The following is a 72,089-nucleotide window of genomic DNA, read 5'->3' on the forward strand; positions in this document are numbered from 1 at the left end:
AACTAGAGAGCAACCTGCGCAAACGTTACTCCAACACCGTGTCCACTTCCCGGACTCCGCCGAGAAGAGGCCATCACGGTAACACACTCGGTTGATTCATTTTAATTAAGTTAAGGTTCAAGTTATCTACAATCGGACATTAATAAATTCCCATCTGCCCATAACCGCGGCCACGGCTTTCGAAAGTTCAAATCCCTGCAGAGGTGTCCCAACTTAGCCCATGAGAAGCTCTCACGGTCAACGAAGGAATAAACCTCCTCCCGAGACATTCTGATCAGACTCGGTATCCCGGTACAACAAGACATTTTGACAGGGTAAAACTAAACCAGCAACACCGCCCGAATGTGCCGACAAATCCCGATAGGAGCTGCACATATCTCTTTCTCAGGGCACACTCAGATTGTCCTAGGTACGGGTAGGCCAGCCCAGAGTTGCCCCTGGTGGTCACCGGCAGCTGACAGGTTGGACCAACACTCAGAGGGAGCACTGGCCCAGGGGGGGTTAAAATAAGATGACCCTTGGGCTCCGGTAACCCAAGGGAAAAAGAGGCTAGGTGGCAAATGGTAAAACCAAGGTTGGGCATTGCTGGAAAAGCTTTAATCAAGGTGAACTATCAAGGGGTTCCCATTATAACCCAACCGCGTAAGGAACGCAAAATCCGGGATCATAACACCGATATGACGGAAACTAGGGCGGCAAGAGTGGAACAAAACACTAGGCGAGAGGCCGAGCCTTCCACCCTTTACCAAGTATATAGATGCATTAAGATAACAAGATAATATAATGATATCCCAACAAGTAAATAAATGTTCCAACAAGGAACGGCCTCCAAGCTTCACCTGCTACTAGCAACGCTATAAGAGGGGTTGAGCAAAGTGGTAACATAGCCAATCAACGGTTTGCTAGGACATGGTGGGTTAGAGGCTTGGTTCAACAATATGGGAGGCATGATAAGCAAGTGGTAGGTATCGCAACATAGGCATAGCAAAAGAGCGAGCATCTAGCAAGCAAAGATAGAAGTGATTTCGAGGGTATGGTCATCTTGCCTGAAATCCCGCAAGGAAGAAGAACGAGTCCATGAAGAAGACAAACGGACGTAGTCGAACGGATCCTCACAAACGCGACGTTACTGGAACCAACCCGAAGAAGCAAACACCGGAAAGAAGCAAACAACATAGTAAACAACCATCACATAAACATGGCATGATGCACAACCAAGTATGATGCATGTCCGGGTTAAATATGCATGGCATGGCAAGATGCACAAACAATCCTACAAATTAAGTGGAGCTCAATATGCAACGGAGTTGCATATTGAAGAAAACACCACATGACTTATTTAGTTCTCTCTCGTTTAGGTAACCAACAAGATTAAATGTTGTTAACATGGCAAGAGGGTGAAGCAAAGTAAAACTACCTATCTAGTCAAGTTTAAATGAGGCCGGAAGCAACGAACAACAATTCCGGTAAATCCCCATAGCATATTTTTGATTTGGTGCGGTTCTTCCCTAAATGCAATTTTAGAGTTAATAAACATGCAAAACAAGTAGACCATGTTAAACTAGGCAAAATTCCACCCCATTTACATATAAAGTTTATTAAATTCGGAGTCACGGTTATTTAGTTATGAATTAAAGCATTTTAGCATGGCATAGGAGCAAATTTAAACAAACAGCAAATTAAACATTTTAAACATGGGTGAAAATGACATATTATGAAACTAGATGCAATTCTAAGCATTTTTCATATTAAGTTTATTTTAATATGATGCATCGTTTGTGAGTTACAATATGCATGATCATGAAGGGGTTTTCTGCAAAACTGTTGTCTCTGGAAAAATAGATAAATTCGCCGAACTGAAAAAAACAAGAGCTGGACCGCAACAGGGGCGGCTGGGCGCTGGGGTTGGCCTCACCTAGTGGGCTGAGGCTCGCTCGGTGCAGAGGCTGGTGCGCTGGGCCAGCTGCGCAGTGGGCTGGGGAGGCGCTGGGATGTGGTTGGGCCAACGAGGCCGGCTGGCCCAGGCAAGCGAGGCGTGCTCGACGTCCTCGTGCTCCCGCACGAGCAGGGAGGTTGACGGTGGCGCTGACGATGGCAGGGAGGAGCGGAGGCGGCGTGATACGAATGGGGCTCGCCGGATCCGCGAGCGGAGGCGTCAGGGCGGCCAGATCCGAGCACGGGAGGTCACCGGGGTTCCGTTCTTGGTCGTGAGGAGGCTCGGCAGTGACCTAGTCGCGGGTCCGGCGGACCTTTGATGGTGCGGGCAGCAGCAAGATGGCGAGGTGCGGGCGCGGAGCGGGAGGCGTGCAAACGCCGAGGTGGTGGAGTGGATCTGGGTGGCGAGGTGGTGACGGAGTTGGGCCTGGGTGGCGTTGGCGCTCGAGGTCGTCGGTGGGGCGGGCTTGCCGGCGCGGAGGACGGCGCTCAGGACTCGGCAGTCCAGATCGAGCGGGGGCTCGGGGGAGGAGCAGCGCATGGGCCTGCGGATGGGCCTGGAGGGCCGCGGTGGTGGTGGAGGCTGAGGGGGCGATGTGGCCTCCTCCGATTGGCCACGGGCGGTGCGGGGTGGCCGCGCAGCCAATGGCTACACGCCAAGTGGCAGGGACGAGGTGGCCTGCACGAAAACGGAGGTGGGGGCGGTGGCTGCGAGGTGGGAGAAGGGCTAGGGACAGGGTAGGCTTGGGTTAGTCCATATTTGGAAGGTGGGATGTCTATATATAGACATAAGCTAGGGTTAGGGGTGAGGAGGGGTTTTCGGAGTCTCCGATCGCGATCCGACGGATCCGATCGAGAGGGGGGATAGGTAGGCCTAGCTGGGCTGTGCAGAAGGCCTCAGACTGAGAGGAGAGAAGAGAGAGAGAGGGCCCGGCATCTGTTTCCGGAGACCGAAAACGTCCGACGTTTGCCCGGCTATAATGCCGCTATAGTTTAACGGTTGGGCTATCAAACGAACTCCGAATGCGATGAAACTTGACAGGCGGTCTATCTACACTATAACAAGACCACACGCCAACTTTCAACCCATTCCGAGAACATTTTCCGGCCACTTATAAAATAATATTTTGAACATGCCGCGGGCGCGTGCGAGTGTGGTTGGACTCAGAACGGACAACAGACGGAACTGGGGAAACCCGGACGGATGCAAGTTTTGAAAACATGATGATGCAATGCACATAATGACATGATGAAATGCAACACGCAAGCAAATGACATGACAACGCCGGCGAACAATTGGAAGACACCTGGCACATCGGTCTCGGGGCGTCACACTAGGGCATATTTCCTTCAGTTTCCCACTTGCCCTAGAGTCAATAATCTAGTTCAAATCGCTATGTGAATAACACCCATAGTTCACATCGCCATGTGATCAATACCCAAAGAGTTTACTAGAGTCAATAATCTAGTCCACGTCGTCATATGATTAACACCCAAAGAGTACTAAGGTCTGATCATGTTTTGCTTGTGAGAGAAGTTTAGTCAACGGGTTTGTCACATTGAGATCCGTATGTATTTTTGCAAAGTTCTATGTCTACAATGCTCTACATGGAGCTATTCTAGCTAATTGCTCTCACTTTCAATATATATCCAGATTGAGACTTAGAGTCATCTAAATTGGTGTCAAAGCTTGCATCGACGTAACTCTTTACGGTGAACTCTTTATCACCTCCATAACCGAGAAATATTTCCTTAGTCCTCTTAGGTAACTAAGGATAATTTTGACCACTGTCGAGTGATCCACTCCTGGATCACTATTGTACCCCTTGCCAAACTCATAGCAAGGCACACATCAGGTCTGCTACACAGCATGGCATACTCATGGCTGAGGCATAGGGAGTGACTTTCATTATCTCTCAATCTTCCGCCGTGGTCAGGCTTTGAGTCTTATTCAACTTCACACCTTGCAACACAGGTAAGAACCTTTTCTTAGATTGATCCATTTTGAACTTCTTCAAAACTTTGCCAAGGTATGTGCTTTGTGAAAATCCTATTAAGCGTCTCAATCTATCCCTATAGATATTGATACTCAATATAGAAGTAGCTTCACCGAAGTCTTTCATTGAAAAATTCTTATTCAAGTATCCTTTTATGCTATTCAGAAATTTTATATCATCTCCAATCAGTAATATGTCATCCACATATAATATTAGAAATGCTACAGAGCTCCCACTCACTTTCTTCTAAATACATACTTCACTGTAAGTCTATATAAAACCATATGCTTTGATCACCTCATCAAAGCGTATATTCCAACTCCGGGATGCTTGCACCAGTCCATAGATGAATCGCTGGAGTTTACACACTTTGTTAGCACCTTTAGGATCGACAAAACCTTCTGGTTGCATCATATACAACTCTTTTTTAATAAATCTATTAAGGAATGTAGTTTTGACGTCCATTTGCCAGATTCCATAATTATAAAATGCGGCAATTGCTAACATAATTCGAACAGACTTAAGCATCGCTACAGGTGAGAAAGTCTCGTCGTAATCAACTCCAAACTTTGGAAACCTTTCGCGACAAGTCAAGCTTTGTAGACAGTAACATTATCATCAATGGCAATCTTCTTCTTAAAGATACATTTATTCTCTATGGCTTTAACGATTGCACCGGCGATGTAGTAGGTGGTCGTGCCTGCGCGGCTACGGCCTTGCCTGCCATTTGGTTTGAAGTTTGGTTGGGTGTGAGCGCACGGGAAGAGGTGAGCAACTCCAAATCTGATGCTTTCCAAAATTGCATTTTAAGATAAGCTGAGTGGCATTATGTAGTGCTAGGTCAAAACTCATGTTTTTTTTGTTACTTTAGGTCGCATACTAACGATTTTAAAAAATGTGAACTTTTTTAGACAGTTTCTAAAGCATCAAGTATCCATTTAAAGTATCAAATTCATATCCAATTTGTGTTGGGAAAACCGCAAAGAATATTGTTGCAATTGGATTTAATACGAGTAATATGCTCTACGCATGCCCAAGAAAACTATCCTTGTGAGTTGAGCTATCTGAATATGCAAGTTTCCATATATACCAGTCATGCATGATCCCATGTCCATATCGGTGACTCTACGCTCTGCGTAGGCGGCTAATTTTGACTTTTGGAAAGCTCACTTGGCAGAAGATTCATATGAATGAGAAATACACATCAGATATGTTCTCAGAACCTGACTAAATCAATTGTCTGTAATACAAGAAACTGATATATGTTCTGTTTATGAATGATCCACCTTCTAGTTTGCAAAATGTTCCTAAATTACTCATTGCACATTGTAACATTGCAAGGAGTATTTGTTACAGTAAGATTCTGCCATTTAGTCAACAGGCATAGCAAGGACCATTTAGTCAGCACCTATAGAATTTTTGAACATTTAATCTTGTCTGGTTGTTTGTTTCCAAAATGTGACCAAAATCTGGAGTAACAATATTACAGTGAATTTCAGCACTGAATTTCATCTACTCCAAACCTTGTCTGATTGTTGTAATTCGCCAAGGAGTATATTGATTGTTTCCAAAAGTAGTAATCATGATTTCCTGATTGATTGTTTCAAAAACTAGCGGATCATCATGATCAATTTCTTGATTTCCTGATTGAATGTTTCCAAAAACTAGCAAATCATCATGCCATCCACAGGAGTACAAGCAGCAGAGTCGGGAACTCGGCAACCAGCTCAGGCTCTGGTGGCGATTCCACCAACTACAGGGAAGGAGTGACTTCACCAACCCTGGGCGGCTGAATCACACAAGTGAGCGGTGGCACGAGTGAAGGTCGCGCAGGTGGGCGGCGGCGTTGGGCTGGCACCAAAATCGCATGGGTGAGCGGCGGCGAAGGAATCACACACATTGGCATCGAGATCACGCGGGTGGGTGGAGGCAGGTGGGTTGCGAGCGCTGGAATCACCGGCACGGCGGCGGACGGTTGCGAGCTACCCCACATGCTGTAAATTGTAAATTTAATATTCTTGATCGACTTCAAGATGAAGGTCAGCCATTTGAAACGTGACGTGGCTTGGAGTGAGAAAACCAGATAACTCTACTCAAAGTGTTTTAATACCGTAGTTCTATAATATTTAAATAGTACTTCCTATGTCCCATAATATAAGAGTATTTTTGACACTAGTGTAGATCACGCGAGAGACATAGATACAGCAGCCGAACGCAATGTCACTCCATCCGTCTCCCACCTCGTCTCTGGAGCAGTGGCGGCAGCGATATATGTCTGCCACCAATGACAATGCATGTTACACAGTGCAACACAAATACCCCACAAGGTAAAAAATCAGAAATTAACAGGAAAATATTCTACTCCGGAAAAAAAGAACGAGAAAAATTACTTGTCTTGATAAGGTTATGACATTAGTCTGAAAGTTTCTCGAAAAGAAATTATTCTGACAAGGTCGACCTATAGCAGTCTTTCAGCTGAACATATCAATGTTATGTGCACTTATTCTTTTAGTTGAAACCCATAGAGGAAGCCCAACAATAAATTTTACCGGAAACAGAGAAAAGAACATTACAAGCGCGAGAAATAATGCCTGGGAGTAGAGTAGGTGATATGCCTCCAAACGACTCATGCATTATTTTTGTGTTTATCGGTTCACGCCGTATTCAAGGAGCGAACGAATGGATGAATGCTTGGGGACATTAGTAGGATATATAATTTTATAGTTTAAGAATCTAGAATGCAGCTGCAAGGACTAAAGAAAGTAGCAACACAGAGAGGGTCTTTTTGGTGCTCGGGCTCAGCTGCACCTGATATCTCAGCCACTGGCAGGTGCATAGGGATGGACGAAAGTGTGTCAGACGCGTCAGGGTTGGAGCGGCGAAAAATGAGGATACGCTCGATATACGGCTTTGCACAGTGCGTACAGGTGGGCCAGTTTCGTAGCTGGCGGTGTCCGTCCGTGAGTGGTTGGGGTCCTGAGCCGTGGCCCATGCCGTAAGCCCAAGTAGTCCAGCTCGATGGTCGAAGCTGAGCTGTCCTGTCTACTGCGTGGGCTTCGCAAGGGAAAGAAAAAAGTAGTGAGACCGAGAAGTGGGTGATGGCAGCTCGCGAGCATGGCGTCGTCGTCGTCGGCGGCGGCGGCGGCTGCGACCCCTTCCAGCGGAGCTGCGATGGAAGCCGACGGGCTCGAGTTCTTGCTGGATCCAGTAGACCGGTCAGTTTTTTCACACCATTAACTCGTCTGAAGATCTGCTTCTGTGGATTGCCGTCGTCCCCGTCGCCACCGCTTATTCCAGCGTCGGTTTCAGGTTCCCGCCTAGGGAAGAATTCGCGGAAAGGTTTGAGCACCCATATCGTGTGCCACTGGCGTTACTGTCGCCACGCGAGGAGGCGCCTGCTTTGCCGGCGGATTCCAATTTGCGGCTCCGGCTGTGCGCAGCGGGTAGGGAGCTGCAGCCCTGGGCGGTCTGCAGGCGAGTGCTGCCGGAGGAAGAATGCCTCGCCGACCCAATCTGCGAAATCCACTGGGAAGGTGAATCCCGAAGCCCCCTGATGGACGAAGAGAGGTAATCCAGTCAACTTTTGTTTGTTCGAATCCTGCTGTGCGTGGCCATCCTATAGATGCTGGAAATCCTCAAAGTTAGTTTGTATAGTTGATTTTAGGGATTTTATGATTGGTCCCATGTGTTTGGCTGGTTTGTGCCGTCTGTTCAACATGCTCAAATATGGGTGTTAGGTGATTTTTTTTCTTTCAGAATTTTGGAAAACTGTTAGTTGATACTAGAACTTTCTGGGTAATTCAGGTTGTGCTTCTGTAGTGCACTACCAGACCAGATGCCGCGTGCCTCGCGGATGAGTGCGCTTGAACAATCTATCCACAAATTTGCAGAAGAACCTACAAAAAGTGCGGTGAAACCAGATCTTGGGTTGAGTTTTTACTCGTTGGGTGACGCGTATGACTTACAATTTGTATTCTTGGGAGGTTGGCTCCGGCATACGGTATGGGGAGAGCAGGCTGAACGACGAGCGGACAAAGTCGATGCACGAGATAATTTGTGGCTCAGTGGCTGTTCGGTGAGAGCTTTTCTTTCTAGACTGATTTTTTTTTGAATGATGGCATTTGTCTATTGCGAGGATGCGAGAAAACATGTGTTAAATTGTCTGCATGTTGTTGTGCAGGGGAAGCCTGAGGCGGAGAACGGCCGGTCGTGTAGGTGTAAATGCCCTGTGTTGATTAGGCTGTTGAGGGCATCCGACAACAAGTTGTACATAACCGAGTACAGCGAGAATCACAACCGCTCTTTGTCATTGACAATGGTCGAGAAGGTTCACTGGCCGTCACACAACACACATAGATGTTTACGCAAAGGATCCTATAAAACAGTTGCAGGAAAATATTGTGAACCTTGGGAAAGTGTATAGCATCATCGGAAGTTTCTTCAGGTCGTGAACTGGCAGACGATGACGTGTGGAAAACTTTGGAGGTTTTCGCCGACATTGTGGCTGGAGACCCTGATTTCACGTAGTTCTTGTGGATAGCGGGAGCAGGAGTGAGAATTTGATGTGGATAAACGGTAGCAGCCTGATGCAGTACAAGTTCTTTAGGAATGGCATCACTTTTGATACGACGTATAGGATGAATCTATATGACATGCCGTTTGGTCTTTTTGTTGGGGGTTAACAACCACTTCTTGAGCATTATATTGGCTGGTGTGTTGGTGAGGGACGATCAAGCAGAAAGTTTTGAGTGGGTTTTTGCGGAATTTTTGACGATGATGGGTGGACCTACAGATTGTGCACTTTACATGCCACTGCAGCGGTGGTGTTTACTGTTTCATTGGTTTGAATCCGTCATGCTGACTGAGTGTGTTGGTAATCTTTGTAGATCAGAACAGAGCTGTGGAGGTGGCAATTAGTTAAGTGTACCTTGACAGCGTTCACCAATGGTGCAAGTTGCACATTTCGAAGTAACCGAAGGAGAGTCTAGGGCCATAAACTAGTAGTCTAATACGTTAGTTGGAAAAAATGTGATATGAGTATTCTTTGGTGTGTTGTGTGATCTGTGCTGGACGCTTATCCATCCATGTATTAAGTGTTTATTGTTTTGAACATTTGTAATGATCCCAGATTGGGATATATAATCTAGTTAGTAGTGACCTGAATAAAAACAGAGACTAAGTTTTCAGGTGAACTGGTTGTGAATTTTGCTTGGGCGCTGTGCTCTGTGAGTTTTGTTGGCGATTTTGCAGCTGGTGAACTGGTTTGTGTATTTTGCTGGCCTGCGTGTGGTTGGCCACATGGAGTGGGAGAACATGTGGTGCATCTACTAGTTAGTAAGCCTACAGTCTCGGCTAGTGTGATGTAATTCAAAATTGGAACAGCTAGCTGCTCCGGTTTGAACAGGCTTGTTGGTTGCAGAGCGGTTGTGCGTGTCCATGGCTCCGGCGGCTATTGTTGGCGAAGCAAGTGGCATGACCGTGACGATGCAGTGAAAAGGTCATCGCCGCAGAAGGGGCACTGGATCATGGGAAGAAGTGCATCATTTGGCACTGGGGCAGAGGAAGACGAGCATGCAACCATGGTGGGTTTGAGTACGAGCACTCTGCGGCTAAAGGAGGTGGGGCGAGGGGACGAGTCGACAGGGTTTGTTTCTGGGCTTGAGCGAGATGGGTAAGATAAGTACGCTGTGTTTGTCCGTCAGGCCACGCAGATGGCTCAGGACAGCGCAGGAAAAATGGAGGGCCGTGCGGGGCGGCCTGTTCCGGCCGAGCGGTGAGGTCGCACACGTAATAAATAAGGCGATGGCCCATTTCTTTTCCATATCACGTACGCTATGAATACCGGGTGGAATACTACTTACAGCGGGAATCCACATGTGACTGGATGGCCAAGATATCAGGTGCACTTGAGCCCGGGCTCAGAAACGAATTTTCGCACAAAATACATGATGAAAAGCAAAAGAAAAGAAAATATCATTTGTCTTTATTTCTTCCAAAAATGTAAATAAAATGTGACAAGCCAGTACCTTCCCACTATCCACGGTGGCCATTAGAGCAACATGTTGTCTGTCAAAACGAAATTCGTAGAAGTAATACGTCCTGCAAAATATTATCTCATAAAGCAATTTAACTACAGAAGCCATTGCCTTCTGTAATATTCCCTTGAAAATTGAGAGAAATAACCTGATACCCTCCTGATCCTTAACTTTAATTGTTCGAGCTGAGTATATTTTTGCACCGCCTATGAAATGAAACAAATAACATAATTAACATATTAGGACAGTCTATAAAGCATTCCAAATGAGTATATCATGTTAATTGTTAACACTATTGTCAAGAGCTGAACTACTATACCTCACAAAATTCAGAGATCAGAAACTAGCCCTGAATTAAGAGGGGATCTACCACGGGTTCTATTTCTTGGAAGAGGAAAGTAGAGCCAAACCACTCCAGTGGTGGCTAGGCTTTATCACAATTACAACTCGATGCCCGATCTGTCTGGAATCACTGGCTTTATAGCATTACAGTCCAAAGGCTCGGTAAAACTAAAGAGAGGGATGACAACGACATCACAGGAAACAGTAAATGGCGGGTAAAAATAACGAGCCATGGGGATCCTGCACCTGCAGCGTCCTCTTCTTATTCACTTGCTCACCAGTTCGTCGAGGTCATCCCAGCCGTTGATTCTGGCCTTGGACGATCTCATAGCTTCCAGCTAGTGTCGGACGAGGAACAGAAAACAGAAGGTGTCGCTTTTGTTCAGGATTCAGAACCATGTGCGCGCTAGAAGATCAGACTTGTTTTCAACACGTGAAGGGGAAAACCTTATGGGTAAACACTGATAGCACCTTGAGGTCTGGGTATAAGCTTGCTGTTGAAGTGTGGCCATGATCATCCAACAGAGGAAGGTGGGGAGTGGGAATCACATCAGGTCCAATATGTTGCCTTAGTAGACTGACATGGAATGTTGAGTGTAACTTGCAACCGTCAGGGAGTAACAGTTTGTATAAAGTGTTACCTATCTTCTCCAGTATTCTAAAGGGGGCATAGAACTTGGAATGGAGCTTCAGATTTCTTTGAATACTGAAATAAGTGTCTCTAATGTTGGATCTTTAAGTAGACCATGTCTCCAACAGAGAATTCTCTTTTCTTCTCTCGTCACCAAAGTGTTTCATCATTGTGCTTTGAGGAGGTTGTCCTTGATGGCCTGGTTTGCTAATTCCCTATTATGGAGGAGGTCAAGGGAGTCTTCGGAGATGAAATCATGCAAGGTGGATTCAACTATCAGAGGGGGTGGGAAGCCATAAAGTGCCTGAAAAGGTATCATCTGCAAGGAAATGTAAAAAATACCATCGTACCACCACTCAGCTAAGCTGCTAAAGCTAGGCAGGAATGCCATGTCTTGGGTTGCTGGAATGCCATGCATCTCAAGTAGTTGTAGTTCTCCAAGCACTGATTTACTCTTTCTGCCTGACCATCAGTTTGTGGATGGTTGAACTACAGAGATGGAGCTTGACTCACAGGGATTCAGAAAGTTTCTGCCGGGGAGAGCTAGTGAATATTTTTTTTAAGGGAGCTAGTGAAGATTTATCTGACTGCAGGGAGCCCATGGAGCTTGAAAATGTAATCAGAGGTTCTAGCAACTGTTTGGACAATAAGCGGGTGCTTCATGGATAAAAATTGTGCATATTTGGTGAATTTGTCTACCACAACCAGGATGAGGTCCTTATGGTAGTCCCTCTGCAAAATCCATGCTGATGTGATGACAAGCAAATTCCAGTTTAAGTAGTGTGTTCTGCCTTATTAATTTGGCAAACGGGGCCTGCCAATGGAATAGGAGGTGTATTCTTTGATAACTGAAGGTGTCGCTGTTCTTCAGGATTCATAATAGGTCCTGACAACTATATGTTGGGCTTCGCCTTTTCTACATAATTTAGTGTTGAAGACTGCGGCAATGGTGTCATGGTGGGGAACGGCACATTGGACGGTCACGGGTATCGGACTAAAACAAGGTGTGAGTTGGGGCGTAGATCTGGACCAGCCAACAGAGGGTGTTAATGTCGTGATCTACAGTGGGGGAGTCCTATTACTGGAGAGGCGAAGAACCGAGGAATCGAGTAGGAGAGGCGGCTGAATCTTGGAGATGTGATGCAGGAGTGGTGGCCCGATCTGTCAGAGGAGTCCGGTGGTGTATAGCAGCAGTATAGGGTGATGGTCGGCCCGACGGGCGGCTATTTGGTTGGAACGGCCAGATTTGATCCATCTAGGGAGATCGACGGAGACCGAGAGAAAGTTCAATCAGGGAGCGGATGGAGTCGAGCCAGGAGACAACCCTGGCTAACTTCGTTCAAGAGAGAAGGAGATTGGTACGGAGCAATGTTTACGAGTCGACGAGTCGTTCCGAGGTTGAGACTCATAGACTAATCGTGACTAGTCTAGACTAGTGCTGGACTAGTCGACATGGTACTGTAGTACTCAACTATTGTTAATAACTAAGTAGTAATATGTAGTATATATAAACAGTACAGTATGCAATAAAACCAGAAGTGTTAGGCAACGCTCGCCAAGCCCAGCCCAGCACCCACACAACACCCCCTAGCTGGCCCATTTGGGCCCAAGTGGCCAGCCTACTTAGCTCCCGTCACTGGAACCCTAGCTCCCGATCAATCCCATTGCCGCCGCCAGCACCATCACACACGGGAGCACGCGTGCGCAACCCGCACCTCCAGCCGCCTACTGCTGGCCCCAGCCGCTGCCGCCAACCACCTCCATGACTCCTCTCCTCTCCTCTATCTCTCTTCCTTCTCTCTCGTCTCAGGGCCATGCGCGCCTATGTGTCACGGCCATCGCTGCCGCCCGAGCACGAGCTCCGGCCAGGCTGGGTGACTTATCCCCTCAAAATTTTGAGTCGCTCGACTCAAATAGCTCGACTAGTCTGTCGACTACTCGACTAGACCAAGTAGTCTACACAAGATTTGTAGTCGGCACTCAAGTTGCGACTCATAGACTAGTCTGTCGACTAGTCTTGACTAGTCCCTCTTACTCGTAATCAGTGGTACGGAGAGAACGTAGAGACTGAAAAAATCGAGATTGGAGGGTTGCGGTGTCCGGGGTAAAACCTAGGGCTCTGATACCAGGTTAAGAGGACCAACGTGTCTGTATTACATAGCCCAATGGGTGAATATAGATTACAAGGACTTAGGGTACAAGTGAAGAAATCTAGACTAGTATGAATACGCAAGGGGACTTGAACCAATACTTATACTCCTTAACACAAGTTATTTACCAAAGTTTTTCAACTCATATGTTCATCTAGGAACATAACTATTTTACGAAAACTATTGCACTGCACGGTTACGCAATTATAAAATGTCAAACATAAGGCAAAATAAAGAATGTAACCCCATTAGACAACTCACCAAAAGCAGTTAGCTATGTTTGCTATTTATTTTGAACTTTTATGCACATTAAGCAAAACTTTACAACACACCAATATGATTATGGTAATAAATCAATTTCAGTAGTAAACATAATATGTTGATCAGACCATCAATCAACATATTTAGAGTGACATCCCACAGCAAGCTAAGGCTAACATTAAGTGGTTCCTTTGTCTACTAAGTTCTTTTCATACCTCGTCTAATATTTGGAAGTTGTAAGTAGTCCAACTGTCCAGGGCAACTTTCATTTAAAAGCACATTAAAAAAGTGTTGCGACTTTCAAGCTAAGATGATAGAAATTACCAGGTACAAATAACTTGGACGCCTCCTTTAGAGTGCCCAACTCCGTTATATCTTTGGCCTGTGAACAAATATCCGCGTAAGAACATGAGGATTTTCTATTTTCGTAATATCTGATAAAAGCACAAGCCTTCTAAGTAACAAGGATAAAGTGATAAGGAATAGCATGATCAATAGTAACACAGTTAGCATATGTTCATAAAAGCTTTTTAACCCACTATTTATTTTAACATAATTAGGAGAGAAGAGAAAAATAATGACAACTTCGACGGAAGATGGTCATTTATGTTTAATACGATCATTGAGAGTCTCGATTTGAGGGAGATTGACCTCACTGCCAGACAATGCATACAGTTCACGTGGGCGAACACATTGCCGGTTCCAACATATGAGAAGTTGGACCAAGTGCTCACCAGCATAGAGTGGGAACAGAAGTTTCCGTTGGTAACGGTTCAGGCGCTTCAGAGAGCAATTTCTGATCATACACCGTTACTGGTTGACTCTGGGGAAGCGACCCATGTGGGAAACAGGACCATTTTCTCTTTCAAATTAGGATGGTTCGAGAGGGACGGCTTCATGGATCTCATTGCTAGAGAATGGGCCAAGGAGTCAGGTGGACATTCGAATGTCGATACGTGGCAAAATAAAATTCGACATTTGCACCAGTTCTTGAGGGGCTGGACCAAGAATCAAGGACGTGGCTAGGGAGCGCCGCTGCACTCGTTTGTTGTCTGAAGCGCACCGCCGTATATAGTAAGTGCATGTCCTTGTGTCCAGCTGTCTACGCTAAAAAAGGTAATTGTTTGGCCACATCCCGTAGCGCACATGGGTGCCGATTGAATCAGCCTAAATCCTGTCCCCACGTGCATTTATTTGGGGGTTTAAAAAGTTGTAAAAGCCATAACTTTTGATTCAAGCATCGAAATCCAGTTCTGTTTTCACCAGCAGATTTCTGACGACGAGTTCTCCAAAACTAGATCTCATATGAGTAGGTTTTGTCAAACTTTTTTTGAGAGCAACTTTGGATGCAATGGAGGCAACTATAGTGTTATAGGGAAGCAACTACTTTTTCGCCTAGTTGGACTGACTATTAGGTTGGTTTGCGTAAAAACAAGAAAAATCACACAAAACATAAGGCATCTATAGTTCTACATACAAAGCAACTTCACTGCACTATGTGTATCTGTGAGTTTGGTAACATTGTCCCAACTTGCCTATCATGGCTGCTCAATTGCCTATTGTTGATTCTTAGTTGCCTACGGTTGATGGTCAATTGCCTATAAATGAAATAAACTGCCTATATTGATGCCTAGTTGCCTGCTATTGGTAATTAGTTGCCTACAATTGCTTCTCGGTTGCCTAACTTTGCAAAATAGTTGCCTACAATATTATGAAGTTGTTTATCATTGTTTTTCTAAGTTGCCTACAAACACTTTGAAGTGGAAGACGACATCGTAGTATTATAGGCCATTTAGAAACAATGACGACATACGAGCATGAACAATAGGCAACTTAGAAGTACCGATGAGGAAGTTAGGAGAATGTTACATAAATTAACTAGGACACAAAATGTAGTGAAGTTGCCTGCTTTTAGCACTAAGGTTGCCTCTTATCGAAGGAAAGTTGCTTACGAAGGTGATGTGATATTATCCACCTCTGTTTCGAAGTTGTTCTGTATTATTAGTTAGTTGCTTATTATTGCTAATTAGTTATTTTTAGGAGTGAAGTTGCTTCTGTTTAGCACTAAAATTGCCTCATCTAGCGTCATGGTTGATTTTGAAAAAGAATCAAAGAAACATATCCATATGGGGTTTAGTTTTGACCTGGCTAGCCAACTCATGTGTGTTTTTCATCATTATATCTGAAGATTTAAATGATTTTCGCAGATTACTCGACCGAAAATTAAGAACTTGCATAGGTTTTTCGGCAATTGCAGGTACTTTTTTTATTTTTTCAGGTATCATCTTTTGAAACGCAGGGGACTAATAGCAATGCAATCGCATTTAAAAAAACTGGGATCAGACGGCTTAGACGGGTGCATGAGTTAGATTTGAAAACTGAGTCTAATGTTCTTAATGTGTCGGATCGGACTGTTAAGAATGAGGCTGAGCAGAAGTTGCATCCTCTTCTTAGAGAAGAAGAGATGAAATGGGCTCTCAGAGCGAAGGTGACAAAGGTCGTCCAAGGTGATGACAACACCCAGTTCTTCCACATGATTGCAAATGGGAAGCATAGAAAGAAAATAATCCAACTAGAACAGGATGAGGGTACAATTGTAGGGCATGAGGACCTCAAGTTGTACACCTCCAATTATTATAAGCTACTTTTGCAGGGAGGCGAAGATAATTTTGTGTTGCTTGATGAGGGCGCAACAGGGGACATTCCACAACTCAACACAGACGAAAACGAGATTTTGTCTGCCCCGTTTATGGAGAAAGAGGTGTTTGACGCGGTAACACAGATGAAACAGAATAAGGCTCCTAGACCTGATGGATTTCCAGCAGAGTTTTACAAGAGATGCCGACATATCATTAAGGGTGATCTTATGCCTATGTTTCATGACTTATTTAACGGACAGTTACAGCTATTCCACCTAAATTTTGGAACAATAACGTTGTTGCCAAAGGAGGAGGCGATACACATTGAGCAGTTTAGGCTGATATGTCTGCTCAATGTGAGTTTCAAAATCTTCACCAAGGTTGGCACGAATAGGTCGACGCGGATTGTCCATTCGGTGGTGCAACCATCTCAGACTGCTTTCATGCCAGGAAGACACATCCTAGAAGGGGTTGTCTTACATGAAACTCTTCACGAGATCCATTCGAAGAAACTGGACGAGGTTATCTTCAAAGTGGATTTCAAGAAAGCGTATGATAGGTCAAATGGCCCTTCCTCCAGTAGGCCCTGCACATGAAGGGGTTCGATGAGGCCTGGAGGAAACAGGTGGACTCCTTCATTCAAAAAGATAGTGTTGGGGTTAAGGTGAATGATGACATAGGTCATCATTTCCAGACGCATAAGGGCTTACGACAGGGAACCCGGTGTCTCCTGTTCTATTCAACATAGTTGCGGATATGTTGGCAATTCTTATCGGTCGGGCTAAAGAAAACGGCCAAGTAGAAGGACTAGTTCCGCATCTTGTGGATGTGGGTCATCTTGTGGATGCGGGAGTGTCCATACTACAATATGTGAATGACACAATTATTTTCATGGAACATGATCTTGAAGAAGCTAGAAATATGAAGCTTATTTGAAGAACTACCGAGACTGAAAATTAACTTTAACAAGAGCGAATGGTTCTGTTTTGGGAGGGCCAAAGAGGAACAAGATGCATACAAATAGTTGTTCGGATGTGAAATGGGCTCCCTACCGTTCAGTTATCTAGGGATACCAATTCATCATTGCAAACTATCTAATAAGGAGTGGAAATGCATTGAAGATCGATTTGAAAAAAGGCTAAGCTGCTGGAAGGGCAAGCTTATGTCTTATGGGGGCCAGCTTGTGTTGATAAACTCAGTTCTGACTAGTTTGCTGATGCTCCTTTTATCTTTCTTTGAAGTACCTATAGGGTACGGAAAAGACTAGACTTTTATCGATCTCGCTTTTTCTGGCAATGTGATGAAGTTAAGACGAAATACAGATTGACGAGATGGGATATAATTTGCAAACCCAAAGACCAGGGTGGGTTAGGGGTAGAGAACTTAGAAGTAGATGCCTACTTAGCAAATGCCTATTTCGGTTGTCTCTTGTGATTGAGGGTACGAGGGTACAAATTTTGCGTAACAAGTACCTACAATCTAAGACATTGGCCTAGGTTACCGCTAGACATAACCATTTTGGAAGGGGTTATTGAGGATGAAAGAAACCTTTTTTCAAAGGGTGAAATTTATCATTGGTAACGGTAACACAACTAGATTCAGGAAGATGCATGGTTAGGGGAGACGCCTTTAGCCCTGCAATACCCCACGTTATATAATATTGTACAACGTAAGGAAGCTTATGTTGCTATAGTACTACAAAGGGTCCCTCTTAATATCCAATTCAGGAGGTCTCTGGTGGGGGAATGTTGGAACTCGTGGTTGCACTTGGTGCACAGGTTGATGGACGTTCAACTTTCGGACCAACCAGATGCCATTCACTGGAAATTATCTAGGAATGGTAGTTTCTCGATGAAATCCATGTACTTGGATCTAATTGACTCTAGGCCAATCTCGAGATTACTTCATATCTGGAAGATTAAAGTTCCGTTGAGGATTAAAATTTTCATGTGGTTGGAAGTGATCTTAACCAAGGATAACTTGCTAAAGCGAAGATGGGTGGGTAGCTCTCGATGTTGTTTTTGCGACCATAAAGAAAATATACAACACCTCTTCTCGATTGTCCGCTAACCAAACTGCTTTGGCGTACGATTCATATAGCCTTCAACGTTAATCCTCCCACTAGCATCAACACGTTATTTGGGATGTGGCTAAATTGCGTGGAATCCAATATTGCGAGACATATTCAAATAGGAATATGTGCACTATTTTGGGCTATATGGAACTGCAGAAATGATATGATCTTAACGGGAAATTTTTTACCAACTTTTTGCAGGTTATCTACAAAGCCACAGCTTGGATCCGTACGTGGTCGTTACTCATTCCTGCGGACTCCAGGGAGCTTTTGGTTACTGGGTGCAACCGGTGGGAGATGGTACCACGGGCTATCTTCAACCGATTTGGATGGCGAGTTAATAATAGGCTAGGTGTTTAGTCATCGTAGCCTTTTTTTTGCCAGATGTGGCATCTTTTACTTTACATTTTTTACTTCGTGCAGGCTCCTTTTGTGAGCCAGTACTGGACCTCAGACTTTGTCTTCGTACTTCCGTTAAATAAAATGGCTGCATGCATCGTTTTGACGCACAGGTCGGGAGCTTTCCTCCTTTTCAAAAAAAACCACTATTTGTTTCATATGTGTGCATATAAAATGCTATGACTATCCATATGCCCACAAAATAAGGGGGTCAAGCGGGTAGCCTATAGCTCGGTAGGTAGAAAAATTCCATTGTGATTTTAATAAATAAAGATAGGTAGGAAGGATGTAGGGCTTTTTCCCATCCAAGGGCCTGAACCTGTGTAAAACCACTATATCACCATCATTGATGACGAGCTATCCCTCTCTCTACAATCTTCCATGACAACATTATTCATCGACATTTGGCGCCCACCCTAGGTCCCCAACGGATATCTTCCCTCTCTTCCAACACCCTTTCCAATTGAAATCACGTCCATGAACCTCGAGCCAATGGCCTCACCCATCCACAACCTCGACAAAGAGGGATTTTCCATCAACGATATAAAAGCAGAAGAAGAGATCGACTTTGGTACTTCAAACGAAGAACCTCCGACCGAGAGCCCAGTCCACTGTCCTGGGCTTCCTACTACTGGCGTCGAGAGGGCAGGGAGTTCAGAAATGGAGTGGGAATCGTTGGAACTGCCTAAAGTGCCTAGCTGGTGACCACTAGGCAAAATGCGGACCCTTCCTAACACAACTCCGGCGATCAACGGGGACGGAGGGCTCATGATCTTAGCTATCCGCGGTACAACAACTCCCCCACCCAACATCAGCTACCCACAACGCCTTATGAACCTATCACCGACCGCCTCGACTCTCAAGACTCCCATGCCGACCGATGCCGTCTTCAGCCCAGGTCGTGCCGCCCAACCCCCGGCGCTGCTCGTCGCCCTCGGCAGCGCCATGGCTGCCACCTCACACCAAGCGCCGCCACGCCGCCACTGACCGTCGTCTTCACCGCCGGCGACGTTGCCACCTGCGTGGCGTCCCTTGACTATCTCAGAGGAAGTCAAAGATTTGGACCGAGTCAAATAGTTCCTGGGCATAGAAGTGACCAGGTCTGCCAAGGGAATTGCGCTATCTTAGAGGAAGTATACTTTAGATCTACTAAGTGATGTAGGAATGCTAGGATGTCGGATGGCCTCAACCCCAATTGAGCAAAACCACAAAGTGACAGCCTGAGAAGAAGTGGATAAGGAGATATATCAAAGATTAGTTGGGAGGTTGTTCTACTTATGTCATACATGCCCTGACATTGCCATTGCGGTAAGTGTGGTAAGAAGATACATGCATGAACCTACGAGTGATCATCTTGAAGCGGTGTATAGAATTTCAAGGTACTTGAAGGGGCACCAGGAATGAGACTCTTATTTGAGAGTAACAAGCATCTCGTGGTCGATGGATACCATGGGAAAGTTGCCTAGATGATTGTAGATCAACCTCATGATTTTGTGTCTTTGTTGGTGGGAACTTGGTATCATGGAGAAGAAACAAGTTGTTGTGTGCACCTAAACTGTCGAGGCCGAATATAGAGCTATGGCTCAAGGGCTAAGTGAAAGGTACAAGAAATTTATTAGAAGAATTGAAGATATTGAAGACTAGTTGTTTGAATGTGTGGTGTGATAACAAATCAGCAATCAGACATAGCAAAAAAATTAGTGCAGCATGACAAAACTAAGCATGTGGAAATAGATAGATTCTTCATCAAATAGAAGTTAGATGTTGGGATCATCAAGATAGAGCATGTGAGTTCAGAGCAATAAATAAATTGCAGACTGCTTGACAAGGATTAGGAACTAAAGTATGTAGTCTGGCGTGTGACAAGATGAGAATAATAGATATCTATCACCCCTCTTGAGGGGGGGGTGTTGAATGGAGCCCCATATTTTGCAGGTCAGGCCCATTCCAATGAGTGGCCGCCCTACACCAGGAGGTGCGCGAAGTTGTGCAAGACACATCCGCAAGAGCCATTGACTCGGCAGGCCCCTCCTCTGCTCAACACAAAACAACCCCGATGTTAAGCAAAACACCTTCCTCGCGGCAGCGACCAATTGATGGACCACGCGTAACGTGCGTCCCATTTAATGTCGGTCTGGTGTGAATTAAATGCGCCAAAGGGGAAGGGGGCTGATATATTTCGTACAAGAGAGTTGCATGTGTATTTTTGTGGGCTTTTTTGCGTATTTTTTCTTAATTTTTTTACGTCCTATTTTTTCCTTCGGTTCAGTCGATTTCTACCGTGGAGAAGAACAACACCCGAGTTGGAGACGGGGACGCCACGGCATCGCTGGTGAAGGCGAGGAAGCAAATTGACAGGTGCGGGTGGGGGCCTCTTAGTTTTGACCGCCGTTCAGATTAGACAATTGGTCGAGCTTAAGACAGGGACGTTGCGGCTGGCCACAGCGTCACCTACGAGGGGCAAGAGCATGCCAGGACCTCGCAGGAGACGGGCACGCCGCAGCGGCAGAGGCGGGGAAGCGGCATGACAAGTGCAGGTGGGGACTTCTAGTTTGGAGGAGGTGGAAGCAGGGCAAGATCTATTTTTCTAAAAGATCTATATATGTAATTTCAAAACCGCACGGGCTGGTCGCGTGCACCCCAGTTAGTAGTGCCCTTAAGTAAAAAAACAGTTGTGAAAAATGGCAAGTTCCTCAACATACCTCTAGGAATGTGATCTTGAGCTGATTAGATGGCTTGATTACCACGCTTACAAGTTCTGACCTACATTAAAAACAGGAAGAAGGTTCTCTGCATTAGGCATATTCGAATGCAATCCTCTATTTCTAAATAGTTGCAACCCACTGCCTTTTTTTCTTAACCGTGCAAGCACGCCACATGCATGCGTGCGACGTCATCATTATGTCATCTCGTGCATGTTGTGTGAAGAATCCTCTATTTCTAAATAGTTGCAACCCACTGCCTATTTTTCTTAACCGTGCAAGCACGCCACATGCATGCGTGCGACATCATCATTATGTCATCTCATGCATGTTGTGTGAAGAATTAGTTAGAGATGGCGCTATGCATTGATTGCATAAGAGCTAGTACAATAGTGGGCTTATAGCCATGTCATTTTTGCCTATGTGGAGGGAGATGTGAAAAAGTAAGGGGAGTTGGCTCTCATGCAAGAGCCTAGCTATATTCGCATTTCCAGGTAAATGCAATAAATGTGAAGGAAGAGGTAGAGAGAAGATGAAAAAAAAGTACTAAGGTAATAGCCAACCTCATAGACCACATTATTGTATGAGTACCTATAGATGGTGGCTATAGATGACATGGCAGTTCCTTATGGCCATCAGTTGGCTATATTATTAACCATGCTATCATGCCATCTCATGCATGTGGTGTGGACAACTGATTGAAAGTGAAAAGAGTAAGTGGAGAAGGCATGTGCATAGAACTATTGTGAAGAGGTATAGGGAAAAGAGTAAGTGGAGAAGGCATGTGCATAGAACTATTGTGAAGAGGTATAGGGTAATCACAGGCCGCGTATCCAAGATCTTAAATCAATTATTTAAAAGAAACTCTAGATTGGTTTCAGAGCTTTTTTGGGATGAGCCTAGCAAATGAAAGAAAGTGAACACCATATATCAACCGACTTGAGAGAAAAAAATCATTAAATCAGTTTAACTTACCCGCAAAAAAAAGTTTAACTTACGGACAAAAATCTCAAACGATTAAAGTGCTAACTTAACATAATTTGTGTTTGCGGTGCGGTAACAATATTTCGTAGCTAGGAGTACATCTAAGCTTTCACGCAGGAAAGCCCAGAGAATAATATAGTTCCTTTACTTTCCCCAGAGAATAATATAGTTCCTTTACTTTCCTAATTTTCTAGCCAAAATTTATAAGTTTACTCCCTCCATACGGTGAAGAGTGTGTGTTTGGCTTTAAAATTGTCCACAAAAGAGTGTACTTCTATATTTCCAATGCACTTTAAAGTAGGAAAAAATACTTCTCTCTCATCACACGGTAATCAAGACCAATAACATTCTACACATGGTCTTCTTAATTTCTACATGCACTTAGCTCATTGGGGGTTGGATAATTAAAGAGGAGAGAGATGGTGGCTTGCACCTTTCCAATGCATATTTTACTTCACTTCATAATTTGTCCTAAAATTTCTAGATGTACACTCTTCACCGGACGGAGGGAGTAATCATTAGGCCTCTTTTGGTTCATAGGATAGGATTATCATAGGAATAGGAATCTTGTAGGAAATGAGATGGCATGTATCTCAAATCCTATGAGTAGGAATAGGAAACAAGATATCATTTGGTTGACACCAAAGGAATTTTTCCATTGAGTCTAGACTCTTTTTTATTTTCCTATGAAATGTGGAGGATAGGAACCAATCCTATGTAGGAATAGGAATCCATTCCTATGAACCAAAGGGCTCTAAAGGAAAAAATCCTATAAGAATCCTATCCTCTAGAATTCCTATGAAATTCCTCTAAACCAAAGGAGGCCTAAAATATAAACATTTCACACAGCTGTAAATGCAACAGGTCTGTAGCTGGTATGTCGAAAGGGGCCTTGCTTACCTACCTATCTGGAGATGCGAACCGAGCTGCGTACGCCCTGACCTTGGCCTTGTCGCCATAATAGGTCATGGCGGCGCTGAAATCCTGAAATGCAGCCGAAAACAAATCTTGAGCTCACCCAAAATTGCTATGAAAATCTGAAGCAGGGTAGGGAGAAAAGTAGACGAGACCGGTCACCTCGGGCTCCAAGATGTCGTCGAAGGACGGCGGCACGCGGATGGAGAAGCCGCTGCCGTAGTACTGCCACCACGACCTCGTGTTTGCGATGCCGACCAACAACGAGGTAGCCCCGCCGTTTGGAGGGTGAAGCGTCGGTGACTGTGACGCCGAAGGGAGCCCCTCATCTGCCGCAGTAGCGGCGGCGGGGCTCATTGCGGCTGCGGCAGCGGAGGCGGTGTAGACAGCGAAGTCGCGGCGTGTGGCGTCGCACCGGTAGAGCGGGCGCGCGGGGGTGGGTTTGTGGCATAGCCGTGGTGGCTTTGGATAAGGAGGCGAGGGGGCGAGGGGAAGCACGGCGGGGGTCATGGCGCACCACGCCCAGCGGGACACTCACGGGAGTCGGACGTCGGTCTATCCGTGTGAAGAAAGAACCCATTCTTTCTTTGCTTACTTCCCACCATCCAAATTGTTTTTTAAACATCAGCTTTATTGATCACATAACCAAAGATATAAGAGCAACTCCAACGGGTCGACCCAAACGGACGGCGCTTTTATCCGTTTTTTGTCCGTTTAGCTCGGCCCGATGGACACAAACGTCTGACGCTATGTTTGGGTCGGCGCCAGTGTCCAACGCTGGCCTGATTAATTTCATCGGCGCGTCAAAAAAAAGTATTGCAAGCATTTTGAAAATAAATACATGCATTTAATTAAACATAAAAGCCGGCCACGAAGGCCGGCGAAAGTCCACATTACATTAATTAAAACACTAAACATCCTCATCGGCGGCGGCGGCTGCGTCGGGACCGGTGAGGTCGATCAACGTCGGCGCAGGGTCGGCCCAGGGGAACGCCGTGTTCCAGACGGCGGTGATGTCGGGCTTTGCCGCCGCTGCCTGGGCCTGGCGCGCCTCCTTTTCGGCCTCGCGCTCGAGCATCTGCAGGCGCTCGCCCTCCCGGCGGTCCTCGGCAAGCCGAACGCGGCGCCAGTGGTCGAGGTAGGCCGCCTCCTGCTTCTCCGTCGCCCAGAGCCAGATCGACGGAGCGTTGACCCACTCACGGACTACACCGGTCCAGGAGTAGCGCTCGAGGTAGGCCGGCTCCTCCGGCTCGACGTTGGACGGGGACGGCGGGGCCACCGGCGGCATGACGCAGTCGCCCACCGCGGAGAGGGCCATGGCCTCCGCCATGGCTGCCTCGAAAGCCGCCTCGTCCGCCTCCCTCCACCGCTCCTCCTCCTCGCTCTCCTTGATGGCCGCCTGGTAAACGGCCTCGGCCTCCTGGTCCTCATCGCGGACGACGAGCGCGGGCGGCGGCAGGCTGTGGTCGATGCCGCAGACGCCGCGTCGCCTCGCCTTCTCGTGCTCGAAGGCGAACCATCGAGCCCAGTTGAGCGAGTCGACGACAAAGCGCGGGTCGGCTGCTGCTCCGACGTTAGCAACGCCCGCCGGCGCCGCACCTCCTTCGCATGGACCCTGGCCATCCGGGCGCCGCCGACACTGGGATCCTCTCCGGATCCAAATGCCAGTCGTGCGACAGCGTCACGTCCGGGTACACAGACGCACACGGTGGTGCCAGTGCCACTCAGCCTGGTGCAACGGCACATTGATGCGCTGCCTCTGCCGGGGAACGCGCGCCGACGCGGGGAGGGAGGGGGAATGGCGGACGGGGGCTTTGCCCTTGCGGCTGCTGCCGATGTCGGAGAAGAAACCCATACTGGTGGTGGCTAGGGTTGTCGCCGGCATGGGGGCAAGGGTGGCCAGATGGGGACGGGGGCGAGTGGTAGTGGATGAGGACGGCCTGCCGCACGCCCGGCTTAAAAAAGGACGACCGCCGTCGCTGACGCATGGGCCCAAGGTAGGCGGTCGTCATAAATTATGTTGACCAAGGTAGTTGGACGACAGCCAGGTGAGGACGCGGCGGACGGCGAGGAGACGCGCGGCGCGTCCGCGCCGACGCATTCCAGGCACAATTTGGGGCCGGAAAAGGGTCAGCGCGGACGCCGGGCGAACACAATTTGAGTTTGGGTCGACGCGTTGGGCCGCCATTTTTGTCCGCGCCGATTCAAATGAACGCGGGCGAATAAAATGGGTCGTCCCATTGAAGTTGCTCTAAGAGTCTTCCGGATACGATCCGAAATAGAATGAAAAATAACTAGATTAGACAAATTCTTACAAGACTTAGCTAATAGATGAGTATCCACATTAACTTGCCGACGAACATGCTTGAATTCCGCAGACACAAAGCCCCTTAAAGCAAACTTGATATCATTAATCACCGTACCGATACTGGAACGACCAATTTTGCCAGAAATAATTCTATTTACCAGCGATTGGCAATCTGATGCAAATAAAATATTTGAAAAATGTTCATCATTTGCCAGGTATACAACCCTTCGTAGAGCTGGCGCCTCAGCTAGTTCAGACTCCATCGTGCCTTGAATAGGTTCAAAACATGCAGCAACACATCTACCTTCATGGTTTAAGGCCACCACTCCAGCACCTGACATGTTTATATCTAAAAAGATTTCAGCATCCGAGTTGATGGCAATAACACCAGGCGGCGGTGAAGTCCATATTGGATTGGGTGAAGAAGACTCACGCCTAATGAAAGGTATTTGGATATAGAGATGCTGCAGAATCTAATCAGTATAAGCACGGATTTTCTCAATTGTAATACGAGGATGTGGAGCTTCTAACGAATGCCGCGCATCATTTCGTGCTTCCCATAAGTGCCAAAAAGAAACAGCCAGAACCATGGCTTCTTTGTCAGAAGATCTTGAGAGAAAATCAAAAAGCCAAAGTTTGGTATTCCTGAAAGAAGAGCGACGAAGCTGAATGACAGACCACTCCTTGATCGCATCCCAAACAGTTTTTGCACGCGGACAAAAAAGTATGGCGTGCTCCACGCTTTCCAGTCGCCCATAGAAGCAACAACACGCAGCATCAGGAACATGGTGGTGTTGCAATTGAGCCCCAGATGGAAGGCAATCATGAACGAAACGCTAAAGTGCGACCTTCATTTTGTTGGGTGCTTTAATAAACCATATCGCCTTCCAACTCTTCTCCTCAGCAGCCACACTCGAGGATTGTCTAGAACCACAGTTGCTGCGAGTTTCAAGAAAACGCGTCGATCGCGCCATATTGTATGCAAATCGCACCGAATATTCACCAGACATAGTGAGAGGCCAGCTTGCAAAATCCACACCACCATGCCTGCTTATAGGAATGCGGAGAATTTCTGCAACAATATCATCACGGAAAAAGGCCCTAACAGAATCTTGATTCCATGTACTAGATTCCTCATCAATCAAGCATTTTACCTTAACATTAGCAGGTATAGGCAGAAAAGGATACAGTCACTTTGGAGGAGTCGAAGGGATCCAATGATCTGAGAGAATATAAACATCTTCACCATTATCAATGCCCCACCTGACTCCCTTCTGGAGTAAATCACGTCCGGCTAATATAGCACGCCAAGTAGCAGACGCAGACCTTGGCGCTAATGCATTCCAGAAATCAGAAGTGGGGAAATATCGTCCTTTCAAAACCCGAGCATAAAGCAAGAATGGATTCGTCAGTAGCCTCCATCCCTACTTGGCGAGCATAACCAGATTGAAAAGGTCCATGTCACGAAAGCCCATACCTCCAAGAGCCTTGGGTGTAGTCAACCACTCCCACGAGCGCCAATGCATTTTTCGTTTTCCATCTTCGCGGCCCCACCACTCATCAGCAATTATTTGACGGAATTTCTCACAAATATCAATTGGCAGTTGGAAACAACTCATAATGTATGTCGGGATAGCCTGGATAATGGACTTTAGCAAGGCTTCTTTTCCAGCTCTGGAAATTGGACGTTGAGACCATCCAGAAATGCTAGCCCAAGCATGAACAATCAAAAATTTGAAAGTTTTTGTTGGGGATTTGCCAACCTCTGATGGCATACCAAGATAGGAGTCATTGAAAGCTTCATTTGAAATCCCTAACAGATTTTTAACTCTATGTTTGACCTGCACCGAACACTTCTTTCCAAAAAACAAAGCAGATTTATCCTTGTTGACTAACTGGCCAGAACCTTGGCAATAAAGATTCAAGGTGGACTTCAAAGCCTCCACACTACGTGTATCACTCCATGCAAAGAAGATGATGTCATCGGCAAAGAAGAGATGTGAGATAGGTGGGCCTAGACGACCATTCTTGATACCATGTAGCTCGTCACAGTTCTCCTTCTGTACTAACAGACTTGACAATCCTTCAGTGCATAAGAGGAACAAGTAAGGACTTATTGGATCACCCTATCGGATACCTTTAGAGGGCACAACTGGCTCGGTAAGATCTCCATTGACCCTGACAGCATAGCGAACATTAGTAACACATCTCATAACGGAATTAATCCATGCTAGGGCAAAACCAAGTTTGGAGAGACATCCATGAAGATAATCCCACTCCACACGGTCATAGGCCTTCATCATATCAATCTTCATTGCAAAGAAAGGTTGCTTAGCCCTCTGTTGTCGAATAGTGTGCAGACACTCATATCCAATAAGAGCATTGTCAGTAATTAAACGGCCAGGCACAAAAGCACTCTGAAAATCAGAAATGAGAACTGGCAAAAGCAACTTTAAACGGTTAGCAAGCACCTTAGAGGCAATCTTGTACAACACATTACATAGACTGATTGGCCTAAAAAATTTAAGCTGCTTCAGCCTAGACACCTTCAGAATAAGCACAATCACTGAATCGCAAAAACCATCAGGAATTGGATTTCCTTCAAGAAAACTTCTAACAGCCTGACAAATTTCTTCTTCCAGAAAATTCCAATGGGTCTGGTAAAACAATGCTGGAAAACCATCTGGTCCCGGCGCCTTGGTAGGCCCCATCTGGAATAAAGCGGTCTTGATCTCCTCATTAGAATAGGGTTTACACAAATCATCATTCATTTCTGGAGAAACTTTAGGAGTAATAGCATCAAGAACTGCAGAAGTATCACAAGGTTGAGAAGTAAAAAGCTCATCATAAAATTGTTGCACCATATTTTTTTATCGCATCTTGTGACTCACATATTGATCCATCATCTTGCTGAAGAGAATGAATTCTATTGATGCGCCTACGAGCCTTGGCACGTGCTTGGGAAAAATCGGTATTACGGTCACCTTCCTTGAGCCAGTCAATCCTAGAGCGTCGACGCTCCATTATTTCTTCCCGTTCAAAAAGCTCACATAAATGTTTCTCTAAAGCACGTTCCTCAGTTACACTTGCAGCTGAGATTGGGGCAGCCCGAATTGACCACAAACGTCTTTCCAGTTTAAAATTTTGTTTATGAACAGACCCAAAACAATCACGACTCCAGGTTTTCAAAGATGTCGTCACTTTGTGTAGATTATCCCATGTGGACTGAAGAGTAATCTCACCATTTCTACCATCAGCCCAAGCTTGCTCCATAGTTTCCTTGTAATCGGTGGCGCACAACCACATGGCCTCAAACTTGAAACCTTGCTACACCGGGCGTCGCTCACATTCCTGCGTAAAGCAAGATAGCCCAATACGGATGGCATAATGGTCAGATGAGGTAGCAATGATATTTTTCACGTGAAACCCATTAAAACAGTCAGTAAAAGCAATGCTCACAACAGCCCTGTCTAGGTGAACTTTGACATGGCCATTTGAATCTTGACGATTGCACCAAGTAAACTTGGGACCAGAGAAGCCCAGGTCCCTCAAATCACAATCCCTCAAACAATCACGAAATGCAGCGATTTGTTGTTTAGAGCGATCACGAGGGCCAAGGTGCTCATCATGAGAGAGAACTTCATTAAAATCCCCACATATAATCCAAGGACCATTCCACAACGGTTTCAAACGTCGAAGAAGACCCCAAAAATTAGCCCTATCTTCTCTTCTTGGTTCACCATAAACAAATATAGCTCTCCATGTTGTAGTCAAGTCAGAAGATACAAGAACATCAATACATCTTGAGTTACATGCCTTCAAAGATACAGTTACCGACTCCCTCCAGAATAGAGCTAGACCACCACTTTGTCCCTCAGAACTGATAGCAAAACAACCAGAAAAACCTAAAGACCACATAAAATTACGGACATGAGTATCCCTCATCTTTGTCTCAGACAGAAAGAGGAGGGTGGGTCGATGAAGCTTCACAAGCCGGCGAAGCTCGCCAACTGTCGAGGCCGAACCCAATCCTCGACAGTTCCAGCATAAAATATTCATTGCGTTTGGCGGGGCTGCACTGCAGCCTTCGCCGGATCCGCCGATCGAGAAGGTTTAATACATTGTTTCTTGTTTGAGTCACAAACTCTCACCTCAGTAGACGTGCCAACATCTTTGCCAGATTTGTCAGAAACCACAATAGTCAAAATACCAGCAGAACTTGAAGGTTGCGCATCTGATAAATGCACAGAAACATGATTCTTAGTGGGCTTCCTCTTCTGTCCAGCCATACTGTTCTTGGTCCTCTGATAAGGAAAGATCTCATCTCCAGCAACGGCAGACCGACCATGGCTCCGGCCACTAGAGGAACGACCACGCCCCCTGCCTGATCGGTTGTTCATGATAGGAGATGATCTCTCAGCTTCCCCAACACCCTCATAATTTTGGGGGAAATACTTGCCACTATTATTAGCTGGTCTGGCATCATCAGAAGTAGCACTGTTAGCCCGGTTCCTTGGATCAAAAGATGAATATGAAAAATTATTGCCCGACTTGGATCCACTTGATTTCCTGGACAAGACCTCCATAACACACAATTTCTTCGCAGCATAAGGAAGGTCTCTGTTCACATCACGTGTACCTGGGTTTGGGCAAAGCATGGAGGAATGACCTAGAATACCACATGAGTAGCAATAATATGGCAAACTCTCATACATAACAACATAGGTTTCAGTCGTCTTCGTCTTCGCAGAACTGATAGTGACATACCGAACCAACGGTTCCTGTACCATAATATCTGCCCGGACACGCATCAAAGCACCCCATCATCTTCCATCAGCATCCGCTTCCACACGCTCAATTCTACCAATTGGCATATCAAACTCCATACCCAGTTTAGACTTCATCAATCTGGGCGGCAGGGCCATAATACGTGCCCAAATAGAGAGAGTATTAAACTCCACTCGCATTGGTTGTATGTTAGGATCAAAAACCTTGAGTAAGATAGCATGCTTGCCCACCATCCATGGCGAACCATCCAGAACACGATCCCTGTCCATCTCAGTGCTAAACTCAGCCACAAACAGGTTGCTACCCGCCGGGTGAAATAGCAGACCCCTAGGATTTCCCCAGGCCAGCCTCATTGCCGATGAAATTGTGTTGTTATGGAGGACAGTAGGGGAGAGGACCTTCCCCACTAGTGCGCAATCCGAGACAACCAGATCAGCATCATCGTCATCATCCACCATCACCGGTTGCGCCTCAATCGCCGTGAGATGAAGACGCTCGAGCATATCCTCAACACCGGAAGCGGAGTGTGAACTGTGCGCCTCCTGCGCAGGATTGAAGGCCACTGCAGGAACTTCCACAACGGAAGGCGATGGCGCAAGAACACCACTTCCCCCAGCCGAAAGAAGACGATCCACCTCCGTGCCAGTAGTCCCACCTTCCCCTGACATCGCTACTCTGGTAGCCTCGACAGGAACTCGCTCCGCCATCGCCAAGGGTGGGCAGCGATGCAAGGCTCGCCCCTGAATCACCCCGAACGAAGCAGAAAAATGAGAACTTGTTGATGCCACGAGAAATCACCAAGCGAGAGTAGGGGAGGGAGAAATCTTACAAGAAAACCGCGAACAAATCACGATCTCATACGAGTCTCATGCCCTGGGAACCGCTACCGCATGAGCGCCATGATACGCAAGGAGAGAGAAAAATCGCTCTTTGGTCTCTTCCACCATCCAAATTGTTGGGAAACAAACAAACCGATTAGAGCGGTTGCGGCCCGACTTGGCCGAAGCTCCAGCCCCGAACGTTTCCCCACTTAACTTTGGGCACTTATCCCTGGAAGCTGGGAGCTGGAGTAACTAGTTTTTTTTTTTTATGAAAGGCCATCATGACTAGCTTTATTAATTAAATAAAGAGATTACATCATCTACTAGCACGGATATAAGGTAGTCTGAAGGTTCGTCTGTCCAACTAGAAGAAACCTTATTACAACAACTGAAATTAGCTAGCACATGAGCCGCTTTGTTACACGAGCGATAACAATGCATAAAGATAACCTTCCCGATAGAAGAAGCAACATCCACACACTCAGCAAATATTGTTGTCGCCGCATCTCACCATCTAGATTGACCATCACAGAAATTGACAACATTCAAAGAATCTGATTCTGCCTCAACACGGGGGAATCCGAGAGAGTTTGCGAGTATTAGACCATCACGCATTGCCAAAGCTTCAATGGCAATAGCATCTGCCGCATGATCAATAACTTTGCACAGAGCGGCAAGGAAATTACCTTTGTCATCTCGGATAATCGTTCTTGTTGCTCCTGATCCCTCATCAGCAAAGAAAGCTGCATCAACATTCAATTTCACAAACCTAGGGCCAGGTTTAACTCACCTCCTTTCCCTGTCTCCACTCGGTTTATAATTAGCTTCCTGGAAATTGTTTGTAATTGCCAAGACTGACATATGCCATCGCATGGGGTGAAGGGTTACCATTATGTGTGAGTTGACGTCTATGATGGGGAACGTAGTAATTTCAAAATTTTCCTACGCACACGCAAGATCATGGTGATGCATAGCAACGAGAGGGGAGAGTATCGTCCACATACCCGCGTAGACCGTAAGCGGAAGCGTTATGAGAACGCGGTTGATGTAATCGTACGTCTTCACGATCCGACCGATCCAAGTACCGAACGCATGACACCTCCGAGTTCAGCACACGTTCAGCTCAATGACGACCCACGAACTCCGATCCAGCAGAGCTTCACGGGAGAGTTCCGTCAGCATGACGGCGTGATGATGGTGATGATGTTGTTACCGACGCAGGGCTTCGCCTAAGCACCGCTACGATATGATCGAGGTGGATTATGGTGGAGGGGGGCACCGCACACGGCTTGGAACAATCAACTTGTGTCTTTGGGAGCCCCCCCCCCCGCCCCCGTATATAAAGGAGCAAGGGGGGAGGCCGGCCGGCCTTGGTGCGCCCCAAGGAGAGGAGGAATCCTCCTCCTAGTATGAGTAGGATTCATCCTTTCCTAGTCCTACTAGGAAGGAGGAATGGGGAAGGAAAGAGAGGGAAAGAGGGGTCGCGCCCCCCTCCCCTAGTCCAATTCGGACTCCTCATGGGAGGGGGCGCGCCACCTCCTATGCTGCAGGCCTCTCTCTCCCCTCAGGCCCACTAAGGCCCAATACTTCCCCGGGGGGTTCCGGTAACCCCTCCGGCACTCCGGTTTTCTCCGAAACCATCTGGAACACTTCCATGTCCGAATAGAGCCGTCCAATATATCAATCTTTACGTCTCGACCATTTTGAGACTCCTCGTCATGTCCGTGATCACATACGGGACTCCGAACTACCTTCGGTACATCAAAACACATAAACTCATAATATGAATCGTCACCGAACTTTAAGCGTGCGGACCCTACGGGTTCGAGAACTATGTAGACATGACCGAGACTCGTCTCCGGTCAATAACCAATAGCGGAACCTGGATGTTCATATTGGTTCCTACATATTCTACGAAGATCTTTATCGGTCAAACCGCATAACAACATCCGTTGTTCCTTTTGTCATGGGTATGTTACTTGCCCGAGATTCGATCATCGGTATCCTCATACCTAGTTCAATCTCGTTACCGGCAAGTTTCTTTACTCGTTCCGTAATACATCATCCCGCAACTAACTGATTAGTCACAATGCTTGCAAGGCTTATAGTGATGTGTATTACCGAGAGGGCCCAGAGATACCTCTGCGACAATCGGAGTGACAAATCCTAATCTCGATCTATGCCAACTCAACAAGTACCATCGGAGACACCTGTAGAGCACCTTTATAATCACCCAGTTACGTTGTGACATTTGGTAGCACACAAAGTGTTCCTCTGGTACTCGGGAGTTGCATAATCTCATAGTCATAGGAACATGTATAAATCATGAAGAAAGCAATAGCAACAAACTAAACGATCATCGTGCTAAGCTAACGGAATGGGTCAAGTCAATCACATCATTCTCTAATGATGTGATCCCGTTAATCAAATGACAACTCATGTCTATGGTTAGGAAACATAACCATTATTGATTCAACGAGCTAGTCAAGTAGAGGCAAACTAGTGACACTCAGTTTGTCTATGTATTCACACATGTACTAAGTTTCCGGTTAATACAATTCTAGCATGAATAATAAACATTTATCATGATATAAGGAAATATAAATAACAACTTTATTATTGCCTCTAGGGCATATTTCCTTCAGTCTCCCACTTGCACTAGAGTCAATAATCTAGATTACACAGTAATGATTCTAACACCCATGGTATCTTGGTGCTGATCATGTTTTGCTCGTGAGAGAGGCTTAGTCAATGAGTCTGCAACATTCAGGTCCATATGTATCTTGCAAATCTCTATGTCTCCTTCCTTGACTTGATCGCGGATGGAATTGAAGCATCTCTTGATGTGCTTGGTTCTTTTGCGAAATTTGGATTCCTTTGCCAAGGCAATTGCACCAGTATTGTCACAAAATATTTTCATTAGACCCGATGCACTAGGTATGACACCTAGATCGGATATGAACTCCTTCATTTACTGCATCCAAAGCAGCTATGTACTCCGCTTCACACATAGATCCCGCCACGACACTTTGCTTAGAACTGCACCAACTGACAACTCCACCGTTCAAAAAAAATACGTATCCGGTTTGTGACTTAGAGTCATCCGGATCAGTGTCAAAGCTTGCATCGACGTAACCATTTACGACGAGCTCTTTGTCACCTCCATAAACGAGAAACATATCCTTAGTCCTTTTCAGGTATTTTAGGATGTTCTTGACCACTGTCCAGTGATCCACTCCGGGATTACTTTGGTACCTCCCTGCTAAACTAATAGTAAGGCACACATCAGGTCTGGTACACGGCATTGCATACATGATAGAGCCTATGGCTGAAGCATAGGGAACATCTTTCATTTTCTCTCTATCTTATACAGTGGTCGGGCATTGAGTCTGACTCAACTTCACACCTTATAACACAGGCAAGAACCCTTTCTTTGCTTGATCCATTTTGAACTTCTTCAAAACTTTATCAAGGTATGTGCTTTGTGAAAGTCCAATTAAGCGTCTTGATCTATCTCTATAGATTTTGATGCCCAATATATAAGCAGCTTCACTGAGGGCTTTCATTGAAAAACTCTTATTCAAGTATCCTTTTATGCTATCCAGAAATTATATATCATTTCCAATCAGCAATATGTCATCCACATATAATATTAGAAATGCTACAAAGCTCCCACTCACTTTCTTGTAAATACAGGCTTCTCCAAAAGTCTGTATAAAACCATATGCTTTGATCACACTATTAAAATGTTTATTCCAACTCCGAGATGCTTGCACCGGTCCATAGATGGATCGCTGGAGCTTGCATACTTTGTTAGCGCCCTTTGGATCGATAAAACCTTCAGGTTGCATCATATACAACTCGTCTTCCAGAAATCCATTCAGGAATGCAGTCTTTACATCCATTTGCCAAATTTCATAATCTTAAAATGCGGCAATTGCTAACATGATTCGGACGGACTTAAGCATCGCTACGGGTGAGAAGGTCTCATCATAGTCAACTCCTTCAACTTGTCGAAAACCTTTTGCAACAAGTCGAGCTTTGTAGACAGTAACATTACCGTTAGTGTCAGTCTTCTTCTTGAAGATCCATTTATTCTCGATGGCTTGCCGATCATCGGGCAAGTCAACCAAAGTCCACACTTTGTTCTCATACATGGATCCCATCTCAGATTTCATGGCCTCAAGCCATTTTGCGGAATCTGGGCTCATCATCGCTTCCTCATAGTTCATAGGTTCGTCATGGTCAAGTAACATGACCTCCAGAACAGGATTACCGTACCACTTTGGTGCGGATCTTACTTTGCTTGACCTACGAGGTTCGGTAGTAACTTGATCTGAAGTTATATGATCTTCATCATTAGCTTCCTCGCTAATTGGTGTAGGAGTCACAGGAACATATTTCTGTGATGAACTACTTTCCAATAAGGGAGCAGGTACAGTTACCTCATCAAGTTCTACTTTTCTCCCACTCACTTCTTTCGAGAGAAACTCCTTCTCTAGAAAGGATCCATTCTTAGCAACAAATGTCTTGCCTTCGGATCTGTGATAGAAGGTGTATCCAACAATCTCCTTTGGGTATCCTATAAAGACACATTTCTCCGATTTGGGTTCGAGCTTATCAGGTTGAAGCTTTTTCACATAAGCATCACAACCCCAAACTTTAAGGAATGGCAACTTTGGTTTCTTGCCAAACCACAGTTCATAAGGCGTCGTCTCAACGGATTTAGATGGTGCCCTATTTAACGTGAATGGAGCCGTCTCTAAAGCATAACCCCAAAATGATAGCGGTAAATCAGTAAGAGAAATCATAGATCATACCATATCTAGTAAAGTATGATTACGACGCTCGGACCACCATTACGCTGTGGTGTTCCGGGTGGCGTGAGTTGCGAAACTATTCCGCATTGTTTCAAATGAAGACCAAACTAGTAACTCAAATATTCTCCTCTACGATCAGATCGTAGAAACTTTATTTTCTTGTTACGATGATTTTCCACTTCACTCTAAAATTCTTTGAACTTTTCAAATGTTTCAGACTTATATTTCATCAAGTAGATATACCCATATCTGCTCAAATCATCTGTGAAGGTGAGAAAATAATGATACCCGCCGCGAGCCTCAATATTTATTGGACCACACACATCAGTATTTATGATTTCCAACAAATCTGTTGCTCGCTCCATAGTTTTGGAGAACGGCGTTTTAGTCATCTTGCCCATGAGGCATGGTTCGCAAGTACCAAGTGATTCATAATCAAGTGATTCCAAAAGTCCATCGGAATGGAGTTTCTTCATGCGCTTTACACCAATATGACCTAAATAGCAGTGCCACAAATAAGTTGCACTATCATTATCAACTCGGCATCTTTTAGCTTCAATATTATGAATATGTGTATCACTACTATCGAGATTCATAAAAAATAGACCACTCTTCAGGGGTGCATGACCATAAAAGATATTACTCATATAAATAGAACGACCATTATTCTCAGTTTTAAATGAATAATCGTCTCGCATTAAACAATATCCAGATATAATGTTCATGCTCAATGCTGGCACCAAATAACAATTATTCAGGTGTAAAACTAATCCCGAAGGTAGATGTAGAGGTAGCGTGCCGACCGCGATCACATCGACTTTGGAACCTTTTCCCACGCGCATCGTCACCTCGTCCTTAGCCAATCTTCGCTTAATCCATAGCCCCTGTTTCGAGTTGATAATATTAGCAACAGAACCAACATCAAATATCCAGGTGCTATTGCGAGCATTAGTAAGGTACACATCAATAACATGTATATCACATATAACTTTGTTCACCTTGCCGTCCTTCTTATCTGCCAAATACTTGGGGCAGTTCCGCTTCCAGTGACCAGTCCATTTGCAGTAGAAGCACTCAGTCTCAGGTTTAGGTCCAAACTTGGGCTCTTCACTTAATCAGCAACTTGCTTGTCGTTCTTCTTGAAGTTCCCCTTCTTCCCTTTACCCTTTTTCTTGAAACTGGTGGTCTTGTTGACCATCAACACTTGATGCTCCTTCTTGATTTCTACCTCCGCAGCCTTTAGCATTGCGAAGAGCTCGGGAATCGTCTTATCGATCCCTTGCATATTATAGTTCATCACGAAGCTCTTGTAGCTTGGTGGCAGTGATTGAAGAACTCTGTCAATGACACTATCAACAGGAAGATTAACTTCCAGTTGAGTCAAGTGGTTATGGTACCTAGACATTCTGAGTATATGTTCACTGACAGAACTATTCTCCTCCATCTCTGCAGCTGTAGAACTTATTGGAGACTTCACATCTCTCAATCCATGCATTTGCTTGAAATATTAACTTCAACTCCTGGAACATCTCATATGCTCCATGATGTTCAAAACGTTGTTGAAGTCCCGGTTCTAAGCCGTAAAGCATGGCACACTGAACTATCGAGTAGTCATCAGCTTTGCTCTGCCAGACGTTCACAACATCTGGCGTTGCTCCTGCAGCGGGTTTGGCACCTAGCGGTGCTTCCAGGACGTAATTCTTCCGTGCAGTAACGAGGATAATCCTCAAGTTACGGACCCAGTCCATGTAATTGCTACCATGATCTTTCAACTTTGCTTTCCATCACGGGCCATCTATCTACAACAACATAGACATGCAAAATACTACCAGGTACTAAGTTCATGATAAATTAAAGTTCAATTAATCATATTACTAAAGAACTCCCACTTAGACAGACATCCCTCTAATCATCTAAGTGATCACGTGATCCATGTCAACTAAACCATGTCCGATCATCACGTGAGATGGAGTAGTTTTCAATGGTGAATATCACTATGTTGATCATATCTACTATATGATTCACGCTCGACCTTTCGGTCTCAGTGTTCCGAGGCCATATCTGCATATGCTAGGCTCGTCAAGTTTAACCCGAGTATTCTACGTGTGCAAAACTGGTTTGCGCCCGTTGTATGTGAACGTAGAGCTTATCACACCCGATCATCACGTGGTGTCTCGACATGACGAACTTTCGCAACGGTGCATACTCAGGGAGAACACTTATACCTTGAAATTTAGTGAGAGATCATCTTATAATGCTACCGTCGATGTAAGCAAAATAAGATGCATAAAGGATAAACATCACATGCAATCAATATAAGTGATATGATATGGCCATAATCATCTTGTGCCTGTGATCTACATCTCCAAAGCACCGTCATGATCACCATCGTCACCGGCTTGACACCTTGATCTCCATCCAAGCATCGTTGTCGTCACGCCAACTATTGCCTCCACGACTATCGCTATCGTTTAGTGATAAAGTAAAGCAATTACATGGCGATTGCATTTCACACAATAAAGCGACAACCATATGGCTCCTGCCAGTTGCCAATAACTGTGTTACAAAACATGATCATCTCATACAATAAAATTTAGCATCATGTCTTGACCATATCACATCACAACATGCCCTGCAAAAACAAGTTAGACGTCCTCTACTTTGTTGTTGCAAGTTTTACGTGGCTGCTACGAGCTGATCAAGAACCGTTCTTACCTACGCATCAAAAACCACAACGCGGTATAGTGATTGCCTTTTGATCTTCGAAAAGAACCATGTTCATTGAATCTGATTCAACTAAAGCTGGAGAAACAGACACCCACTAGCCACCTGTGTGCGAAGCACGTCGTTAGAACCAGTCTCGCGTAAGCGTAAGCGTAATGTCGGTCTGGGCCGCTTCATCCAATAATGCCGCTGAATCAAGAATCAACTAGTGATGGCAAGCAATATGTATATACCCACGCCCACAAATCCTTTGTGTTCTACTCGTGCATATAACAACTACGCATAAACCTGGTTCTGATGCCACTAATGGGGAACATAGTAATTTCAAAATTTTCCTACGCACATGCAAGATCATGGTGATGCATAGCAACAAGAGGGGAGAGTATCGTCCACATACCCGCGTAGACCGTAAGCGGAAGCGTTATGAGAACGCGGTTGATGTAGTCGTACGTCTTCACGATCCGACCGATCCAAGTACCGAACGCATGGCACCTCCGAGTTCAGCACACGTTCAGCTCGATGACGTCCCATGAACTCTGATCCAGCAGAGCTTCATGGGAGAGTTCCGTCAGCACGATGGTGTGATGACGGTGATGTTGCTACCGACGTAGGGCTTCTCCTAAGCACCACTATGATATGATCGAGGTGGATTATGGTGGAGGGGGGCACCGCACACGGCTTGGAACAATCAACTTGTGTCTTTGGGTGCACCCCGCCCCGTATATAAAGGAGCAAGGGGGGAGATCGGCCGGCCTTGGTGCGCCCGAAGGAGAGGAGGAATCCTCCTCCTAGTAGGAGTAGGATTCATCCTTTCGTAATCCTACTAGGAAGGGGGAAGGGGGAAGGAAAGAGAGGGAAAGAGGGGCCGCGCCCCCCTCCCCTAGTCCAATTCAGACTCCTCATGGGAGGGGGCGCGCCACCTCCTGGGCTGCAGCACCCCTCTCTCCCCTCAGGCCCACTAAGGCCCAATACTTCCCCGGGGGGTTCCGGTAACCCCTCCGGCACTCCGGTTTTCTCTGAAACCATCCGGAACACTTCCGGTGTCTGAATATAGCCGTCCAATATATCAATCTTTACGTCTCGACCATTTTGAGACTCCTCGTCATGTCCATGATCACATCCGGGACTCCGAACTACCTTTGGTACATCAAAACACATAAACTCATAATACGGATCGTCACCGAACTTTAAGCGTGCGGACCCTACGGGTTCGAGAACTATGTAGAGATGACCGAGACTCGTCTCTGGTCAATAACCAATAGCGGAACCTGGATGCTCATATTGGTTCCTACATATTCTACGAAGATCTTTATCGGTCAAACCGCATAACAACATATGTTGTTCCTTTTGTCATCGGTATGTTATTTGCCCGATATTCGATCATCGGTATCCTCATACCTAGTTCAATGTCGTTACCGGCAAGTCTCTTTACTCGTTCCCTAATACATCATCCCACAACTAACTCATTAGTCACAATGCTTGCAAGGCTTATAGTGATGTGTATTACCGAGAGGGCCCAAAGATACCTCTCCGACAATCGGAGTGACAAATCCTAATCTCGATCTATGCCAACTCAACAAGTACCATCGAAGACACCTGTAGAGCACCTTTATAATCACACAGTTACGTTGTGAAGTTTGGTAGCACACAAAGTGTTCCTCCGGTACTCGGGAGTTGCATAATCTCATATTCATAGTAACATGTATAAGTCATGAAGAAAGCAATATCAACAAACTAAACGATCATCGTGCTAAGCTAACAGAATGGGTCAAGTCAATCACATCATTCTCTAATGATGTGATCCCATTAATCAAATGAAAACTCATTTCTATGGTTAGGAAACATAACCATCATTGATTCAACGAGCTAGTCAAGTAGAGGCAAACTAGTGACACTCTGTTTGTCTATGTATTCACACATGTACTAAGTTTTCGGTTAATACAATTCTAGCATGAATAATAAACATTTATCATGATATAACAAAATATAAATAACAACTTTATTATTGCCTCTAGGGCATATTTCCTTCAGTCTAATCCACCATAAGAACCACCAGCCCACCACAAGTACTTGCTTGATGTTCAAATTTGGTTTAATTGGCAGTGGCTTATTTTACATCAAAAGGAGGTGCTCCATGATCATAGACCCGAATCTATCTATTTCCTTGCCTCTTCCACCAAATCTACAATGCCCAAGTTACTCCAGAGCTCTTTTGGGTGATCACAATCAAACAAGAGGTGTCGAATGTCCTCTGCATCTTGATGGCAGATCGGACATGCCCCATCTGAACCAATGTGCCTATTAGTCAAGATTGACTTTAGCGGGATAATTCCATGAAGAATGCGCCAACAAGAAATGTGAACCTTTCCGTGGAACTTTGATATTCCACATTGTCACCATATTTTTGGTGTATTTGATCCCCCGGGCCAAGCCAATACATTTGCACGGGCCTAAAAAGTTTTAGTCCATTGTATTTGATATGCAGATTTTACTGTAAAGTAACCTCTACGGTCCGGATTCCATGTAATGAAGTCATCAAACGATCCATAATTCCTCGGAATTTGTAGTATCCTTCGAACATCTATTGGGTTGAATATGCTTTTGATTAAATCCTCATCCCACTCTCCTAAAGTTGGATCAATAAGATCATTGACCAAGGATAACATAGTTTGTCCATGCCTTGTGATCACTTTCCGGTCCTCACTTGATGGGATCCAAGGGTCCCTCCAAATATTAACATTTGCGCCAGTCCCTATCCTCCATATGTACCCCAACTTAAAAGTTTCTAGACCCTTCATTATGCTTTGCCATGTAAATGACGCACCACTCTTCAAGGCAGCTTCAAGTAAACTTTCATTGGGGAAATATTTAGCTTTCAGAACTCATGGACACAAGGAATCTGCCAACATTGCTTCGAGAGCATTGCAAGGTTGAACGAATAGAGGTCTCTTGACAAGTGCCTCTTGGGAAGCCTCACAACGATCACTTGCAGGAGGGCTGAGAGCACTCCTTGGCGCGCTTTCTGCTGTCATCATGTGTTGTGCCTTGGGCGCTCCTTTCGGATTTTACTTTTTTTCGCCCGTGTTTTTGGCCTTTTAGATGGTTTTTTTGGTTTATTTTTACTCTTTAGATTTTCACTGGTCTTTCTTATCTTTTTGACAAAAAAATTTTACATAGAAAAAACATGTTTTATTTTTGTTTGCTTCCTTAAGAGGCACGGTTTTGCTTCTGTGAGTGGCATGGTTGTACCTCTTGGAAAAGGGGAAAATGTGTTTCACTTTTTTCGTCCGTGAGAGGCACGGTTTTGCTTTCGTGAGAGGCACGGTTTTGCTTTCGTGAGAGGCACGGTCGTGCCTTTCAGAAACAAAAAAAAGATTTTTTGTTTTTTTCATGAGATGCACGGCTTTGCTTCCGTAAGAGGCATGGTATTACTTCCGTGAGAGGCACGACCTCTCGGAAACGACAAAGAATATGTGTTCTTTTTTTCCTTTCCTGAGAGGCACATTTTTGCTTCCACGAGAGGCTTGGTCGTGCCTCTCGTAAACGAAAAAAACGTGTTTTTTCTTCTGCAAGAGGTACGGATTTGCTTCCACGAGAGGCACAGCCATGCCTCTTGGAAACGGCTTCCGGAAAGGGAAAAAAGTGCTCCCGGTTTGGTTTTTTGTCCATTTTTTTCATGAAAAATTTCATCAAAACCTATCAACATGGTAGATAAAACATTTTGAATAATCGGATCTACGAAAAAAGAAAAATCTCTCGAGTTGACCAAGATCAATAAGATCATTGACCAAGGATAACACAGTTTGTCCACGCCTTGTGATCACTTTCCGGTCCGCACTTGATGGGATCCAGGGGTCCCTCCAAATATTAACATTTGCGCCAGTCCCTATCCTACATATGTACCCCAACTTAAAAGTTTCTAGACCCTTCATTATGCTTTGCCATGTAAATGACGCACCACTCTTCAAGGCAGCTTCAAGTAAACTTCCATTGGGGAAATATTTAGCTTTCAGAACTCGTGGACACAAGGAATCTGCCAACATTGCTTCGAGAGCATTGCAAGGTTGAACGAATAGAGGTCTCTTGACGAGTGCCTCTTGGGAAGCCTCACAACGATCACTTGCAGGAGGGCTGAGAGCACTCCTTGGCGCGCTTTCTGCCGTCATCATGTGTTGTGCCTTGGACGCTCCTTTCGGATTTTGCTTTTTTTCGCCCGTGTTTTTGGCCTTTTAGATGGTTTTTTTGGTTTATTTTTACTCTTTAGATTTTCACCGGTCTTTCTTAGCTTTTTGACAAAAAAAGTTTTACATAGAAAAAACATGTTTTCTTTTTGTTTGCTTCCTTAAGAGGCATGTTTTTGCTTCTGTGAGTGGCATGGTTTTACCTCTTGGAAAGGGGGAAAATGTGTTTCACTTTTTTTCGTCCGTGAGAGGCACGGTTTTGCTTTCGTGAGAGGCACGGTCGTGCCTTTCAGAAACAATTTTTTTTGTTTTTTTCCTGAGATGCACGGCTTTGCTTCCGTAAGAGGCACAATATTACTTCCGTGAGAGGCACGGCCTCTCGGAAACGACAAAGAATATGTGTTCTTTTCCTTTCCTGAGAGGCACATTTTTGCTTCCACGAGAGGCTTGGTCGTGCCTCTCGTAAATGAAAAAAACATGTTTTTTCTTCTGCAAGAGGTACGGATTTGCTTCCACGAGAGGCACAACCATGCCTCTTGGAAACGGCTTCCGGAAAGGGAAAAAAGTGCTCCCGGTTTGGTTTTTTGTCAATTTTTTCGTGAAAAATTTCATCAAAACCTATCAACATGGTAGATAAAACATTTTGAATAAGCGGATCTACGAAGAAAGAAAAATCTCTCGGGTTGCGAAGGAGTACTCATCAAATAGTGATTTTGAGGCGAGCTCCTGTTCGGTGGCTGCTTCAGGGATCGAACTCGCCTCGTGAGCTAAGTCTAAGCCTTACTCGAATTTAGCTGACCACCGCAGCCATTGGTCACTTGTGATTATAATAGCGCTAATAGTACATGAACTAGTAAGGTCGTGCTATTTATTTATGATTTAGTTTATTATTTATTTATATTAAAATCGTGAATTGAAAAGCGTTCATTGATTTTGAGACAAAAGTTCACAAACTTAGAAAAAGTTCACCGATTTTGGAAAAGGTTTATTAAAAAGTTTAAAAAGTTCATCGCTTTCGAAAAATTTCATCGTTTTCAAAAAAAGTTCATCAGTTTAAAAAAATCATCGATTTTGACAAAAAGTTCATTGAGTTTGAAAAAATAGTTCATCGATTTTGGAAAAAAGTTCACAACTTTGAAGGAAAAATTCATTAATCTTGAAAAAGGTTCATTAAATTTTCAAAAAAGTTCATTAGATTTGGAAAAGTTCATACATTTAAAAAATGTTGATGGATTTGAAAACAAACATCAAACGAGGAAGGAGGCAAAATAAAACTGAAAAACAGAAAAAATGAAAAACAAAAAACAAAAAACAGAATAAACGAAAGAAAAGATGATAAGGTAAAAAAGTGATGGAATTTAGCGCATCAGGTTGTTGTGGCGGGGTGGTTACCATAGTGCGTCCCGAGCCAGGGAAACCTAGGTTTGATTCCCAGCTCTCGCCAATTTTTCACGCTTTGAATACGCGATCGAAGGAGATGGTGGGTTGGACGGGAGGTGAGCGAAACGGCCGAGCCCAGCTGCACGCGTGGATTTGTAGAAACAGTAATAACCGACGCCTGCAGTGCTAAATAGGCTTCGCATTTATCCATGCACCCCTAGTATATATAGAGGAGAGCACCCTTTGTATGGACATTTAATGATGATTAATAAAGAAAGCTTCCTTTACATCTTTGTGTCAATTTACTTTAGAACAAGTACAATAGGGTGACATAAGCAGATTATAAGAAATAAGATAATATATCTTTACTTAGTTGGAGGAGAGAGAAGAGAAGCGGGCTCTTGGTTAGTAGCCGGCTGCAACACGAGACCCAAGATGTTGTGTGAGGATGTAAGATGGGCCAACTATTGATAAACTAGCACATATTTAAAACTTACTATTGTACATGTTGGCTAAGAGGTTGGCTGTAGATGACATGACAACTTCTTATAGCCGACTGTTGGTTGTATTATTAACCATGCTCTTATGTGTAGCGACCCGACCCGAATGGATCAAGTCTCTGTGCTTAAGTGTCATCCCTGGATCGGTATGCTGACACACACAGTACTCGAGGATTTATAACAGAGGTAAATCACATGTAAAAGTAACGTAAATACTATTACCTCAATCCAAAATAGCGGAAGTAACAAGGTTGTGAATTCCCATCAACACCAACGGTAAAGTTGAGTGTAGAAATCGTAACCCTAACGTATCACTTACTCGTCGTAAGATTCCTGCAACATGAGACGTTGCAGCCACAAAGGGTCAGTACATTGAATGTACTGGCAAATTCACACCATAGAGATTGATGAATAAAGGCTATCACTACATGCATATTTGGCTGGTGGAAAAGCTCTATGGTTATAGTTTTTGCGAAAAGCCAATTTTTCCCTACTACAAAGGAATAAATTTTATTTTACTATCATGGTGGTTGTTAAACATTGAGAATGGTTGACAGCATTCTCAATCCCAATTAAGTAACATCATTAAAACCCAACAATATTATTTTAAAGTAACATGATGAGATCAACAGGATAATCCAAGAACTAGATACTCAAGATGTCCATAACCGGGGACACGGCTAATCATGATTAGTTTGTACACTCTGCAGAGGTTTGCGCACTTTTCCCCACAAGACTCGATCTCCTCCGTTGGATTTCTCGCACTACATGGTGTTTGAGAAACGGATGACCGAGACATAGTCTTTCAGAAGCATTTGCACCTTACGATGGGTAGACCGTACCACCTACAACCCCTACATCTGCTAGTCTACCACTGTAAGAGTTCACACGACTTAATCAACTATGCTAGAGCCCATAATAGCTTGTGGCTGCACACGGAAGTTTCTAGTATGAATAATCTCATGATCCCTTTGAGCCTGGGTGGCGGACCGTAGGATGATCACACGATATATCCCCGGGATCTCCTAGGACAACACTGGTATATCCCCAGGTGTCCGGGCAAGTCCACTGGTATATCCCCAGGGTGCCCCTAGCAATCCACCCAGATGTGTATTTAAGTTGCCACCTTAAGTTGAACCATTAAATAACAATCTCACATCAGTCATGGATTTCACTCATACCCAAACCACGTCTACAAGCATAGCATAGCAATATAAGAAACACGTAGAAGTAACTCCCAAGGGTTTGATAGTAACAGGGCAATAGGTTCCTACCTCAGCAACTACCTCCCAATACCCACATGTTATCAATCCTACTCATGCAATGTTTGAGGGTTGAAACTAATGCATAAAAACTGGGTACGAAAGGGATATGATCAAAGTGTGAACTTGCCTGCAATGTTGATGAAGATGATTCGCACTCAAAACTCTTGATAGTTCTACTCGTCACACTCCGGTCAATCTATCGTAAGCAAGCAATAGTAACAACACATAAGCAATCACTCAAAAGATCAGAAAGATCGAAGAAGACGATTTGGAAAACATCAAAACCAAACAAATAGCTCTTATGACATAAAACAATTTCTAACAGTACCAAAATTATGTGAATTTGTCCTTATCAGAATGTTTAGGTAAAGAGCTTCGATTTGCAAAAAGAATCAACTGAAACGGAGCTACGAAACTCAAGTTATGATCAAACGAAGTTTGAATTCAAATCTGATATAATTCAAATTTTAAACTTTTCAAAAACATGTTTGAGTTGGATTAATGTATAGAGGGGATCATAACGAAGACGTGGGTGTTGGTTTCGTTGGATTTGGACTAACGAGTAAAAAGTTATAGTCGTTTGAAGTACAGGGACTATTCTGTAAATAAAGTATTCACAACTAGGTCCCTGGCCGAAAATAACAGAAAAAGAAAAAGACTAAAAGGAGAACGTTCGCTTATACGGTCTAAACAGTGGACGTTCGCTGTTTAGTAAAACCTAAAAAAAACAGATCTAGTCTAGGTTTTTTAAACCGAACATAAAATAAAACCGAGGCGGGTTACGGTTTATACCGGTTCACCCAAAAGAACCGGCGATGACGGTGGTTACTCCGGCGATCTCCGGCGAGGCGACGTAGGGCTCCGGCGGTGGCTCCGGTGGCATGGGGCGGCGCAGCATGGGCAGCGGCGTCGGGAGCGGCGAGCGGCGCGGCCCCAGCGAGCGGCGCGGCAGGTGGAGGGCGGCGGCGGCAAGGTGCGGCCAGGGCAGCGGAGATGCGAGCGCCGGCGACGGCGAGATCTGCGGCGGCGGTGCGACTACGAGGAGCGGCGGTGGCGGCGAAAACGGGACCCAGGGGTCCCTGGGTGGCCTTTTAAAGGGGCAAGGGAGGGCGGTGGCGTGGGGAAGGGGGCACGGAGGCCGGGGCGGTCACGGCGGCGACGGCGATGTCGTGGCGGCGACGGACTCGGGAGAAGTCCCGGTGGGGGGCGGGAGCGAGGCTGGCGCGCTGGGCTGGGCCTTGGCCTGGCAGGAGCTGGGCCGGCCCAGTTCGGCGGAGGGAAGTATTTTTAAAAACATTTTCCAGATAAATAATAAAAAACAAAATAAAAAAATATAATATAGGCATATAATATATCAAAATTTTCAGAAAAAGATTTTCTACGACATGAACATTTTTCCTAGCATTAAATAAAATACACACAAAATCAGATAATTCAAAGAGTGCTACTGGCCTATTAAAATCCAACAAAATCATTTTTAAAAATACCAAAATGATTTCAAATTAATTTTTCTCCAATTTTCTATTGTAGGGAATCATGTTGCCCTATTTTCCATATATTTTTATTTTGGAGAAAGATAATTTGAATAAAACTCAAATAACTCCAAATTGAAAAATAAATTCAAAAGAACTTTGAATTTAATTCTTTGAAACTCCCAACTCATATTTCATATAGTTTGAAGAAGTCATTTTATCTTCGCTCGTGAAAATCATTGAGTTGCATAAAGTTTCAGAATTGGAAATATTCTCAAATGAAATTCAAATATTTTCAACACCCCATGTCATTTAAATAAATGGAAGAAGTCATGTCATCTTCTCTCCAGGGTTTTGTGATGAAAGAATTTGAATTCTCGGGGATCAAAAGAAAAAGGTGAAAGTTTGGGAAAGTCCTTTTATTCCCTCTCATTTAACTTTCAAAAAGTTTGGAATTTCACTCACTTTCAGACAATCACTCAAACAATCAATCAAATCTATCTATTTGTTTATAACATTCCAAAATTTAGAATTTTGGGATGTTACAAACCTACCACCCTTAAAATGAATCTCGTCCTCGAGATTCAGAGAGGCTAGCAAGAAATAGGTTAGGGTTTGGGGGTCTCCTCAAAATCCATCGATCATCACAGGGGTCTGGGATGCTACCACCCTTAGAAACATGGTTACTGTTCCATCAAAACTCATATACTCCATCCTTATTCTTGACAGTGTCGGTCTTCTCAGATCCTCGAGAAAATTTCTCCTCTGAGCTCTTCCGGTAACGGCATAACCTTTTCCTCAATTCTTTTGTCCTTTCATCTTGGTAAGGTTATTCCGAGACTGGGTCTTCTTACCTGACGGGTCTGGCGCCAAAACTAAACAACTATCGATATCTCATGGTGGTCAACAATTTATGGTTTCTCCTGCAGGAAATGGGTATGGGTGATCCTCACCGTATAACCTACGGTTGGCAAAGCTGCCTTGTACAGGGGAAAATACCTATACCATTCTAAGGCTTAAACAAGGTTTAATATCGCCATCTCTCTACTATAGGTAAGTCACTCAGATTTACCATCCCACATAGCAAGGCGAATAATAAGAGTAAGTCGGTATGGTGATCAATCCATCCCGCACCCAAATCATTACCTTGTATACAGTTTAGCGAATCTCGCATTCTATCACTCGGTCATCCTCACAAGCATTGCAGAATTTCTCATGTCGACGAACCAAGTTCGGATAAATCCATAGATTCTGCAAGCCAAACAACCATCTATCGTTCCTTCACAACTCTCAGGTTTTGCGTTACTTCTATAAGGTCGTCTATCGATAAGGGCATATCCTCTTCCAGGGTTTTTCCTTCAGCAAGAATGTGCTTGCTTCTTGGCAGGTCCTGGGGCGTGTGGGTTATGGCACACCTCATCACTTGTAGTCCTTAAACTTATCATCGGGCAACTGATCATTATTCCAACTTCCAACTTCCTCGTATTCTTAAATCCATCCAATTGTACTGTCTTCCTTCCTTCTATTGGCACCAAACTAGGACATGATTACTCAGACTCATCATGGAGTTTCCATTGATCCATATTGCCGACATCATACCTCCTTTATATCCAATAGTAATTCATCTCTTCATCCTCGTGGGATATCCCACATATCGAGATAAAATTTATACTCATGAAGTCCATATTCCACTTCGTGGAACATCATTATCCTTTCCAGGGTCAAGCGTTCTTACAGGGGAATATGGGCCATCTCTGCATGGCACTTCTTCAACTAGGAAACGTGAAACACATCATGAACTCCTGACAGTCCTTCGGGTGACTCCAACTTGTTGGCCACTTCTCCCTATGCTCCAAAACTTGGTATGTCCTACAAATCTCGGGGCTAATTTTCCCTTAACTCCAATTCGTTTAACTCCTCGCAGAGGGGACGCACAAAGACATGCTCTATCTCCAATTTCATAGGCTACCTCCTTGCATTTTTTCCTTTTTGAGTCTGCATAACTCTTCTGCCTGGACTGAGCTACCTTCAGTCTACCTCGAATCAACTTAACATTCTCTTTGGACTCCTTGATCACCTTTGGTCCAAACAACTGACGGTCTCCAACTTCATCCCACACACTCTTGGGGTATCACACATATCGAGACAAAACTCATATTCATTTTGTCCGAAATCCACTCAGTGGAGTATCCTTATCTTTTCCAGGGGTCAACGGTTCTTACAGGGTACTACCACCCTTAAAATGCACAAATCTTCCATAGAACATATTTCTCATATCCTCAGAATGGCAAAAATTCTTCTTCATAGAGTAACAACTCATAAAACCCAAATCTTTACCAACGATGCTAACTTTATTGATTCTCCAATGATTACAATCTCTTGCTTTTCCATTACATGTCTCAACTCAACACCTCAATATAAGAGAAAAATGTTCTCACTTCTACTACTCCATTTCTTTTGTTGCAAACTCAACTATCTAGCACAAGTTTCCTTCTCCTTGGGGAATTTTCTGGCAAAGTGCCCTACTCCATTACAACTAAAACATATTACTTCTGACAAGTATCGGGGTTTCCTTTTGGGCAACTGTTGATGTAGTGCCTTGACTCCTTGCACCTGTAACAGGTGATATGACGCAGGTCCTTCCTGGTATCCAATATGCTTCTCTTCCCGGACCTTTCTATTCCAATTAGGGCTTCTATTTCCTGTGGGTCATACTCTACTTCCTCTGTTGGGAATTCTACTAGATCCCCATTCAAACAATTTTGGGAGATGTGTCCTTCTTCTCCACATGAATAGCATGACTTGGTGCAGGGTTTAATTGGTTCTTCTTTGGGTGTGTCCCCCACCTTTTCCTTCATCAAAGTTTCTTCTAAAATTTCCATGAGGGCTCCTTTCATTACTTCTTTCTTCTGTTGGATGGTTCGTTGTACCATGGGGTAAATGTGACACTGAGCATGATAGTGGGTAGTCCCTTCACACAAGAAACAAGTAATCTGCCTAATTGGGCATTCTTCAACTGGGTGTCTTCCTTCATAATTAGGTCATTCATCCTTGTGTTCTTTATGGGTGTGTCCTATTTCTCCACAAATCTTGCATGCACAATGCTTCCTCATATCCTTTCCATAAGGCTTCAACTTCTGGGACACAAGTTGAGATCTCTGCAGAGTGAACTTTAATTCTCTCCAAGTGGTTACTCCTTGCCATCCGTTGATGGTTTGGTATATCCTCCACCAAGTAGCAGCACCTCTTTCAAAGCACTGAAGAGCATGCTGGGTTCATATCATGTCCAACTATAGGGTTATTCTCCATGTGATCCTCCATGTTCTGAATCCATTGGTCTGTCTCCAATTGACTTATCGGTCCAGGAAAACATGAGTTCATCTCCATTCGTCCTCTATTGGGTCCATGGGTTTGGGGTGAGATAAGAGAGATAGAGAGGGATACACACAATACAAACAAAAGTTTTGAAAAGACAGATTTTATTTGTCGCTATCGGGAAAAACATCAAACAATTGACAGCTCACAAACATCGCATCTAACGTAGGTATATAACAGGGGTTTGGTCTTCTAAAGGTCAATAAATCTTTAACGTCTCCAACTCTTCAAGCCTTGTTCATGCCTCCAATGGTTTCTTCCGATCATGCTTGTCTTTCTCAAGTTCCTTTGCCAGATCAACTCTGTTGACGTGAAATCTCTCATGACATCCTTTAATATTCTGGAGTTGTATTTCAAACTCTAGGTTTCAACATCCTTGGCATGAACCATGGTCATACTGTCCTTCAGTTCCTGACAAATCTCCAGTATCTCGAGGTTGTAGCTCCTCCAGCTTCTTGGACCTAAGTTCTTCACGAAATGCTTCCTTGTCAAAATACTGCTTCATGGAGCTCCACCTTAAACTTCTTGATGTACTACTCCAGATCCTGGTGATACACCGGCTAAGGTTAAAACTTCATCTTACTAATAGGTGCTCCATCAGCCTTCTTCCATCAAATCCATTCTGAAGAAATGCATCCTTAACTCAGCACGGTGACAATAGCATCAGTGGGCGATGACATCACGGATAACCGTGCTTCTGCCCTTTTCATTGCCATGAGCTATCTTCCATAGTTGATATCTCCTGCCTTAGGGTTTTCTTGACAAAAACTTTGAGTTCTCAGCTCTCCATGTTCCGGTCTTTCTCCAATACATCTTGATCTCGGGTATTGACAGCTCCCATAGTCTGCCAAGTTCCATAAGGGGTGCCTTCCTAGGTCATACTAATCTAGAAATTCTACAAAGCCTTCAAATTCTACTTGTCTTCAGTCTTCAACCGTTGCGGTTTCCTTTATTCAGATGTACGGAAAATACTCTTCATTCCGAAGTGGTCTTAGTTGTCAGATATCTTGTACTTCTTAGAGTGGTCTCATCAGCCGAATCTTCATGTGGTCAAAAGGGGAAAGGGGTATGGTCTCACTAAAGGGAATTTTTGAATAAGCTCAGAAGAGAAGAGAGGTAAAAGATCTTTTTAAAAGTGAAAGTTGTAGAGAAAAATCTTTGCTATGGGCTTGCCAGTTTCTAGGGTCACGTCCTACAGTCAACATGTGCTCTGATACCATCTTGTAGCGACCCGACCCGAATGGATCAAGTCTCTGTGCTTAAGTGTCATCCCTGGATCGGTATGCTGACACACACAGTACTCGAGGATTTATAACAGAGGTAAATCACATGTAAAAGTAACGTAAATACTATTACCTCAATCCAAAATAGCGGAAGTAACAAGGTTGTGGATTCCCATCAACACCAACGGCAAAGTTGAGTGTAGAAATTGTAACCCTAACGTATCACTTACTCGTCGTAAGATTCCTGCAACATGAGACGTTGCAGCCACAAAGGGTCAGTACATTGAATGTACTGGCAAATTCACACCATAGAGATTGATGAATAAAGGCTATCACTACATGCATATTTGGCTGGTGGAAAAGCTCTATGGTTATAGTTTTTGCGAAAAGCCAATTTTTCCCTACTACAAAGGAATAAATTTTATTTTACTATCATGGTGGTTGTTAAACATTGAGAATGGTTGACAGCATTCTCAATCCCAATTAAGTAACATCATTAAAACCCAACAATATTATTTTAAAGTAACATGATGAGATCAACAGGATAATCCAAGAACTAGATACTCAAGATGTCCATAACCGGGGACACGGCTAATCATGATTAGTTTGTACACTCTGCAGAGGTTTGCGCACTTTTCCCCACAAGACTCGATCTCCTCCGTTGGATTTCTCGCACTACATGGTGTTTGAGAAACGGATGACCGAGACATAGTCTTTCAGAAGCGTTTGCACCTTACGATGGGTAGACCGTACCACCTACAACCCCTACATCTGCTAGTCTACCACTGTAAGAGTTCACACGACTTAATCAACTATGCTAGAGCCCATAATAGCTTGTGGCTATAGCTTGTGGCTGCACACGGAAGTTTCTAGTATGAATAATCTCATGATCCCTTTGAGCCTGGGTGGCGGACCGTAGGATGATCACACGGTATATCCCCGGGATCTCCTAGGACAACACTGGTATATCCCCAGGTGTCCGGGCAAGTCCACTGGTATATCCCCAGGGTGCCCCTAGCAATCCACCCAGATGTGTATTTAAGTTGCCACCTTAAGTTGAACCATTAAATAACAATCTCACATCAGTCATGGATTTCACTCATACCCAAACCACGTCTACAAGCATAGCATAGCAATATAAGAAACGCGTAGAAGTAACTCCCAAGGGTTTGATAGTAACAGGGCAATAGGTTCCTACCTCAGCAACTACCTCCCAATACCCACATGTTATCAATCCTACTCATGCAATGTTTGAGGGTTGAAACTAATGCATAAAAACTGGGTACGAAAGGGATATGATCAAAGTGTGAACTTGCCTGCAATGTTGATGAAGATGATTCGCACTCAAAACTCTTGATAGTTCTACTCGTCACACTCCGGTCAATCTATCGTAAGCAAGCAATAGTAACCACACATAAGCAATCACTCAAAAGATCAGAAAGATCGAAGAAGACGATTTGGAAAACATCAAAACCAAACAAATAGCTCTTATGACATAAAACAATTTCTAACAGTACCAAAATTATGTGAATTTGTCCTTATCAGAATGTTTAGGTAAAGAGCTCCGATTTGCAAAAAGAATCAACTGAAACGGAGCTACGAAACTCAAGTTATGATCAAACGAAGTTTGAATTCAAATCTGATCTAATTCAAATTTTAAACTTTTCAAAAACATGTTTGAGTTGGATTAATGGATAGAGGGGATCATAACGAAGATGTGGGCGTTGGTTTCGTTGGATTTGGACTAACGAGTAAAAAGTTGAGTCGTTTGAAGTACAGGGACTATTCTGTAAATAAAGTATTCACAACTAGGTCCCTGGCCGAAAATAACAGAAAAAGAAAAAGACTAAAAGGCGAACGTTCGCTTTATACGGTCTAAACAGTGGACGTTCGCTGTTTAGTAAAACCTAAAAAAACAGATCTAGTCTAGGTTTTTTTTAAACCGAACTTAAAATAAAACCGAGGCGGGTTACGGTTTATACCGGTTCACCCAAAAGAACCGGCGATGACGGTGGTTACTCCGGCGATCTCCGGCGAGGCGGCGCGGCTCCGGCGGTGGCTCCGGTGGCAGGGGCGGGCGCAGCATGGGCAGCGGCGTCGAGCGGCGAGCGGCGGCGGCCAGGAGCGGCGCGGCAGGTGAGGGCGGCGGCGGCAAGGTGCGGCCAGGGCACGGAGATGCGAGCGCCGGCGACGGCGAGATCTGCGGCGGCGGCGACTACGAGGAGCGGCGGCGGCGGCGAAAACAGGGACCCAGGGGTCCCTGGGTGGCCTTTTAAAGGGGCAAGGGAGGGCGGTGGCGTGGGGAAGGGGGCACGGAGGCCGGGGCGGTCACGGCGGCGGCGATGTCGTGGCGGCGGACTCGGGAGAAGTCCCGGTCGGGGGCGGGAGCGAGGCTGGCGCGCTGGCGCGCTGGGCTGGGCCTTGGCCTGGCAGGAGCTGGGCCGGCCCAGTTCGGCGGAGGGAAGTATTTTTTTTAAAACATTTTCCAGATAAACATAATCATAAAAACAAAAATAAAAGAAAATATTATATAGGCATATAATATATCAAAATTTTCAGAAAATTATTTTCTACGACATGAACATTTTCCTAGCATTAAATAAAATTCACACAAATTCAGATAATTCAAAGAGTTCTACTGGTCTATTAAAATCCAACAAAAATCATTTTAAAAATACCAAAAGGATTTCAAATTAATTTTTCTCCAATTTTCTATTGTAGGGAATCATTTTACCCTATTTTCCATATATTTTATTTTTGGAGAAAAATAATTTGAATAAAACTCAAATAACTCCAAATTGTAAATAAATTCAAAAGAACTTTGAATTTAATTCTTTGAAACTCCCAACTCATATTTCATATAGTTTGAAGAAGTCATTTTATCTTCGCTCGTGAAAATCATTGAGTTGCATAAAGTTTCAGAATTGGAAATATTCTCAAATGAAATTCAAATATTTTCAACACCCCATGTCATTTAAATAAATGGAAGAAGTCATGTCATCTTCTCTCCAGGGTTTTGTGATGAAAGAATTTGAATTCTCGGGGATCAAAAGAAAAAGGTGAAAGTTTGGGAAAGTCCTTTTATTCCCTCTCATTTAACTTTCAAAAAGTTTGGAATTTCACTCACTTTCAGACAATCACTCAAACAATCAATCAAATCTATCTATTTGTTTATAACATTCCAAAATTTAGAATTTTGGGATGTTACATTATGTAACCATGATTGACTATGACGCTCGCTTCCGCTCCGCAACCTTGGACCAGACTCGCCAGCAGGAATTGCGGAATACATTATCAGCACGCTTCACTCCACCAACTCTCCATCAAGCCTACATCACACAAGCTTTTGTTGATCTCGGGGAGATATGAATCCGAAATTTCTTCACAAAAATGGATTCCCCATGTAATTGTGATTCCGCTTTTTGCGATCTCATAATTTTTCGAGTTAGTTTTACCTGTAGTATGGATTTTTTTGCGAGATCCCGGCGGACCTGATGTCTCCCGCCAATGCGGATGGATCTTGCAGAGAGGAATTTGTTGACTATATTGTGGGGAGAGGGTGCTCTGACGAAGCGGAAATTTGCGCGATTTCGTGATGTACTGGCAGATCATGAGCCGTCCGCTGCGATTCCCAAGATTGGTGCTAGAGATTGGTGTATAAGCTGAAAACATTTCATATTTGCTATACATGTGAAATACGACTGACTACTCTGACTTATACACTGTCCTCTTCCTGACAATAGTACCTGTGTCCCCTGATTTCTTGTCAAAATGAGGATGAAAATATCTATTGTGCGTTGTTCCTATCCATTTCCCCCATCCTCTCTTCTTTCTTTGTTTGTCACCATTGCTTGGCTTCTTCTTCTTCTTCTTCTTCAAGCTTTCTTTCCCTCTTCTTATTTTCCTAGATTTCAGCTTATTGCTTCTACTTCTTTCATTCTAGAGGAATTCCCTTCTTGTACATGCCTCTACAGTTCCTTGAACAGATTCAAAGTAGAAACGCTCCAAGTATTTGGCCGTTGTTATAGATCCGTCATATCAAGCATGAACAACTTACAGCTAAAGCACACATGTATGGATCAACTATAAATCATCGTTTTATTCTGAATAATTTTTCTTCTGTATTCATAAAAATCTGGTTGCTATATGTATATATTTTAATTAAATTATGCATGAACCAGCCTTTGAAAGCATAATTAGTCACAAATGTATAGATTTCAATTTCATTTTTAATGTATGAAGCTAATATTATTTCACATGTTTTGTATTGCGTATTATAAATTTCACATATCAATATGTGGTACCTACACGATTTCACATTTCTTAACTAATTTTGGTACAAAGTATGAATGTACTAGTATTTCACATATCACTATCTGCTATCTGCATGATTTCAAATTTGTAACTATTTTTTGTATGATTTTTTCAATATGGATTATGATAATGGATGTATGAATGGTAGCTTCTTGGATCTGCTAACTATGGTTGAAGACCCAAAAACTTATATGACATCAAGGTATAGTTTAGCTTAATAGATATGTGTTATTATAACTGAATCTCGCTTACATCATACTTATAATAGTATACAATTTATATGTTTTTTTTTCAAATGTAGCATTGTTGATACGCAGATTGCTGAACAAAGCTTCACAAAAGAACAATCTAAAGATTTTTCAAATGCAAGAGATGTTCTTTCTCAATAAAATCTTAGGTATGGAACAAGTATATTTATATTGACATTATCAGTCTAAGTAAAATGACTTACACAGAGATATCATATTTAAAAGATTGATTTCGACGAATACAACGATGATCTTGAAGAAGTTCAATCTAAATTTGGAAAAGATGGAACAAATTTTGGTAATGAAGGAAATGTTAACGCAAACTTCTCTGGATGAAGATTACTTATTTTCAGCATATAAAGTTGATGAAGAAGAAGCCTCTGTTAATCTGGAAGATAATAGGTATAATTTTTTGAACATAATCATTATAAATTATAGTACCTACTAATTGATATTACTTTAGTACTTTGGTAAATGGAGCTATTAAGAAGGTATCAGATGATATTGTCAAGATAAATCTTTGGATATGTTCAAACCTTATGTTGGTATGAAGTTTGGATCTCTAGCTGAAGCATATGACTTTTACAACACATATTCTTGGGTTCTTGGTTTTAGCATCAGAAATGGAGACAATTTTGTGAATGTCAAAGATATTCAGACAATGCAAGAGTACAAGTGTCAGTGCAGTGTGAGTATTGTTATTAATTTATTTTCCACAAACATATTTTTTTTATAATATGTACTATTTATATGTTGTGTTGAACCAATATATTTATATTTCCCAGGGTATAAACAAGAATGCAATTAGGTCAACAACTAGATGTGGTTGCAAAGCAGAATTAAGGGTTCATTTGAATGATTGCGGAGAATGGTATGTCAAAAGTTTCAAAGAAGAACATAACCATGAGCTTGTTGAAAGTTGTGGTCAAAAGAAACACATGTATTCTCATCAGCATATTGATCCGGGAGCAACAAATCTTATTAAGCATTTGAGACAAAATAATGTTTCAATTACAAGGGTAAATTCGGTCATATCCAATATGGATGGTTCAATCACTAAAGTGTCATTTAGTAAAAGGAAACTTAGAACTGTGTGTTCTCAAATAGCAAGTGAGAACATACAAAATGATATTGCTAAGACCTTAGAATTTTTTAGAGAGAAAATTGTGCAAGATGATAGATTTGCATTTACTATTTGATGATGATAATAGGCTCAAGGCTATAATGTGGATTAGTGGCCGAAGTAGGGTACTTTATCAGTACTTTGGAGATGCAATCACTTTTGACACAACGTATGGTACAAACATTTACAATATGCCATTTGGAATGTTTTTTGGGGTCATCAATCATTTTGAGAATGTCATTTTCGCTGGAGTATTGCTTACAAATGAAAAGGTTGAGAATTTCAAATGGGCCTTTAAGGAGTTTGTTGCAATGACGGGTGGTAAAGCTCTTGTTACTATTCTTACTGGTATGTTCTAACTAGATTTTAATTTACCGTGTGTCTATTTATTAGATTAATATTGAAAATTTTGATGTAAATTTGTAGATCAAGCACTTGCAATTGCTAATGCAATAAAAACAGAATTACCGAATACAACTCGTAGATGGTGTAAATGGCATGTCCTAAAGAGAACTCATGAACTTCTTGGACAAACATACAAGAAATACAATACATTTGCTGATGATTTCCACAAGTTAGTAAATCATATGCTTACGGTTGAAGAGCTTGAAAAAGCTTGGGAGATTATAATTGATAAATATTGTCTCAAGGACGATGCTTTCATGACAAGAGCTTATGATGTCAGAGAAACGTGGACTAAACCATACTTTCAAAATATTTTCTATGCTAGGATGTGTAGTATGCAAAGAAGTGAATGTGCTAACCATATGTTGAAGATATATACTATTTGCAAGTCTTCTATTAATGCATTTGTTACTACATATACAAAGCTAATAGATGATAGAGAAAGTTGTGATGCTATGGCTGAGAAGAATTCAAAACAAGCAATTTTATTTAATTGATAAAAACAACAAATTATACGTTGCATTACCTGTTCTTATGTATAATGTCATAGCATTAACAATTTTATTCTTTTTGTAGAGAAGTATTAAACTACACTTTGGATATCTTCTAGAAAAGCATGCTTACATAATATACACACCAAGAGTGTACTCTCTAATCAAAAAGGAATTAGTTAAATCAACCAAGTATATATTATTGCAAGTTCAGAGGATAATATGTTTGATGTGATGCATGTTGCAGCGGAATCACATGATGCTTGGTGCAAAGTGAGATATGTCAGATTATAGGTTCCCGACAAACCCTTAAGGTTCGAACACTGGGGTGCGCACGAAGAACTCTCTCTCTCTCTCTAGCTCGCTCGCACGACGATCTCAAGGCCTAGCTCGACGAACCCAAGGAACACGGGACACAAAGTTTTATACTGGTTCGGGCCACCGTTGTGGTGTAATACCCTACTCCAGTGTGGTGGTGGTGGATTGCCTCGAGGGCTAGGGATGAACTAGTACAATGGATGAACTATCTCCTGAGGAGAGGTGTTCTTGAGCTCGATGAGCTGGTGTGTGTGTGGATGGTCCGAATATGATCCCTCTGGCTATGGTGGTGGCTAGCCCTATTTATAGAGGCCATGGTCCTCTTCCCAAATGTTAGGCGGGAAGGGATCCAACAACGACCGAGTTTTAAGGGGGACAACTAGTACAAACTATCCTGACAAAAGGTGGTCTTCGCCTGCCAAAGACTCTGGTGGTGACGTTGCTCTGGGCTCCGTGGTGACCTCCGTCCTGCTGGCCTTGGTATTGTTGCACCGATAAGGAAACCTTTGCCTGATGCCTTGGGACTCCTCGCCTGCGCTTGCCTCTTTAGCACCAAAGAGGAAATTGGTACACCGTGCCCGCTGGCGCCCGCCTGGCCTTGGTCGTCATGGCTCAGGTCACGTGAACCTCATGAGGTGCCCCTTGCATAGATATCTTTGCTCCTCGGGAGCCAGCCTAGTGAGGCTGCCCCCAGGGAGGTCTTGGCGTCGTCCGCCTCGCGAGGCTTGGCCCCTCGTGAGGGTCTTGAGTGGTTGTTGCTGAAGATGGGCCGTACTAGGCCACTGGTGGAGCCACGCCGTGTCCCGCAGGCAGGCAAGTCTGGGTACCCCCGTTCCCAGGACGCCGACAGTAGCCCCAGGGCCCAAGGCGCGCTCGAACTTGTCTTTGAGGCGAAGCCAAAGGACAAGTGTGGAGCGCCACGGGCCCCAACCGCCTGCAGCCTTGGTCGCCGTGTGGCGACTGACGGGACGTGGGCGTCCGCTTCCCCACGTCGCCTTGGTATCCGTTCTATTTGATGACACCCTGCTACATGCAGAAGAAAACCATCATTACCTTTGATCATGGAGGCTGGCGGTTGGCCTCCTTAGGCTATAAATGAGGAGGGGGTCGGGCCCCCGTCGCTTATCTCTTTCTCCACTTTGCCTGCTTCTTCTTCTTCCTCCTCACTTCGTCATCTGGCTGCGACACCCATGGCTCCGATAAGGAGATTCTCCGCCACCGAGAAAGGGAAGCCCCCCGTGAGGAGCAGGGGCCTCTTCCATCGAAGAAGAGGTTTGCCCACTCCCACGACATCGTCGTGAGGCAGGAGGTGATGAGGCCATGGTACGAGCGGCCTCCCCCCGGCTACCCATTGCCCTTGTACGCCCAAGCGCAAGGCTCCGGAGGAGGAGGCAGCGCCTCGCGCCGCTCGCGCCACGACCGTGGTAGCCAAGCCGTGGTGGCACGCGCCGCCGCCCCGCGAACTCATGCCGAGGGCTCCTCACGCGAGCTCATGGTGTGGGTGGCAATGCCACCGCGCACCTGGATCAAGTTATCGCAGTTCTTTGCCGATGAGATGCCGACGAGGGGGCCGCTCGAGCTGTGGCTGCAACACACCGAGTGCAGCACCCCGGCAACTGGAGTAGGAGGTCGAGGCCGTCTCCTCGGGGAAGATCTTCATGACTCGTGGATGGGGCGAGGTCACCCGTGTTTGTCACGCGGAGGGGGCCCTCGCCATCCATTTCGAGTATGATGGCGCGTCCACGCTGTTCTTCAAGGTCTTCGATGAGGAAGGCCGCCGCCTGGAGTGTTTTCCTAGAGGGGGTCGCCAGGACGGCGGAGCAGCCGGCGCTGGGCCCTCCCTTGGCCCTGCCGACAGCTCCTCCAACAGCAGTGATGGCTCCTGGGAGTCCAGCAACTCTCCCGAGCTTGATGAGACTCCAGAGACGAGCAACGAAAGCTACGTGCTCTCGAGGTCTTGCCGCGCCCAAAGCGCAGCGGTAGCGGCAGCCCATCGTCATCGCTGGTCTAGATGGGGTTGGCGCCGACCCCTCGTGGCCCATTGTTGATGATGGCGTCGGCGGCGACACCATCGATATGGCTCCTGGAAATCTTCTTTTGTTCCCTGCGAGGAATCGAGATGAACCCCGTGGGTGTGTGTAAAGAATCTGTAGTACTTTTGTAGCGATGTTATTCCTATTATGAAATTCGTGATTGCATGTCTTGCTCCAGCATTGTTCCCCCTTTTCATCCTCGCGGCAGCTTAGTGCTCTACGCCGACAGGTCCTAGTCCGCAGGCAGGATTCAGCCATCGCTGCTATGCCAGGTCGTGATGCCGTGGTCAAGGCCAGGAGGTGAGCGACCCGAGGTCCGGTAAGAGATCCTGAGGCGCGATGCTCAAGAGGTCCCCCTTGGCGTGCAAGAAGCTCCCTAAAGGTAGAAAAGGAAGGCGACATTGCCGTAGCAAGGCTGCAGGAGCCGAAAATCCTAAGTCGTGAGCTGGGCTGCCTTGGATACGTGACTTATCTTAGTGATCCTGGGTCGATTCCTTGCGTGGCGCCCGACTCATGCGCCGCTGATGGCGATGCTGCCAGGTTGTGTCCATGCCAGCTCCCCCCTTCACACTCTCCTGAGTGCTCTGCGTCCTCGGGTCCTGACCCTCGAGCGAGCTCAGCTGCTGCTGGTATGCCAGGTCGCGATGCCGTGGTCAAGGTCAGGGGGTGAGGGATGGAGAGTCAATAAGAGCTCCTGAGGCGCGATGCTCAGGAGCCCTCCCTTTAACGCCCAAGCGAAAAGCATGAAAGGGAGCAGAGGCCACCTGTAGCTGGGCTCCGGAGATTCCTGCGGGTTAGTGCAAGGAGAGAGTAGCCCATAGCCGCGCTTGCCGCCCTGCCATTGCTCCTTCCGTGAGAAGATAAAGGCACTGTGGATCTGGTGAGGTGACGTGCGCGGAGCGGGCCGTGAGCCAGAGCTCGATCGCACAAGTTTATCAGCGTTGCAGGGACGGACCCGATCACAAGCGTCGTGCCAGCATGTGAGACTCCCGTTGCGGGATGAGCAACTGACTGATCTGCAACGCAGGAGACCGCGATGGACAAGGACCATGTAAGAAATTATCATAAAGCAATTCATGTGAGGAAGCAAGCTAGTTCAGGTAGATGCAAGAACGATACATGCCACTGGGACGGACCCGAGCGGCCTGGGGATGATGCAGCCTGAGGGGCGCCCCCAACTGAGTAAGCTAAAGATGCGGAAGGATGCGCGTCGCAGGGACAAACCCGTGCAACCTAGGGATAATGCTGCCCGAGGGGCGCCCCCAACTGAATGAACTCGAAAGAGTCACCTGATACCGTTGCTGGAGAGGTGTTGGAGTAGCTGAAGATGTGTGCTGAAGAAGTTGTCCTTCACGAGGCGCCAGGGTCCTGAGCCTCGGGAGGCTCTGGGAGCCCGGGCGGCTCATGAAGAACCGTCGCGCTCTCTGTCAGGACTACATGATGCCTGGCCTCCTGAGCCTCCAGAATGCTCCGCAAGCGGTGCTGGAAGGTGACAGCCGTGTTTGGCAAGCCGAATGGCATGCGAACATAGCTGTGAGGTGGACCCTCGCACCGACCAACGCACGAAGGCCAGAAACGCCTCTGAGATGCGACCCTGTTGAGCCCTAGAATTTTAACGCAGATGCGTAGCTCGTCGCCCTCGCCAGGACGCGGAGCTGCACCAGGTGGTGGGCAGCGGTCGCCACGCATGGTCCTTGCTTCTTGAAGCTCCTCGGTCGCCTTGGTGATGAACTCCTGAGCACCAGGCGCTCCACGCCTTTTGCCCTCTTGAGGGAAACGTGTGGTGAAGCACGCCTCCACGTGGTGCCCGAGCACCTCCCTCGTGACACTGGCTAGGTCTGAGGCCCTCCAGAAGAAAGCCCCCGGGCCCAGCCTGAGGGGGGCGCTGGGCGGACCTTCCTATGCGAGGGAGGGAGGCACCCCATCTGCAGGCGTAGGTCCTAAGGTGGTTCCACTGGAGATGCCGCCCTCCTGATGTCCTTGGTGGAGCAGCTGCTTCTTCATCTTGGGAATGGCCTCAGGGGGTATACGGCGCCTTTGCTGTCTAGATCTTCGGCCGCCGCAGCCTGGTAAGCGCGCTCAAGGGAGCACACCGCGTCCTTCTCTTTGCAGGCGACCGAGATGACACCGCCGCTCCCTGGCATCTTGAGGACGTTGTAGCCATGGTGGGTCACTGCCATAAACTTGGCCAAGGCTAGGTATCCAAGGATGGCATTGTATGGCAGGCAGATGTGGGCAACATCAAAGTCGATAAGCTCGGTGCAGTAGTTGTCGCGGGTGCCGAAGGTGACAGGGAGGCCGATCTGCCCTATCGGGGTGGTAGAGCCGTCGGTCACTCCTGAGAAGGGCTTGGTAGGCTGCAGTTGTTCATATGGCACTTGGAGGCGGTCGAATGTCTCGACGGACAGGACATTGAGCCCTGCAGCACTGTCGATGAGGGTCTTGGTTACTTGGACGTTGCTGATGATGGGTGAACAAAGCATCGGAAGGGCGCCGGCAGTTGCTGCGCACTTGAGCTGGTCTGACGAGCTGAAGGTAATGGCACATTTGGACCACCTGAGCGGGCGCGTGGCCTCGAGCTTGGGGAGCACTGTGTTCACCTCGCGGGCGAACTGCTTGAAGATGTGCTGGGAGGCTGGGGCCTGGGCGCCATCCAGGATGCAGGCGATGGCGCGCGGCTCTTGGAAGCCCCCAGCCCCCTCGTCTTGATGATGGTCGTTGTTCCTCCTTGGTGGTGGCGGCAGCAGAGGGAGGCCAGCCTTGCCCTAAGGTCGGTCCTCACGAGGCTGGTCCCTCCAGGCGCCCTCGCGAGGCTGGTCCTACCAGCGGTCCTCACAAGGCTGATCACACCACTCCTGGTGAGGGCCGCGGTCGTCCCAGCGTCCTCCACTTCATCCTCCTCCTCGGCCGTAGCCTCGGTCGTTGCGCTCGGGGTGTCGACCGAAACGCCCATCGCGGATGGCCCTGAGCTCTTGACAGTCATTAGTGTTGTGGCTGTGCACATTGTGGAAGGCATAGAATGGACGGCTGCCCTTCGAAGACTCCGGGTGATCGCGACCGCGCTTCATCTCTGGCTCGGCTGCTAGCACGACCGCTCCCTTACGCTTCACATCCTTGGCCTTGGCCTTCTTGTCCTCTTGCTAACTTGGTTGCCATGTTGAACATCTCCAGAGCCGTGCACAGGTCTTCGTGGATGGCGAGCTCCTCCTTCATCTTGACATCGTGTACGCCATCAGAGAACGCGAAGATGATGGCCTCGTCCATCACCTTGGGGATCTTGAGGCAGATGCTGCTGAAGCGCTGGGTGTATTTCTGAAGGGTTTCCCCTGGCTGCTGCTTGATGCCCTGCAGGTCACCCGCGGCCGGGGGGCGATCGCGCGTGCCCTGGAAGTTGGCGAAGAAGCACTCGCGCATCTCTCCTCAGGAGGAGATCGATCCCGCGGGCAGGTTCAGGAGCCACAAGCGCGCACCATCCTTGAGGGCCATGGGAAACTAGTTCGCCATGACCTTTTCGCCGCCGTTGTCCGCTTCGATGCTCAGCTCATAGAGCTGCAGGAACTCAACAGGGTCGGGAGTGCCGTCGTAGCACGGAGGCAGGTCCGGCTTGAACTTGCTAGGCCAAACGACGCTACGCATCTCAGGAGTGAAGGCGTGGCAGCCTGCTGTAGTCACTGGAGCTCGTCGCGGGGGCGGAGCCTGGTCTTGGTATCCGCGCGCCGCCACTGCGGGCAGTGCACGGTCTTGATGTGGTGGTGCTTGGAGCGAAGGGGCGTTATCTTGTTGCGGCCGAGGGACTTCTTGGCAACTTACTTCTTGATGCATAGGTGCCCTGCACGGTGGGTCACGTCGCGGGACCGTGCGTCTTGGTGCGAGGGCTACGTCTTGACGTGGAGGTGGCGGAGGCGCGCCATGGGCACATCGCCCGTAGCTGGAGGTGGGCGAGGCAGCGAGAGGGACGGTGCAGGGGAGCCCCCAGCGGCGCTGACAAGCTCGGTGATGCGGTCTAGCCAATCTTCGTAGAGGTCGTCGATGGGGCAGTATCGCAGGAGCTCACGTGCCATGAGAAGCGCGGCCTGCGCGTTCGTGGGCCCAGTCACGACGTTGTAAAACGACGGCCAGTGAATTGTAATACGACTCACTATAGGGCGAATTCGAGCTCGGTACCCGGGGATCCTCTAGAGTCGACCTGCAGGCATGCAAGCTTGCTGCTTGTTCGCCACCTGGCCGGTGGCGGCATTGGTAGAGGGTGATGGAGAACGGCGGGGAGGTCCGCCGACGGGCGTCGTCTGAGTGACGCGAGCGGCAAGGGCCGCCCAGCGCTCAGCACGGGCTCGGCGAGCATCATCCATGGATGCGGCGGAGCAGTGGAGCATGGATCAATGGAGGAAAGGCTTCGGCACACCCCTACCTGGCGCGCCAAATGTCGGATTCTGGGTTCCGGCAAACCCTTAAGGTTAGAACACTGGGGTGCGCACGAGGAATTCTCTCTCTCTCTCGCTCGCTTGCTCGCACGACGATCTCAAGGCCTAGCTCGACGAACCCAAGGAACACGGGACACAGAGGTTTGTACTGGTTTAGGCCACCGTTGTGGTGTAATACCCTACTCCAGTGTGGTGGTGGTGGATTGCCTCGAGGGCTAGGGATGAACTAGTACAATGGATGAACTGCCTCCTGAGGAGAGGTGTTCTTGAGCTCGATGAGCTGGTGTGTGTGCGGATGGTCCGAATATGATCCCTCTGGCTATGGTGGTGGCTAGCCCTATTTATAGAGGCCATGGTCCTCTTCCCAAATGTTAGGCGGGAAGGGATCCAACAACGGCCGAGTTTGAAGGGGGACAACTAGTACAAGCTATCCTGACAAAAGGCGGTCTCCGCTTGCCAAAGACTCTGGTGTTGACACTGCTGTGGGCTCCGCAGTGACCTTCGTCCTGCCGTCCTACTGGCCTTGGTCTTGTTGCATCGATAAGGAAACCTTTGCCTGATGCCTCGGGACTCCTTGCCTGCGCTTGCCTCTTTAGCTCCAAAGAGGAAACTGGTACACTGCACCCACTGGCGCCCGCCTGGCCTTGGCCGTCATGGCTAACGTCACGTGAACCTCACAAGGTGCCCCTTGCATAGATATCTCCGCTCCTCGGGAGCCAGCCTAGTGAGGCTGCCCCCAGGGAGGTCTTGGCATTGTCTGCCTCGTGAGGCTTGGCCCCTTGCGAGAGTCTTGAGTGGTTGTTGCTGAAGATGGGCCGTACTAGGCCGCTGGTGGAGCCACGCTGTGGGCCGCAGGCATGCAAGTCTGGGTACCCCCGTTCCCAGGACGCCGACAAGATACATAATCAAGGTTGATGAAAACATTGTATACTATAATTGTGAATGTGGCCTATATCAGCATTTTGGTGTAATATGCAGCCATATAATTAGAGTAAGTTTATTATTACTTATCTAATCAGTTTCATTACTTCTGTTTATTTATAAACACTACAAAAATTACTATCAAAATTTAATACTATGTATGGTAAAATGCAGATACTTTTGATTAGGGGTTTATCAAAGGTTCCAGAATGTCATATCATGAATAGGTGGACTAAGAAGGCAAGATTTGGAACCATCCGGATAACAGATCAAACACATTTTGCTGAAAATGAAGAAGAGGATAGGTCTGTTAGGCACGAGATGTTGTATTTTGATGTTGTTACTTCTGTTAATCAAGGAGAAATTGATGATACAACTTGTGCAATTGCAAATCAAATTTCATGTGGTGTAAAAAGGAATTGGCAGAACACAAACTCTCTCTTACGACAGCATGCCAGATAGGATATGGAAATCCAAGTAAAGACACTCCGGAAGATAACATTGAAGATGACGTTCAAGCAGAATCTACGATGTAGGTTCATCGGGAATAGTGATTGTTGATAAGAAAATGAATGCATCTATTCCAGTGGATTCTATTCTTCCACCATTAATTGTGTCAAAAAATGGCCCCCCTTCAAATAAGAGGTACAAATCAAGCATGGAGGTAAATATAATAAAAAAGAAGCATGCAACCAAAGCTAAAAATAAAAACAATGAACCAGGAGGATATTTTGGTATATCAAGAACACGATTTTGCAGCAAATGTCGTTCTCCTACTCGTACGATAAAGGACTGCCCTAAGATGTGTTTGCCTTGAATTTGTAATAATCAAATTTAGTATTTAGCTCTTTTTCATGATGGAAAATATGCAACTACTATCAAATTTTAAATTAGTTAGACATAATTGTCTTACTGTTTGAAATGAGCTATAATATGAGTTATTTTGGAAAGAATAATATATATTTTATTATAATTTATCACGTAGTGAATGGCTTGATTCAACTATAACTAAGCTAAAAACAGAATTTAATGCATGGTAATAAAAATTCAAATAAGATAAATCTATTCATTTTTTGGTATATTATGCAAAGTAACTTAGTCTACAACATCATCGTCATCTCCACCATCGTCTGGATCTTCATGATCCTTGTATGAACTCGAATGTTGCATCCTTGCTGTAGATATTGTTTTAAATTTCATTTTCAAATCATGACAATTATTTTCTTTTCATGATAATTATTAGTACCCATGCTTAAACATCTAACTCATCATGTTGTAAACATCTAACTCATTTTGAAGGCACGGTAATTTCGAAATCACCTTCTTTGTTAATTTTGATAATCACGTTTATATTGATTGGTGTGTTTCCCTATTAATTTTCAACAAAACATATATGTACTGTGGTAGTCCAAGCTGTTGGGGAACGTATTGCATGGAAAATAAAAAATTTCTACGCACACGCAAGATCTGTCCATGGAGATGCATAGCTACGAGAGGGGGAGATTATCTACATACCCTTGTATATCGCTAAGCGGAAGCGTATATAACGCAGTTGATGTAGTCGTACTCTTCGCGACCCGATCATGATCCAACCGATCTAGTGCCGAACGGACAACACCTTTGAGTTTAGCACACGTGCGGCTCAATGACGTCTCCTCCTTCTTGATCCAGCAAGCCGGAGAGGAGAAGTGGATGAGATCACAACCAAAACGACGGCGTGGTGGTGATGGTGGTCGTGGAGCACCGACAATGCTTCGCTAAGCGTCATCGGGACGAGGCGGTGGAACTACGGAGTAACGAGAGAGAGAGAGAGAGAGGCGCCAAGGGCTCGGTGTATCCTCTTGGGGTGCCCCTCCCCTCTATATATAGGTGGAGGGGCATGGGGAACAACCCCTCCAAATCCTAGGCCGCAGCCAAAGGAGGAGGAGGTGGAATCCTAGTCCTCCTCCTCCTCCCCTTCCATACAGAAGTGGACTTTCCACCTTTCCCAACTGCATGGGCCTTGAGGGACTTGTGTGCACCTAGCCCAATAAGGCCAAGGTGCCTCCCCTCGGCCCATGCTAATACTTGGGATGTGGTGGAACCCTTGGTGGACTTCCGGACTACTTTGGAAGTTTCCGGAACCTTCTATAAGCTTCCCGGTACAATACCCAAAAACTGAAACTTTTTCCGAAACCCTGAAAACAACTTTCCATATATAAATATTTACCTCCCGACCATTTCGAGACTCCTCGTGACATCTAGGATCTCATCCGGGACTCCAAACAACATTCAGTTACCACTCATCAAATATCCCAATACTACTCTAGCGTCAACGAACGTTAAGCGTGCGACCCTGCGGGTTCGGGAATCATGTAGTCATGACCGAGACACCTCTCCGGTCAATAACCAATAGCGGGACCTGTATGCCCATATTGTTTCCTACATATTCCATGAAGGTCTTTATCGGTGGAACCTTTATGACAACATATGTAGTTCCCTTTGTCCGTCGGTATGTTACTTGCCCGAGATTCGATCGTCGGTATCTCCATACCTAGTTCAATCTCGTTACCGGCAAGTCTCTTTACTCGTTCCGTAATACATCATCTTGTAACTAACTCCTTAGTCACTTTGCTTGCAAGCTTCTTGTGATGCTGTATTACCGAGAGGGCCCAAAGATACCTCTCCGCCATACGAAGTGACAAATCCCAATTACGTTGTGATGTTTGATAGCACACAAGGTATTCCTCCGGTATCCGGGAGTTACATCACTACTAGGGAAAAGCCTAGCAGCAGCGCGGGTTTTAGGTATAGAAGTAGCACGGGCACCCGCGCTACTGATACGGCGCTACAGCTAACCTGTACCAGCTGCGCGTGTGGTCCCGTGCTACTGCTATATAAGCGTAGCAGCAGTGAGCTGTAGGACAGTGCGCTACTGCTAATAGCTGTAGCGCTCTGTATTAGGCCGCACTACTGCTAGTGGCACGCTGCTGCTAACTTTACTCCCCTCGCTACTGCTAATTTTATTAGTTTTTGATCTTTTTCTACATATTTGTTTTGTATTTGAACATGCTTTATACAAGAATCTTTAGCACATACAAATGTCATCATGATGCACATACAAATGGCTGCGAGACCACAAATGTAATCATAGCATATACATACAAATAGTCTCATCAAATCATGTCATCATCATAATCATCATCCAACACAAAGTGATCTCTCGTCATCATCTCGAAAATAGTGATACCTGCAAGTCTCGAATACTTGCAACTACATCGTCATCCATCTAAACAATGATATACGCGAGAAGTGCTATCACTACGAGTGATAACAGAACTATGCAGTACATGAGGCGTTGGTTATGAGTCCTCTCTCGTGCTAGCGTGAACCTCAAGTAACCAGCTTCTGCTTCTTGTCCGCTTTTGAAGCCTTTATGGTTGGCGCCCGAGACCCCCTCCACTTGCGCCTGACACTCAGGACACTCATCGTACACTCCCAGAACCTTCCCTTCGTACACGACATAGCACTGCTTCTTCGCCATCAAGAATCTAGGTACCTATTAGAGATGCATCTTCATCAAGAGAATGTACGATCATATGTAACAAAATATACTAGAGAAACACAAAAAAGACAGGGTTAGCAACTAGATGCAACATATAGTATGCAAACTATTTAACTAGAGGTACGAATGTCATTGTACCCAAACTAACAAAGTAGCGTTATGCAAGTTCAGCAGGGACCGTGGACGTCACAAAGTTTCATCACTACAGAAAGCATACAAGTTCAACCGACACATATCATCATCATTGGCATCGTAAATCACTAGAAGTTCCATCCTTCCATATCATCAAGGATGGACCCTAGCTTCTTGAACGGCGTGAGGTCATGACATTGCATGCATATGCGAGTTTGGACGTCAGGTCATGATGTAGGGCCGTGGTGGAACATCCCCTTCTCATCGACGACTTCTTTCATGATGGTCGTCGCAATGTCCCTTTGGATGCGAAAGAAGTCATCTTTAAGTTTATAATCTGCTTCTCCATGATATTCTACCCACTTGCGGATATGATCATCGTTTCTGGTTGTCATGCGAAGCTTTTGGTGATCCGTGCTGAAATCAATCATGAGATGGAGGAGGTAGAATCCATCTTTCTTGCTTGGTTTTGGGACATGGATGCAGCAAAAGTTAGTTTTATGCGAGAAACCCAACTTCTTGTTCCTTTGTTTCCTGATCTGCAGGTGGCCACCCCTAATGCTGAAGCCTTGGAGAGCATCATCTAGAATATTCATTATGTGGGTGTAGTCCTTCTTCTCGTAGTCTTTGGTAGGGTCGAAGTACACAGCGTGGGAGACTCACGGGTAAAGAACAATAAGGACGGCGCACCCGTTGCTGCGGGGAAAAAGACACCTCAAATTATTCTCCATATGAGCGAGAAGGAATGATTGAAATGTACGAAAGGGTTGTCCGGAACTGACTTACTTTGGATGATAAGGTAGGAGGACAATTTCCTGGTCCTTATTCTGTACCATGAAGTTTTGGAGGTACTCCCTAGCAGTTTCACCCTCAAAATCGCCGAGACTCAGGAAAGACTCGTGCATGTAGTACGGATCCGCCACACAGATTTGCGAGACTTCTCTCTTCATGACGGAGCTCATATGTAGCGCAAAAAGGCGGACGATTGTAAAATCGAGCCTCCTTGTCAGAAACATCTCGAAGATATGGTTAAACCGCAGGAAGAACACCTCTGCGGGCCGTGTGTCAACATAGCACTTCCCCTCAGGCACACGAGCTGCGTATGTCAGATATCCTGGATCCTTCGAGGCTAGTAGGCTTTTCTCAGTCGACAGCACATGGTTGTGCAGTCTCCTGAGATCCCTTGATAGTTCCTCCAGCGGTTTCGGCGGTAGCATCGGCTTGCCCGTGACATGGAACATGGCCGCACCTTTCACGGGTACACGCTCTTCAAAGTCCATCGTCTGGCTGCTATGTGCTCTGGCTTGTTTGGAGGCAGCTATCTTCCCTGGTCTCTTACTCTCCTTTTTCTTGGGCACACCTTCCAGACCCTTCCTTAACCCCTACCCCAGTGTTGCCGGGCTAAGCACTGCACGACCCCAACTAGTTGAGTGTGTGTTGAGGAGGCATCTTCAGGCATGTCCTGTGATGATTTCATGAAGAGAAACTTCTTGCAATCCCTGCTATGACGTTCCTGCCTAGGCAGATCATCCATATCCTCATTAGCATACTGATAGCCCGATTCATCATATGGTTGACTCATCATATCTGAGTCACCCTCATAGGCGTTTGTATTGAGGAAACCCATTGGGTCCTCCATCTCCTCCGTCTCATCATCCATTCTCTGTTCTAGGGACCGATTACATCAGCCAGTACTATTGCAGCCCCTTCATCACGTCGTTCGCTGCTCTCACCCGGCACTACAAGAGCTGGTAATTGCGTAGGCGGGGTGGTGGTCTCCATACATGCTTGTTGATGTGTGGTTATTGGTGTGCTCTCGTGCGGCTCTAGACGAAGAAGATTCTTCGGCCATAGTAGCACCCAACCATTGCAGCTTCCAATCCACGTCGGGGTCTCGTCGTCCTCTCCTCCTAGGCGTAATGGAGGAGGCAAATCCTCGTGCACCGATGTCACACTCGACAAGGTAACCATGAAGTGCCCAGCGGGCATCGGCTAGTTGTGGGACGTGAGATCCAAGGGCTTCGTTATCACCCCCTTTCACATGTCCACCTTCTGTCCTTTGATCAAGTAGAGTACGGTGCACGGGGTTTCGTCGGCCTGCAAACACATGTCTGCGGCGTAAAACATCCGAAAGGCAACGGGAATGGAATATTCTAGATATATATGTTCATGTGACATGTAATTACCGTGAGGGCGTTGAGCTCAGCCAAAGACGAAG

The 72,089-nt window shown here is 45.5% G+C and overlaps 2 protein-coding genes and 1 long non-coding RNA gene across 7 annotated transcripts; 1 reads left to right on the forward strand and 2 right to left on the reverse strand.

The window, feature by feature from the left end:
* Positions 1-4,187: 4,187 nt before the first annotated feature.
* On the reverse strand, positions 4,188-23,644 carry LOC125508574. 4 transcript variants are annotated; one of them, XM_048673328.1, is made up of 7 exons: positions 23,227-23,644; positions 23,054-23,133; positions 21,166-21,226; positions 13,676-13,733; positions 10,116-10,173; positions 9,959-10,031; positions 4,188-4,286 (listed from the first exon to the last, which is right to left on the reverse strand). In XM_048673328.1, the coding sequence occupies exons 1-7, from the start codon at positions 23,572-23,574 to the stop codon at positions 4,203-4,205; spliced, it is 762 nt and encodes a 253-aa protein (XP_048529285.1). In that variant the 5' UTR covers positions 23,575-23,644; the 3' UTR covers positions 4,188-4,202. The 4 variants fall into 4 exon arrangements, 3 of the variants coding, with proteins under 3 accessions (XP_048529285.1, XP_048529284.1, XP_048529283.1); XM_048673327.1 differs by lacking the exon at positions 4,188-4,286 and adding an exon at positions 5,930-6,207 and having other exon boundaries at positions 23,227-23,642; XR_007283603.1 differs by lacking the exon at positions 4,188-4,286 and adding an exon at positions 5,998-6,207 and having other exon boundaries at positions 9,794-10,031.
* LOC125508573 lies at positions 6,214-8,634 on the forward strand. Its single transcript, XM_048673325.1, has 4 exons — positions 6,214-7,147; positions 7,242-7,499; positions 7,737-8,007; positions 8,113-8,634. The coding sequence occupies exons 1-4, from the start codon at positions 7,047-7,049 to the stop codon at positions 8,353-8,355; spliced, it is 873 nt and encodes a 290-aa protein (XP_048529282.1). The 5' UTR covers positions 6,214-7,046; the 3' UTR covers positions 8,356-8,634.
* Positions 23,645-25,331: 1,687 nt separating the features above from the next.
* LOC125508575 lies at positions 25,332-31,181 on the reverse strand. Of its 2 annotated transcripts, XR_007283606.1 has the most exons (3): positions 30,990-31,181; positions 29,524-30,900; positions 25,332-29,277 (listed from the first exon to the last, which is right to left on the reverse strand). It is a non-coding gene; the product is annotated as an uncharacterized LOC125508575 (long non-coding RNA). The 2 variants fall into 2 exon arrangements; XR_007283605.1 differs by having other exon boundaries at positions 25,332-30,900.
* Positions 31,182-72,089: the final 40,908 nt, after the last annotated feature.

Source organism: Triticum urartu, chromosome 5 (assembly GCF_003073215.2).
Source record: "Triticum urartu cultivar G1812 chromosome 5, Tu2.1, whole genome shotgun sequence".
NCBI classification, from domain to species: domain Eukaryota; kingdom Viridiplantae; phylum Streptophyta; class Magnoliopsida; order Poales; family Poaceae; genus Triticum; species Triticum urartu.

Bases quoted from the DNA above. Each gene is read 5' to 3' on its own strand.
- LOC125508574 (XM_048673326.1), bottom strand. From the start codon at position 23,574: ATGACCCCCGCCGTGCTTCCCCTCGCCCCCTCGCCTCCTTATCCAAAG. The intron at 21,227-23,053 runs GTAGGTAAGCAA...TTTTTAATGTAG, and splicing joins CGGTTCGCATCTCCAGATAG to GTCAGAACTTGTAAGCGTGG. The intron at 13,734-21,165 runs GTATGTTGAGGA...ATTTGTTCACAG, and splicing joins TCAAGATCACATTCCTAGAG to GCCAAAGATATAACGGAGTT.
- LOC125508573 (XM_048673325.1), top strand. From the start codon at position 7,047: ATGGCGTCGTCGTCGTCGGCGGCGGCGGCGGCTGCGACCCCTTCCAGC. The intron at 7,148-7,241 runs GTCAGTTTTTTC...CGTCGGTTTCAG, and splicing joins TTGCTGGATCCAGTAGACCG to GTTCCCGCCTAGGGAAGAAT. The intron at 8,008-8,112 runs GTGAGAGCTTTT...GTTGTTGTGCAG, and splicing joins TGTGGCTCAGTGGCTGTTCG to GGGAAGCCTGAGGCGGAGAA.